General features: G+C 33.6%; 2 protein-coding genes across 3 annotated transcripts; both read right to left on the bottom strand.

The window, feature by feature from the left end:
• Positions 1–4,789: 4,789 nt before the first annotated feature.
• LOC114327261 (uncharacterized) lies at positions 4,790–14,113 on the bottom strand. Of its 2 annotated transcripts, none has more exons than XM_028275805.2 (3): positions 13,268–14,113; positions 7,665–7,878; positions 4,790–5,417 (listed from the first exon to the last, which is right to left on the bottom strand). In XM_028275805.2, the coding sequence occupies exons 1-3, from the start codon at positions 14,043–14,045 to the stop codon at positions 4,946–4,948; spliced, it is 1,464 nt and encodes a 487-aa protein (XP_028131606.2). In that variant the 5' UTR covers positions 14,046–14,113; the 3' UTR covers positions 4,790–4,945. The 2 variants fall into 2 exon arrangements, with proteins under 2 accessions (XP_028131606.2, XP_028131604.2); XM_028275803.2 differs by having other exon boundaries at positions 13,211–14,112.
• A 7,343-nt stretch (positions 14,114–21,456) lies between these two features.
• Positions 21,457–60,666, bottom strand: LOC114327259 (uncharacterized). The gene is made up of 4 exons (XM_028275802.2): positions 60,192–60,666; positions 34,036–34,414; positions 24,236–24,460; positions 21,457–21,907 (listed from the first exon to the last, which is right to left on the bottom strand). Exons 1-4 carry the CDS (start codon positions 60,512–60,514, stop codon positions 21,617–21,619), a joined length of 1,218 nt encoding a protein of 405 aa, XP_028131603.2. The 5' UTR covers positions 60,515–60,666; the 3' UTR covers positions 21,457–21,616.
• Positions 60,667–64,137: the final 3,471 nt, after the last annotated feature.

Here is a 64,137-nt window from a genome sequence, read left to right as displayed (position 1 = left end):
AAGGTTATTCAATTCTCTATTCAATAATGTAAACATTAACATAATTAAATGAAATAAAATAAATTTCGACCAAGAGTCAGGATTCTGTTAACCGAGATACGATAGTATCAAGCGGCGCCGCTAGGAGGAGCTTCTCCAACAATGCGTCTCAGAATACTTTAACAACACTTGGTCATTTTGTACTCTAAACCGAGTAAAGCATGAAAAAGAAAAAGAAAATAATCGTTTTCGTTTTGATTCAATTCGAGTCTCTTGCCATCATCTGACACAGTGTTTCTGGGTCTCTACCCTTTATCAAAGAGGCTATTGCAAGTAGACTGAATTGAATCAACTCGAGACGAAGAAGAACTGCATCTATTAAAATATCTGCAGTATATTGTGGTTAGACTGTCCTCTAACGGGGAATGACAAAATAAATAAAATAAATTTCGACCAAGAGTCAGGATTCTGTTAACCTAGATACGATAGTATCAAGCGGCGCCGCTAGGAGGAGCTTCTCCAACAATGCGTCTCAGAATACTTTTTTGCAGATATTTTCTGCAGATATTTTAATAGATGCAGTTCTTCTTCGTCTCGAGTTGATTCAATTCAGTCTACTTGCAATAGCCTCTTTGATAAAGGGTAGAGACCCAGAAACACTGTGTCAGAGGGTGGCAAGAGACTCGAATTGAATCAAAACGAAAACGATTATTTTCTTTTTTTTTTTTCATGCTTTACTCGGTTTAGAGTACAAAATGACCAAGTGTTGTTAAAGTATTCTGAGACGCATTGTTGGAGAAGCTCCTCCTAGCGGCGCCGCTTGATACTATCGTATCTCGGTTAACAGAATCCTGACTCTTGGTCGAAATTTATTTTATTTATTCTGTCATTCCCCGTTAGAGGACAGTCTAACCACAATATACTGCAGATATTTTAATAGATGCAGTTCTTCGTCTCGAGTTGATTCAATTCAGTCTACTTGCAATAGCCTCTTTGATAAAGGGTAGAGACCCAGAAACACTGTGTCAGAGGATGGCAAGAGACTCGAATTGAATCAAAACGAAAACGATTATTTTCTTTTTCATTAACATAATTATTTATTACGGGTTGTCCAAGAAAAAAATATTTTAATTAAATTAATTGACACAAAAGGAAGAATGTATGTAATTTATTTAATTCAAAATACATTCTACTGCTGTCACAAAACAGAAAAAAAATGTTTTTTGATAAATAAACATTGCTTTTCGCTTAATTTTAATGTTCAAGCTGCCACCCATCTCACCCTTGGTAGGTTGAATATTGAATTTAAGCGAAAAACAATATTTATTTGTCAAATAAACATTTTTCTCTGTTTTCTGTCAGTTGTAGAATGTATTTTGAAATAAATTGCATACATTCTCCTTTTTCTGTCAATTAATTTAATTCAAAATAATTTTTCTTGGACACCCTATATAAATAATTATGTCAATGTTAATATTACTGAATAGATAATTGAATAACCTTTCAAATGAGGTTGCACACGACCCCTATTCCGTATTTAAAAATAAGGGGTGGGGGAAATGAAAGGTAGGGAGTTGACAAATCACAGATGTATGTACCGTAAAAATGTGTTCTCCTTAGATCAAAAATCGACCTGTTTCTTCATTTCCTTAAAATCTAATAAATATGGCCAAATATCGAGGTGGACTCTTTTCTTTGGCCCACTCTGTATAACATTATTTTACATTTTGAATTATCATTGGTGAATGAATCTAACTATCCATTGAAACCTGACTTACCAAAATATATTGTTGCACTTACATTTGAACCACAATATGAATAGACGTTGAGATACGTCAAACTTTTCTAAAAATTCGAAAAAACTTTAATTTCGCGTAAGAATGGGGACAATATTTAGATAATATTTGTTTTGCGTTGACTAGGACTAGATGGTAGTAGTAGACTTTCCTGATCTGAATTCGGCTTGGTATTCTCCTATTGGGACCGTGTAAGTTCGGAAAAGCGACACCTGGTTTCTACGCTCTGCACTTTTATTCGCACTATTAATTATATTGGCCAATCATATGGTCCTGGTTACTGTATAATTGTCAAGGCCATAGTCCAAAAAAATAATAAGAAGAAAAAATAAGATTTAGATTATGTTATTAAAACGGAAACAATTGTATGTAGTAAATAAAATTAGTTATTAAAATGCCGTACTGCAAGCAAAATAAAACTAATTAAATTTACCTTTATATAATAATTGCATATCATATCAATATTGTGGAGCAATATATAATTTTTGTCCTTCAATGACAATAGGTATGAAATGTACGTCAATTTGACAATTTCAATTGACAATATGAAATATTTAAGAAAGTTGCAATATTTCTCCGCTATTCGCGCACGATCGTTTCGCGTATCCCTTCCAAGTACTTGCACACCGCGAATAATGTGCTCTGTGATGTAGAGTGACTCAATAATCTCATGTTTATGATGCTCACTAAAGAACTTATAGCTCACACAGTCAGGATATACCTTTGTCGTTTTTGTAGCTGAATTTGTCTCCCTTCTTGTAGATTGGGCATGTACGGTATGCGGTAAAATAAACAGTACTGAAATGCGTATGCCTCAATTGTATGTGTCATACGCTGAAACGTGCTGAGTCGTTTCAGAACGTCGTCATAACGTATGTGACTGTCGTGCTAATGTTAGGTGCTTCAGGATATGGTTCTCAGTTTTGCAGGTAAAATTTTTATCGTGGAGTACTAATTTCGGTCATACTCGGTCCAAGCTTAAAATTAACAATGGTTTTAGCAGGACGGGGCAACCTCTTACACGGCCAAGCAGACTCTTAGAATACTGTGCGATCATTTTGAGAGATCGCCACTTACCAGACCTAACGCCACCTCATGCGTACATATGGGGCATACTAAAGGAGGTAGATCTATCCACCGTCTGACATTCCGGAATTGCGGACTAGAATTAGACTTTTTTCGTACCAGAGGCCGTCTTTAACATCTGGTTTATCGGAAACGTCGTCGTGAATAATGTTTGCAAGGCAATATCATGTATACCAACTATATTAATAATCATAAACATTTCAATATTCATTTCAGTACTGTTAACATAATGAATCAGGGATACAAAATGGGTAACCGAACCATGAGAATACTTTGCTACGCAGATGATGCAATCTTAATAGCCGAAAACGAAGATGACTTACAACGCCTACTACAAAAATTCAAAATAACCGCCGAAAAGTATAACCTGACACTATCCAAAGAGAAAACCCAATCGATGGTAATATCCAGGAACCCAATTAGATGTAAATTAGTAGTGGACGACCATATAATCGAACAGGTAATGGATTGTAGATACTTAGATGTGGAAATATCTAGCGACAGGCATCTGTGGCAAGAATCAAAACAGCAGGCAACGAAAGCAGCGAGAATATCTGGTTTCCTGAGGGATATAATCTGGCGGAATAAATATATGAGCACCGAAAGCAAAGTCCGCATTTATAAGACATGTGTTAGACCCGTACTGACATACGCAGCTGAGACAAGGGCCGAGACAACAAAACAAATAATGAGAACAACAGAGATGAAAACCCTAACATCCATAAGAGGTATCACACTCAGAGATAGAATACGAAACGAAGACACATTGAGAGAGCTAGGCGTTCAAGACGTAGTGAGATGGACAAGAGCGCGACGACGCATGTGGAGAGACCACGTAGATCGGATGGACCCTGAACGTATGGCGCATTGGGCGAAAACACAGAAGCCCAACACCAAGCGACCCATAGGAAGACCCAAAAAAAGATGGTACGAGAGTTGGAGCTCCGGATCGCAGCAAAGACTGTAACAGAAGAAACAGGACATAGCCCTATTACAAGAAGAAGAAGAAGAAAGATTTCAGTACTGTTTATTTTGCCGCATACTGTAATTGCTTTTTTCCAGTCTCCTGGAATGCTTCTGTGTTCCACACCTCTATTATTGTTCTGAAGCTATTTCCTTTATTTCCACACCTCTATTAGTTTGTGAAATTTATCTACTAGTGTATGTCCCCAATTTTGAGAATTTCAGCTGGTATGTTGTTATTACCTGGGGCTTTATCATTCTTCAGTGCTTCAGGAGCAACCAATATTTCCTGTCTTGTGTATGAGTATATTAATTCATTATTTTGATAAATCTGTGACTGCATGGGATGTATTTGTTTGTGTTCGCTCTTGTAATAGTTTTTCTAGCCTGCTTTTATTTCGGCATTATCACTGATAATTTATCCTTGGCTATTCCTAAGATTAGTGCATGGCTTATATCCCTTTCTGAATTGTTTCAGGTATTTTTAGGCTTCTCTAGTGTCACCGTGATTGAAATCTTCGTCTATTTTTAGTATTTGGTAGTTTTCGTATCTCCTTTTCTTTCTTTTGCACAATTTGTCTACGTTTCTACGTTGTTTTTTTTTTAATTTGTCGTTTCTTTCTCGTGTTCTTCTTTGAATATAGTGCACTTATGGTTAATTTTTTTATCTCTTGATTATCTACATTCTTCATCAAACTAAAGCTATGTTTTTTAGTTCCTATCACATTTTTAGCTGTTTTCTATGTTAGCTGTTTTTTATGATCTTCCCTTATCTGCCATATCAATTATGCTTATTACCGCTCTTCTGCCCATTAACATAATATGATCTATCTGATGGTTTGATCATTCGGTGAGAGCCATGTAGATGTCTCATTTACAAAATATAATCTCGACTGATCAAAAAGAACTAAACTTACACGATCATATGATCTTATTTAAATATACAAAAAAAAAAGATTTCATACAAGTATCGTTTATAAGTTTATAGTATGTCCAGATCTAGTTATATACTTGGTCATTGAATGTTGTTAAAGTATATTGCTCATATACGTAAGTATATGACCAATACTGAGTACAATGAGTAAGTCACCAAATATTGAGTGTATTGCTAGAAGAGCAACTCAAAATATTTCACTAGATAGAGAATGTATAGAATCATCAAAGTCAATTTTCGGTTTTAAATGAAATTGAAAATCCAGTTGACGTTTGCTCCTGAATCTTTTGTTTCTTATGTCGTTACCTAAAGTTTTCTGTGATTCCAAAATATTAATTATATCTGGTTTGATATCTCCTCCATTCGTAAACAGTCCAATAGCGCTTAAAGCCTTTTTATTTACTTGTGACAGCTCCTTACTACTTAATTGAAAAGGAAGGGTCTTCTCAACGTGTTCCTTACTACTTAGTTGAAAGGGAAGAGTCTTCTCAACGTGCTCCTTACTACTTAGTTGATAGGGAAGTGTCTTCTCACTACTTAGTTGAAAGGGAAGAGTCTTCTCAACGTGCTCCTTACTACTTAGTTGATAGGGAAGTTTCTTCTCACTACTTAGTTGAAAGGAAAGTGTCTTCTCAACGTGCTGTTTGATTTCTGGAACTCTGAAAATAAATTTGTCGGTATAGTATAGTAGTCAGTATTAAAGCAACGAGGCCAGGCGCGGATCCAATGGGGGGTCAATGGGGTCAATTGCCCCCTCCTTGAGACTTCGCCTGGTGTCGCCTTTTTTTAAGAAAGAAATAATTACGATTGAAAATAAATAGCGAGTTTTGTGTCCTGTTGACAACTGAATAACGGAATGAAACATAAAACAGAATTCCTTCTCCAAAGTACGTGTTCTCGGTCTTACTGTATGGTGTCGAGCCTTGGACTGTAAATAAAATCGATTCACTTACCTAAATCGCCTTGAGGCTTTCGAAATGTGGTTCTATAGAAGAATTTTAAAAGTATCTTGGTGAAGAAGATTCGAAACTCCACAATACTAGAACGTCTCAGCAAGACTACTGAGATTATAGAAGGCATCAAGAAGAGAAAAGTGGAGTATTTTGGACATGTATTGAGAAGTTTTAAATATAGTTTGCTACAAAATATTATGCAAGTGAAAATAAAAGGCAAACGCAGTCCAGGACGAAAAAGCACTTCGTGGTTGATTTAGGGTGGCAGTGAATAAAATTAAGACAGCTATGATAGTAAACAATGTTCTGAAAGGACATGGTACATGAAGAAAAATAAAGTAACAGCCCATACCGAAAAAGAATCCTGCGTAGGCGAGTGACGAGAAAATTGTTATTCCATTGCTCCCTCCTTGCAAGGTTGCTGGATCCGCCGTTGAACGAGGCATGCATGATTTTTGCTAATCTTAAGGTGCTGATTGTCGTACAAGACTAAGACAAAATGATGAACCATCGTTAGCATTTTCTAAAGTGCAGGTATATTATTTTGAACCATTGTAGTCAATAATGTGGTTCACTAATGTTGAAAATTTAATCATGTGGTCAAATTAAAACTCAAAATACTACTAGTAACAAGTTATTACCGTCACCGCAATCTTCACTATTGAGAAGAGAGAAGAATCAACTACAATAGAAATTTAGTGCTAAATTTTTGTAGTCTTAAAGAAAGTAATTGAATTGTGCGCTATGTAGAGTGTTTTAAAAGTATGAAGAATTTACTTAACAACAACCAATATTACTTAATCCAAATGTACCTTTCCTTATGTAGTTTCTTACTAGACAACTGGTGTACATTCTAACAACGAATACGCAAGATACATTCTAAAGGTATGAATAAAAAATGGAATACGTATGTTTGGAAGATGTTCAACAGAATCTAGAGCTTCAAACCAAAAACATATACATACAACAATATAAGTAGGAAGTACAAGTATTGACGGCTAAATATATCACAACCTAGAATAAAGCAACTACAGGCATTAGTATAATAGGTAGTACCTTTATTTCAAAAATCGATAGAGAAGATTCGTATATTTCAGTTAGGTTCCATGCCTCTAATCCATATGTGAGAAATCAGTGTTCTATAGGTACAGTCTTATATGATTTTGTTGAGAAGGACGTTTGTTAGCTAAGTACACTGATAACACGGGCGCCCATATAAAAATTTTAAGGGGGGGGGCAGACGTAAAGATGTTGCACATTATATTTTGTATACTTTGGATAACCATATAATAGTTAACCATATAAAGTTAAAGCCAGGGGGGGCACGGCCCCCTGCCCATGGGCATGGGCGCCCATGATTGATAACACCTATTTGCAATTATGATTCGCCTTTTTATTTCCACGGATGTGTTATTATTGGGGTTAACCGATGTCCCTGTCCCTAGATATATGAACGCTTCGAAATTTTGGTCATTGACAATTAGATCTGCGCCGACATTTCCAGCTCTTATTTTTGTGTAAGTCGGCATGAGATTGGATTTATTTCAATTTATAATATGTAATCCCATCCGTTCTGATACTGCTATTATACTTTGTTTACGGAGATCACTGTTACCAAACCTCTCGCGCACGGGTGGATACTCGACTGCCGATATACGATTCATTCTACTCAGCAAGGTGTGGCATCGGCGCGCTTCTATCCCCCGTAAGAAATACATCGGGCTATCCGCAATGTTCTATTCTTAACGAGAAACGCTCTATAGCTCGGTTAGAACGTCTGTGATTCTCGCTCTGGTTCTTGTTATAATGTCCATATAGTCGTCAGCATTTTGCTAGAATTTGAAATTTGACACTGAATACAAGAAGAAGAATTTGTGACTTTAAAACCTAGCGACTCAAACGGCTATATTTAAATAATAAAAAAAAGAAACAATTGATTTACAAAAAATTTACCTTTCAACAGATTTTTTAAACTTAACAGTTTGATGTCTTCTTTCAAATTGTTCATCGTCAAGAATTACACTATCTGCATCAGAACTGTCTTCATACGTGCTATTTTGATTTTGGTGACAAATAAATGATTGTTTAGGAGATATCTTATCAAACATGTTTTTAACCTTTTTTGTCGTAGTAGATTTAATGTTCAAGATTGGAACCAATGGGATATCTGCAAGGAGTATCAATTAATCAGTGTTCATTCACTCAATTGCATTAAAGCTTGTCTTAAGACAACTATAGTGGCAGTCGCATTTAGATGATAGTGTATGGATAATAGGATAACAGTATTGCTAATTCTTCTGCCATTGTAAATTTTGCTACTTTTTTAAAATAAGCAGGGCCAAACTCAAAAAAAGGGCACAAAAGTGTAGTATTTTCCATTTTACATTCATAAATATTTCCCAGAAAAATATCAGCAACAGGAGAAAAAAATGAAAAAATGTATATGGCTTACATAGATCTTGAAAAGGCTTTTGACACGGTACCAAGGCAAAAATTATGTGAAATATTAGAGAAGAGAGGTATAAGTAACAAAATGATAAGAGTAATTAAGAACATTTACAACAACAATGTGAATTATATCATCAGCCAAAACAGAACATCGAAATCATTTACTACGAACGAGGGACTAAGACAAGGAGGAGGATTAAGTCCAACACTGTTTATAATTTACATGGATGAGCTAATTAAAGAATGTAAAGTAAAAGTGAAAAAATGCATGTGGGTTATAGAAATTTAAGAAGAGTAGACATTTCTGAAGGAGCATTCGCCGATGACGTCGTCATATTGGCCCAAAATGAGAAACAACTACAAAGAAATATAGAAATATGTAATGAAACACTAAAAAAATATGGAATGACAATTAATAAAAATAAAACAAAAGTTATGTTCATGGGGGAAAAGGAAGAAAAAGAAAAGATAAACATAAAAATAGAAGAAGTACATAGAACAAGCACGAACATTCCAATACTTAGGAGTAGAATTAGAAGACAACGGAAGACAGGAAACAGAAATTAATAATAGAATTCAAAAGCAATGCACCTATACCATGCAATAAGCAATAAATTCATAAATAAAAAAGAAATAACACGAAAAACAAAAATTAATGTACTAAATGATGGTTTTGCTTGTTTTCGATTCAGAGGCATGCACACCCGCTGGACAGGCTGTTTCTACCATTGCAGGTGTCATCAGCAGCGTTCGTTAGCGTGCACTCCTCTGAATCGAAAAACAGCCGGACCATCAATTTAAAGGGAATCTGAAACATAATTCAAAATCCCCATTAGGACGCGATACAGCGACATCTCTTAACAAATTGAATAGTCTCAGATTCAGAATCCACCAAAAATGGTGCATAGTTATTTAAATCTGAGACTATTCGTGTTGAAAGTTCTTTCTGGTACATCCTTAATCTGCGACTTTTTCAATTAATAAGACCGCAGACGACGAATATAGAAAACGAAAAGGAAACGATCACATTCCGTTTTCATTCGTCTAGGAAAAAAGGACAGAAGAGAAACTTTCAGTACTCAAATCCGAGTAAAGATAGAAAAATAATAAATGATGGTTTTGCTTGTTTTCGATTCAGAGGGATGCACACCCGCTGGACAGGCTGTTTCTACCATTGCAGGTGTCATCAGCAGTGTTCGTTAGCGTGCAAAAATTAATGTGTTCAAGTCAATATATAGACCTGTATTAACCTTTGGTTGCGAGTCATGGGTACTAACAGAACGACAAAAGAGTAAAATACAGGCAGTAGAAATGAAATACCTTAGATGAGTTCGAGGAGTTACCAAACGAGATAGACTACGGAACAATCAAATAAGAGAAGATTTGGAAATCAAGTCAACGTTAGAATTTATAGAGAGAAGGCAACTCAGTTGGTGGGGTCATCTTCAGAGAATGGATCAGACAAAACCGGTGAAAGAAATTTGTCGGGCAAAAACGCAAAGAAGAAAGAAGAAAGGTAGACCACGACAAACATGGGATAGAACACAAGAGAAAATAATCGAGAAAAGGGGAACAACGTGGATAGAAGCGAGGACGCTGGCTACAAATAAGAAGGAATGGGTCAAATTTGTACAAAATATAAATGTATAGCAGTTATTAGGTAAATTTAAGATATGTTGTTTTTGTATTGTATTATAATGTAACACAATGTAATGTATTGTCGCCTTACACCACTATGTGGTAAAAAGGTTTTTTGAAAATATATATAAATATTTCCCAAATTATAATTCTTTTATAGAAGCAATATAACGTACGATTAAAAACTTTGACAACATTGTAGTTATTTCTGCCATATAGAAAGCACAGGCGTATCTCTGTAACGCTGGCATCTGAATGTTAACTTCAGAATAGGTTGCCGCATTTACAGCTGATTTTTTTACATTGCCATACATTTACATTTTGTTCCTTGTTAAAGAATGAAAATACAATCATAGTAGATAAGAATAAAGAATTCGGAGTAAATATTTTACCTCAAGAGTGAGAATCTATGATTAAAAATGATTTAGAAATTACGCGACTGACTGAAGATTTGTGGAGAAATAGAGGATCTTTAATTAAGCGCTTCCTCCCTCTCTCCTATGGCGCTACAGCTTAAGACAGTCCCTGGCCTCCCTAGCATCCGCCTCCAAGTATATATGTGTCTGGTTGCTCTCCTCCAGTTGTCAACCCTCAATATCACTTTAGCATCGGTTTTTACTTCGTCTATCCACCTCTTCCTTGGTTTTCCTAATGGCCGACGACCCACCATAGTTCCGCTAAGCGTTCTACTAAGTGTTTTGTCGTTATCCACAGAATTAGGCGCTTCCTAAATAAATCAAAGTGTGCGTGTGAGATATCGATTTTTTTTTTCAATTCGTATTCGTTTGGAAAGCCTCTCGATTCCATTATATATTATGGAATAAGCTCGTTCAAATGTTCGCTGCAACTTTGCTGAAACGGGTTGTTCTGAAGCTATTTCCTTGTGGCATTTTTATAATCAACTATTTTTTTGGTAAAATTGTGACTTATTTCCCATTAAAAATAGTTGATTATGAAACGGGTTATTTTGGCTTTGAGCAGCGCTGCAGTTTGTAGCTTATTAGCATTGACCACACCTCACAAGGGAGAGTTTTCTGCTTCTTGTGACTATCCATGACGAATGTTCAGGATAATCTTTATCTTGTCTTCAGCAGTGCGAAAGACCTACACAAATGTTGTGTTGAACTAGGTACTGAGGTTCTTTAATTTTTTTATTTTTTTTTATTACTCCAATTTATTTAACAATCTGTTCCGTTAGGAACAATCAGTTAAAGTTATGATTTTCTTAGGCTATGACATGTAGGTAAGAATTCCAATGAAAACTTTCCTTTCGAAATTATCAACAAATGTATAGATAGTACTACTAGTAAAATAAAGTAAAACTTAAAATAGTTCTAATTTATCTAAAATCTATTTGGTAAGTCAGTTGGTTTATAACGCTTAAGTCTGCGAACTTCACCCTCCGTGTTTAATAATTCACTCGCGAAATCATTTGGATGCGCACTAAGTCTTTCTTCATACTTTTCACTGTATTTGCTGATTTCTTCTTTGATGCTGGGAACTTTCAGGTCTCTCTCTGTTATTGCGTTGGGGACGTACCATGGAGCGTTTACTATGGTTCTTAATGCCTTATTTTGAAAACGTTGTATAATTTCCAAGTTAGAGTTGCTGGCTGAGCCCCATAGCTGTATGCCATAGGTCCATATGGGTTTAAGTATGGCTTTGTATACCACTAATTTATTTTCAATTGACAGTCTTGAATGTCTACCCAGAATCCAGTACATTTGTTGAAGTTTGAGTCCAAGTTGCTTTCTTTTGGTGAATATGTGTTTTCTCCATGTTAGTCTTTTATCTAGATGTATGCCCAGGTATTTGGTTGTATCTACTTGTAATAATTGTTTGTTGTTTATGTATACTGGTGGACAGCTCTCTCTTCGCATGGTAAATGTCATGTGGGTCGATTTTGTTTCATTAGCTCTTAGTTTCCATTCTTTTTAACCATTTTTCTATTTTATTTAAGTGGGCTTGTAAGTTATGCGAAGCTCTTTGGGGGTCTGTGTGAGATGCGATAATACCTGTGTCATCCGCGAATGTTGCGACTGTTGTCAATCTAGTTGTAGGTAGGTCAGCAGTAAATAACAGGTATAGTAAGGGACCAAGTACACTACCTTGTGGGACGCCCGATTTTATTTTAAATAGTTCTGAGCGAGCATCTTGTTGTTTTACTAATGAGAAGCGATCTGTCAGAAGGTTCTTTAATGAGTATTTTCTTTTTCTTCTTGGACCTCACTTTCCAAATTGTTTTTCTTGCACGCTGGCTTGTAAGAGGGCATATTTGGATTCATTTCGCATAATGTTTCTGAAGTACTCTAGTTTTCGAGGTTTGATTGTGGTTAGTATCTCTGTTGTGACTCGTTGAGTCCACGGATTCTTAAGTATTCTCTCCACACTTCAGTCAGCATTTGACATGTGACTCTATTTAAGATCGACGGGATCTTAAATATAGCCACATCTCATGCATTCTTTAACTTTCCTATTTACATTGTGATTATCGTAATGTCACTATGAAGTATCAATTTCTTCGAATCTCTCCTTTGCTTCTTTTTATTTCGCTTCCGTGATTTTCCTTCTTCTTGTTATATTTATCGCTTTATATATGTCTGGGTCATATTTGGCCTTTTTTCTTGCGTCCATCAGCGGAAAAATATCAGAAAATTCCTAACCAGTTGAAAAATGATAGGGCGCTAACTATAAAAGGGTATTTGAAGACTAGAGAATAATAAGAGGAAATACTGAAATAAACAAAGAAGACCTTGAAATGTTACATAAAAGGAAGACGATAAGCTTCTGATAATGCTTTAAATAACAAATACATTATACTAAGAGGAAACAGTAGCGATCAACAGGTAGCGAAAACGCGTTCCAAGATTGCGGCTGTAATTTTGAATATCTTTTCTAGATATTTGGCACACGTATTCGTAATATAATAAAGAATGGCGGTACAGAGCCCAATTTGAAAAATATTTTAATATGTGGAAATTACTCTGTAATTAAATACAATATTAAAAAACGAGCTTGTACCGCCATTAAGAAGAACAAAAAAATACACTTTCTTCAAATAAACTTCTTTATCCGATGCGTAGATTTTGTGTCATTTTGGAACTACTAATGAAATAAAAAATTTTAGTAGTTCCAAAATGAGACAAAATCTAGGCCCTAGGCATCGGATAAAAAAGTTTATTTGAAGAAAGTGTATTTTTTTGTTCTTCTTAATGGCGGTACAGGATCGTTTGTAATTTCCACATATTAATATATTTTTCAAATTGGACTCTGTACCGCCATTCTTTATTATATTACGAATACGTGTGCCAAATATCTCGAAAAAATATTCAAAATTACAGCCGCAATCTTGGAACGCGTTTTTGCTACCTGTTGATCGCTACTGTATCACCTTAAGAGAACATTATAATCACCTTCAGTCATATTTGGCGCTAAAATATTTTTTATCTGACATTTTTCTTTGCTCTTACTTCTGTCCATATTTTGAGAATAGTTTTCTATATTATTACACGGTGTAGGTGTAATATTAACAATATTAAATGATGACTTTACCAACTGCATTCGTTTGGTGGGATTTTCAAGCACTTTTATATTGTGATCCAAAAATGTATCTTTTTTAAAAAAATTATCAGATTCACTTTGTGTTTGAAGATTCTCATCAGCATCAGTTTTTTTATGGTCTTCTAGAAACTCTTCTGACTTGATCGATTCACTGCAATTATCTGTGTTATTTTGATTAAACTCATAAGCACTTATATTCTGAAAGAGTTTTCTGAATTTCGTTTTGTTGTAAGTTACATTATCCTCACTAAAATAATTTGGGTTCAATAAATCAATGGGAGATTCAGGTATCGTTTCAATAAGAGGTTTGTCTGTATATTGTTCATCTTTTTGTTTTTCATAATTTTGACTTGGAGCCATCGTGCCATCAACTAAGAATATGAGAGAAGCGTAGTTTGGTATTTCTGGAAACTTAAATTTATTTTCTTTGTAATTAAAATCACCACTTGCGGACGACATGTCCATTGTCTCGTTTAAAACTTCATGAAATCTGTTTATAAAATTTATAGCTGATTCGTATGCTTGTTTATTTTCTTCATCGAGAGAAATTACACTTTTTTCAAAATTTATATCGGAATTTGTCTGCGTGGTAGCATGCTGTTTGTTTGCAAACCTTTCGTTCATCCAAGTTTGGGGGTATGATGCGGATCGGTGAAATGGTGATACTAAATAATGTCCTTGTTCCATGTCAAAGACATTGCTAAAATTTTTCTGGCAATGGTGAATTTAGATAAACAAGCTTGACAGTGAATGATTGACAGAATATCGATACCCAACCAACGAACTGTCAATACTTACCCAACACGCCACGTTACTGTGACGTTATGCAGTGAGTTTTTGGTCAGGGCACAGAATAACTATGGTTAGTTATTCTGTGGTCAGGGTCGATAATTATTTATATGACAAAAAATACTAACAAGATGAAACTCATTGTGAAACAAAGAAAATATAACAAAAATTAAAGGAAAAATAATTTACGGGAGCTCTGAATTTCTTTCTTCGGTTTTGTATAATCGATTCTTTGAAGATGGCCCCAGCAATTGAATCTTTTGATATATTCTAAGATTGACTCTATTTCCAACTCTTCTCTTTTTTGAGTGTTTCGTACTCGATCTCTTTTGGTAACTCCTCGACTCGTCTAAGGTATTTCATTTCTACTGGCTGTATTTTACTATTTTGCCATGCTGTTAGAACCCACCACTCGCAAACAAAGATTAATAAAGGCCTATATCATAATATTGACTTAAACACATTAATTTTTGTTATTTTTTTGTTATTTCTTTTTTATTTATGAATTTATTGCTTATTGCTTTGTAGGTGTATCGCTTTTTTAATTCTATTATTAATTTCTGTTTCCTGTCTTCCGGTGTCTCTAATTCTACTCATGTTTATCTTTTCTCATTCTTAATTTTCTCCCATGACTCCATGGCCATAACTTTGGTTTTATTTTTATTAGTTGTCATTTCAACAGAAACTAATTAAACAAAAAATAAAGGTAGCTAAAGAAAAATGGATGGAGGATAAATGCAAGAAATTAGAAAAGTTGAATGAAAAACATGATACGTTTAATAGGTATGTTTAAAAAGGTTAGAGAAGTAGCTGGTCTTTATTATAAGAAAACTCCACATACTGTAACCGATTCGTCGGGAAAAATGATAACAGACGAACACGAAATTCGAACTACCTGGTATAATTATATAAATGAACTCTATAATGATGATAGACCCGAAGAACTGGACACTTTAGATGAAGGTGAAGGACCAGAAATACTAAAATCAGAAATACAACATGCTATAAAATTGGCAAAAAACAAGAAAGCCGTTGGTCCCGACAACATACCTACAGAAATGTTAAAGCTCATAAATTAGGAAAACATTGGAATACTTGTCAAACTTTTCAATGATGTTTATTTGACTGGTGATATCCCTGAAGATTGGTTAAAGTCCGAATTCATAACCCTACGAAAAAAACAACGTCCGAAAAACTGTAGCGACTATAGAATGATAAGCCTTATGAGTCACACCTTGAAAATCTTTCTATGTATCATCCACAGTAGAATCAGAGATAAATGTGAAGAAGACCAGGATGAAACACAATTTGGCTTCAGAAATGGACTGGGAACCCGGGACGCACTCTTTGCACTAAATGTGTTATTGCAGAAATGCCGAGATCAAAGGAAAGACGTCATTGCTGTATTTATTGACTATGAGAAGGCCTTTGATGGAGTAAAACATCACAAATTAATTAAAATATTAAAGGATAAAGGAGTTGATAGTCAAGATGTACGAATCATAGAAACATTATACTGGCGTCAAACAGCGACAGCTTGCATACCTAAATGGAAAATCAACAGAAATATGCAAAATACAAAGAGGTGTCAGACAGGGTTGTATACTGTCCCCACTGTTGTTCAATTTGTATTCAGATAGAATATTTAAGGAAGCGCTTCATAATTTGGAATGGGGTGTGAAGGTTAATGGAATTCTGATAAATACAATCAGATATGCAGACGATACAGTTATTTTAAGTGATGATATGAATGGATTGCAACACCTTTTAAATGCCATTGACACAGTGGGAAGAGAGTTTGGCCTAAATATAAACTGTTCAAAAACAAAATACATGGTATTTAGCCGTTTGGCCCATCAAGATTCACGGTTATATGTTAATGGTCATATAATTCAAAGAGTACCCAGTTTTAAATATCTTGGTTGCCATATTACTGAACAACTAGATCCAGATAAAGAGATAAAATGTAGAATCGAGATAGCCCGCACGACATTTTTAAAAATGAGGTCATTCTTCTGTAATGATACCTTGCAACTTCAACTTCGAAAGCGCATGATTAAATGCTACATTTGGTCAGTCCTCTCGTATGGTGTCGAAGCATGGACATTAAAAATATCCATCATTAACCGTTTGGAAGCCTTTGAAATGTGGCTGCACAGACGTACACTGAAATGTACCATGGACGGCTATGCTGACAAATGTGGCAGTCTTTAAGAGAGCAAATGCTGCCCGCGAGATGCTTAATAACATTCAAATATAGAAAGATGGCCTATTTTGGACACGTAGTAAGGGGAGACCAGTATAATATTCTTCAATTTATTATGATGGGTAAAATCGAAGGACGCAGAGGAATTGGTAGAAAGCAGGCCTCTTGGTTGAAGAATATCCGGGAGTGGACAGGAATAAAGAAAGAATAACACCTATTTAGAATAGCTCGAGACAGAGACAGTTTCGCCATGTTAATCGCCAACGTCAAGGGGACTCGATAGGGCACGTTAAGAAGAAGAAGTTGTCATTTCATATTTTTTAGTAAGTATTTCATTCCATATTTCTTTGTAGTTGTTTCTAATTTTCGGCTAATATGACGACGTCATCAGCGAATACTCCTTCTGAAATGTCTACTCTTCTTAAATGTCTGTAACCCACGTGCATGTTTTTCACTTTTACGTTATATTATTCTTTAATTATCTCATCCATGTAAATTATAAATAGTGTTGGACTTCATGCTCTTCCTTGTCTCTCAGACCCTCGCCTCGTTTGTAGTAAATGGTTTTAATGTTATTTTTTGACTGAGAACATAATTCATATTGCTGTTGGAAATGATTTTAATTACCCTTATCATTTTGTTACTAATACCTCTCTAGGCTAAAAGCCTTTTCAAGGCCTATATACATTTTTTTCCTGTTGCTGATATTTTTGATGCATGGGTGCTTCTGCCTTTACTGAGCAGCTTTGTGATTCCTCGAGTGTGCTGTCAATTTGTCTGGTTATTCTTTTGTTCAGCGTTTTTTCATATATTTTCATGGCAATGTTTAAGAGTGTTATTCCTATGTAGTTGTTGTTGTTGCAATCCGTTATATTGCCCCTTTTATAAATCGGTATACTATCTGAACTTTCTGCCAGTCCATTGGTATCTGCTCTTCTCTCCATATATCATTAAATATCTTTAGTAATAACTCTGTTGCACTTTGTCCCATTTTGTTCTCATCATTCACTGGTTGTTCTGTCATGCTCTGGTGCTTTTCCGTTTTCCTTTTCTGCAATAGCTTCTCGTAGCTCATTTATGGTTATAGAATCTACATTATCATCTTCTTTTCTTTGGTTCAACACGTTGTTTTCTTTGTGAAAGGAGTGAGTTTGTAGCATCTCTTGGAAATGCATATCAAGATTTCTCAAATTAGGAATATAGGCACATAACGGTTATTAGGCCTATAAGTAACATATGCATCGGAGACATCGACATTAAATAAAAATCAATAAGAAATGGTGTAGATATGGGCACGAAAGTACTAAGGAAATTATTTAGAGGAAAATTAGAGAACGGTGTTTTGATTAGAAGGATAAATGAAAATTTAAGATAGTAATATAGAGAGCCCAGCACACTAGAAGTAATAAGAATCCAAAAACTAAGAAGGCTAGGACACATATAGAAGATGCCAAAAGTGCTACTGTCAAGTAAAATATTAGGACGTCAGAGAAGAAGTCGACCCAGAACAAGGTGTAAAATGGATGTAGAAGATGATCTAAAAAGACTGGACACGAAGAAACAGAGGATAATGGTCAATTAAACCATGGTCTTACTTAGTTCAGAGAAATAAGGAATAAAAATATACTGTTGGTGACACAACCCCCTCCAGGCCGAAACAAAAATTTTTTAGTATGGACATCTATACCTAATAATAACCTATATGTTTCCTGCAGCCGATTTTGATGATATACATAGTTATAAACAAATGAAGATCAAAAAACGGTAAATTTTCGCTTTTTTCGTCTATTACCAAAAAGTTGAGCATTTTAAAGAAATTTGAGAGTAAGAAACTCATAAATCGTATAAAGAACTTCAGTATGGCGTTCGCTGAATATGTCTATCCTTATTAGTTGCTTACAAAATTGCAAAATAAATAATAAATTTTGATATATATTTAATAAATATACTAATTACATAGAAGTGGTTTTACTTCATGTTAGAGATTTTTAACTATATGGTATACAGCCAACCTAGGGAACCTCCCTTTTAGTTTTAATAAATTTTGAGTTTTTATAAATATTCATAACTTATGTAAAAACTAACTTAGAACCTTCTTATTACACGGAATGCTGAGACTTCTGGTGCTTAAATCATTCCCTAAATTTCAAAGTAATTGGTCTAAGGGCCGGTTGTTCGAACGCTAATCAACAATGATCATTATCAAATAATTAATTACTGTCAATGTCAACTTTGTTTGGGTTGTCAAAACATAATTAATTACAATTCTGAGACTATAATCAATTAATATAACAATAATTATTAACATAATTAATAATAAATCTCATAATTGTAATTAATTATGTTTTCAGCAACCCAAACAAAGTTGACATTGACAGTTTTGGTGACAGTAATTAAATATTTAATAATGATCATTGTTGATTAGCGTTCGAACAACCGGCCCTTATAGTTTAAAAGTGATTTAATTTGATTATTCCAAATTAATTTTTTTGCAACACTATACGGGTGTTAGTAAATAAGTATGAAAAATTTTAAGGGCTAATTATACATGAAAAATTAATGCCAGTTTGCTTTATAAACATATGTCCGCAAATGCTTAGTTTCGGAGATACGGGGTGTTGAACTTTTTATTTCAAACTGCCAATTTATTTATTGCTCTAAGACCAGTTGAGCTATGAAAATGAAATTTGGTGAGTTTTAGGAGGTAGTTATTACGAATTTTATGAGATACAATTAAGAATTCTGTATTCATCATTGGCGCGCCTACGGGCAATGGTCTGAATTATTTTAAAGAAAAAAATAGTACGCCACTGAGATATTTCGAACTCGAAATTATTTTTAAATTCCACGTCTAATTTATGATAAAAAACCTCTCTTGCCTTTTTTTCATATGATGCACCGTTTTTATGCAGAAAAATAAAACATCTTGACGCATATTTTTCATTTCTTAATACATCATCAAGAACTATCCAATATAATAATACTAAACTAGAACAATAACAGAAAATATTACTAATACCATTTCAACTAGGTACAAAGCTGCAAGAAATGTTTAAAATTATCTCCTTTACAGGTAACAGAAGAATTTTATAGTCATCATTGGCGCGCGTACGGGTAATGGTCTGAATTTTTTGAAGAAAAAAATAGTACGCCACTGAGATATGTCAAACTAAAAATCATTTTTCAATTTCTCGATCAATTGACGACAAAAAATCTTTCTTGCCATTTTTTCATATGCGGCGCTGTTTTTGTGCAAAAAAATTAAACATCTTAACGTTTACAAAGTATTTAAACTAAGTTTCTATATGGAAACTACCTCAAATACTTGGTAAGCGTTAAGATGTTTTATTTTTTTTGTATAAAAACGGCGCCTCGTATAAAAAAACGAAAGAAAGATTTTTTGTCGTAAATTGAACGAGGAATTCAAAAATGATTTTTAGTTTGACATATCTCAGTGGCGTACTATTTTTTTCTTCAAAAAAGTCAGACCATTACCCGTACGCGCGCCAATGATGAATATAAAATTCTTCTGTCATCTGTAAAGGAGATCATTTTAAACATTTCTTGCAGCTTTGCACCTAGTTGAAATCTTATTAGTAATATTTTCTGTTATTGTTCTACTTTAGTATTATTATATTGGATAGTTCTTGATGATGTATTAAGAAATGAAGAATACGCGCCAAGATGTTTTATTTTTCTGCATAGAAACAGTGCATCAAATCAAAAAAAGGCAAGAAAGCTTTTTTATCATAAATTAGACGTGAAATTTAAAAATAATTTTTAATTCGAAATATCACAGTGGCGTACTATTTTTTTCTTTAAAATAATTCAGATCATTGCCCGTAGGCGCGCCAATGATGAATACAAAATTCTAAATTGTATGTCAAAAAATTCGTAATAACTACCTTCTAAAACTCACCAAATTTCATTTTCATATCTCAACTGGTCTTAGAGCAATAAATAAATTGGCAGTTTGAAATAAAAATTTCAACACCCCGTATCTCCGAAACTAAGCATTTGCGGACATATGTTTATAGAACAAACTGGTATTAATTTTTCATGTAGAATTAGCCCTTAAAATTTTTCATACTTATTTACTAACACCCTGTATAAGTCAGAAAATGATTAAGTTACAGTAATTATTTGAATAGTTTATGAAAGAAGAAGATTTACACTATTAATTTAATTTAAAAAATGACAAAAATAATTCTAAATATTGCAAAATTATTTTGCAAGAACATGTGAATTAAAAAAAGGGGGGCTAACTTCGTCCCTAGTTGTCTTAGGACAATTGTTTTTCTTTCTAAATGTGTATAAAAATTCAGTCTTTCTAAATATGAAAAAATAATTTTTCTATGGGTATAACGGTTAAAAAGTTATTCTAATTGTTTATAAGTAAGCAAAAAATCGACATGTTTTTGCAAAATAATTTTACAGTGTTTAAAATTATTTTTGTCATTTTTTTAAGTAAGTTAATAGTATAAATGTTCTTCTTTCATAAACTGTCCAAAGTATTACTGTAACCTCATAATTTTCTGACTATGGTGTTTAAAAAAAAATGAATTTGCGATAAACAAATTAAATAACTTTTCAACTATTTGACCAATTGCTTTAAAATATAAAATATAATTTAAGCACAAGTAGGCTCAGCATTCCGTGTAATAAGAAGGTTCTAACTTAATTTTCTCATAAGTTATGAACATTGAAAATCTCAAAATGTATGACTTATTTTGCAATTTTCTAAGCAACAAATAAGGATAGTCATATTCAGTGAACGCCATATTGAAGTTTTTTATATGATTTATAAGTTCCTTATTCTCAAATTTGTTTAGAGTTCTTCACTTTTTAGTAATATACGAATAAAGCGAAAATTTACCGTTTTTTGATCTTCATTATTTGTTTATAACTATGTATATCATCAAAATCGGCTGCAGGAAACATAAAGGTTATTAATATAGATGTCCATTGTCCATACTACTCAAAAAATTTGGTTTCGGCCTGGAGGGGAATGTATCACGAGAAAAATCTTATTTCTCTGAACTAACTAGGCTCGACACGCTGGTTATTATTATAGGAAATGTAAAAATCAATTTTATACAGAATATCATTTTATTTTATACAGTTGTTTAAATATGCACAATAAACATTGAAAACAACAAATTATATATATTTATACATTTCCACCCTTTGGCTTCACACAGTAGTTATAATATATACAAGAGGCGTGATATTTACTCTTATAGTAATATTTAACAAACAAAAATCATTTACTGCCCCACTCCGAAAAACTCCGCCTTGTCATTGAGGACATATCGTCTGGTGTCATTATGTCTTTTCTCTTCATGACTCGCTTGAGAATGTCTGCTACACCTGTGTTCAAGATGGCGTTTATGCAGCTGGTGCTGGATGATTGGATGGACGGTTTAATGATGTCTTTTTGCTGCTTGAGCAGATCCTGCGTTGTTACTATGTAAGAGGCTGATCTTTCCCTTGCTACTTTCTTTAAGTCTTCATTGGTGAATATCGAAGCGTTGTCTTCCCTTATAGAAGAATTCTGGAAAAGATATAAAATTATTAAAGTAAAACATTACAATTTAAGTTTTTTTTAGAGATGCGTTATAGATTAGGTACCTTTTCTTCAGATAGGATATGGTTCCAGATAACGGGTCTTCAAAAAAACCCAACTCTCACAGGCCAATCTTTTGCCCTGGGATTGAGAAATCGGCTCTGAAGGTCAATCAATGAAGAAATCAATAAATGATTAACAGTACCTATAATGATTCGCAAGGCAACAAGTAACCATTTTATTAACTAATCATAGCGTATCGGTAGTAATATCATACTGGCAGATACTACAAAACATAATACTACTGACCAAATGAAGCTTAGCAGTCCATATTGCTCGACAAAAAGGCCAACGTTTGGAACACCACAATCAGTGGCGTACTGAGCATGGTTCCGTGGGTTCTGCGGCCCTGCAGGGGCCCGCTTTAATGCGCTTTTTGCTTTTTTGTTTCTAATTTGATGAGGACGTTTTGAACTACACAAGTACACACTAGGAAACGGAACTGCTTAATAAATTTTAATTTTTGTGTAGATACTTTTAAATAAAAACGAGGAATACCCATTCATCAAAAAATTTATTAAGAAACAGGGAACGATTTTGTAAGGTTCCCTCGTTTTTAACTGCTTAAGCCGAAGCCCTTGTTGCAAAGACTAACCGTCGGTACCTTCCACGTGTTAACTCAAACACTTATATTTTTTTATATTAGAACGATCCATGAATAAGTTGTAAGTAAACTACAAAGTTACAGAAATTCAGAAAGTGAGATATTCAATGCAAGTTTTATACGGTGGGTCATAAAAATAATTCCAATACAATAGGCTCGATGCTGAAATTAAATTCTAAATATACACAATAGTGAATTGTTTTGAACAGCCATATCTTAACCAATTTTTGTCTTCAGGAAAACAAAAAGTCCAAAATATTCACAATAGCAAAACCTATATTTTTTAATAGTTAAGATTTTTGGTATCACCAATAATTTTTAAATTATTTTGAAAAAAAAATTTTTTTTCAAAATTAAGAAAATAATTTTTTAATTTAAAACCATTTTTTTTCAAAAATGAGCACTTTGAACCGATAAAACTTACAGATCATATAAGCAATACATTGGTAAAGCAACTTGTGAAGCAGTAACGATTAATTTCATTTGAGATGCTAATTAGGGGGTGATTTATACGATTTTTTTACAAAAAATGACCAACTTTATTTTCATCATTACATACTTAATATTGATGCTAGGAACTAAAAACAAAAACAAAAATAAAGCTTTTTAAAAAAATTAGAAAGTTGTGATGAGATTTTCCCGAAAAGTGCTTCATTTTTTGGTTATTTCACGTTGAAATATTTGATTTGGAATTCGGTGAATAAGAACGTACTTGTCATTACCTACAACTATGCTCCTATTGGGTCTATAAACAGACTTTGTATATTATATATTTTTGCACTTTTTATAAGCTATATTTTTACTAACAATATTTTTTCGATAAAATATGTACCTACTTACTTTTTGAGTTATTTACGAATAATCGTCAAAAAACGTGTTTTTTTTTGTTGCGAAACATATTCAGTCGCAAATAACTCGAAAAGTATTGACATAGTGAAAAAACTCTATTAGAACTAAAGTTGATTAGAATTAGTCAGTTTATCAAATTCCGGACTTATCTTGAACGTATGTTTTTCACCCCGAGAAGGGGTGAAACTCACCCCCAGGGCAAAAACAGATATCGACACAATATGTCGCACAGTATGTCAAATTTCATCTCAATCCGAGCGGTTCTTTAAAATTTACAGCAAAAACCGTGAGTAAATGGACTTAAATGAGCTTAAGTTGTTATAAACATATGATATACATATTTTATGATATATTATGATGATTTTTATATTTAATGTTTGTTAAAACTTTAATATTATCCTCGACACCGTATGGTATAAGAGGACGGTTTTAGTAAGTAAGTAAGTAAAAACTTTTGATATACAATATGAGTTTTTATTGGGCGGGCGGGCCCGCATCGCAACTGGAACCAGGGCCCGCTGATCTATCAGTACGCTACTGACCACAATACAACATCGGAAACCTTACAAAGGTAAATGACTAAGAGGAAGACCACAAATGAGATGGGTAGACGATATAAAAAAATAGGCAGAACAAATTGGAAGTATTTTGCTCAATTTTGCTCAGGATAGAGATCGATGGAAGTAGTCTAAGAAGATTACTACTGATCAAGGAGATCAAAGAACAAGATCTAGCATGTGAAGAACAACACAAGACTGCAAGGCTTCCTTCGTCCTAAAAAATGTTATTAATTATTTACTCACCTGACGTGATAGAGACTCTGAATAGTAAGAAGCTTCTAAGTTTGAATTCTCGCAGTCATGGTCATTTCGCACAAGAGCAGTTTGAAATATCTCAGTAAGTCTCTTCGAATATTTTATGGCTTCGTGCGCCTCCTCAAGGGTTAAAAGTACATATTCTCCTGGCGGTTTTTCACCGAGTTCTCTATGCGTACTATTACTACTTTTTGCGTCAGATACATCATCAATCTAGAACAAAAAGAAATATTTAAGTAATTTAAAGCTGTGAAATCTGACTGTATGAATTAATGAATAATTAATTAGTAATAAGACTGTATGAATTATTTGGATGTAAAGTTTCTCATAAAAACACCAAAATCATTTTTATAGTCTAAGTAAGTGAAGGGAGGTAGATCAATAATTGGTTTTAAGTTTTTTGATGCTTGTCAGCCAAAGTAGGAGCTCCTAGCTCCTTATTGGTTGTTGTCCTTACGGCCGGCTTGCCACCTCTTTGTACGTACGTATTCCCACCGACAAGCTACCACTACCATCCATGCACACTGGAGAGGTAGAACTCCGGCAACGACAGACAGGTACAACTATCTTAGTAGTCCAGGAACCGAAGCTTTTCACCTAGCAATTCTTACAGAATGGATCGATTTTCTTGAAAGTTTGAGAATGAGTAGTGGATAGTTTAAGGATCAAAATCTATATGATGCCGAAAGGCGCTTTTACCATGGGGGTGGTTGCCACCCCATCTCGGGGGTGGAATTTTTTTGTTATATTTTGACCACAAAATCTGATAAAAGCATTTATTCTAAGAAAAAAACGTTCTATACATTTTTTTGATAAAATTAATAGTTTTCGATTTATTGGCTATCGAAAGTGTTAGTTTTATATCTAAAAAATCAATGTTTTTCGATGGTATACTCATTTACGATTCACTCAATTTTTGCCGTAGAAAAATTTTTTTTAAACCAAGTTCTTGGAAATTAAATAACCTACAATTTCATATTTAAACATTTTTTCGTATCTCTGTTGCTAATCTTTCTATTTTGAAGAGAATGCCATTTTTTTATCAAATTACAAAAATTCGTTATTCGTTTTAAACTAGTTTTTTAAAATGAATCATTCTAGCCTAATAAAACTTCTAGAATATATTAGTAATGTATAAATAAAGAAGAATGAATAAGGCCAATGACGAAAATCACCGCTAACTTAGATTATTATTCTTTCAATTGGATTTCTCCTTTTTTTTTAATATATTGATTTTTTAGCCATAACTTTTTTGTTTTTTATCTTAGAAAGTTTGGTAAAAAAGAATTTTGTAGGTTTTTACAAGGTCTGTAAGGTTATTAATACTAAATCCTTTTAAAATCGCAAATCACAAAAAGAGGTTACTTTGAAAGGGTTGTTAAAGGTGATTTTTGCGTGTTATTACAAGTTTTAATTGTCAATAGCCCACTCAATTTTTGCCGTAGAAGAAATTTTTGCAAACCAGGTTCTTGGGAACTTAATAACCTACAATTTTCTATTAAATATTTTTCGTATCTCTGATGCTAATCTTTCTATTCTGAAGAAAATGGCATTTCTTACCAAACTACAAAAACTCGTTATTCGCTTTTAACTCCATTTTTTTTTAAAACTAATAATTATAAGCCGATCAAACTTCTAGAACCTATTAATACATAATACCATAATAAAGAAGACTAAATCAGGTCAATGACTAATTTTAATTAGGGTGGTGATTAGGGGATTGTTTCCGATCACTTTTTGCTGAAAAAAAATAGGGAGTGACATTCTTTTCATTATAAGCCACTTAATGCTAGAGACTTTTTTTTATTCCTAGAGATAGATATTTTTAAATACTTCAAATTAGTTTGAGCAAATTATCCTCGAAAAATGCATTATTTTCCCCTCATTTGACTTTGAAACTACAATATTTAGCATTTGACGAAGAAGAGCTAACCTATAATAAAATATAGCTCGATTACTATTGGTCTTAAATAAAATTAAAAAAACGGCTTTGTTTATCTTTTCAAAAGGTATGTACATTTTTGTTATGTTAAGTTGTTTTGATAAAACAAAAACTCTTCGAGTTATTAGCAGAAAACTGATCAAAAACATTGATTTTTTCGATATAAAACTAACACTTTCGATAGCGAATATATTGAAAACTATTAATTTTATCAAAAAAATGTATAGAACTTGTTTTACTTATAATAAATGTTTTTACCAACTTTTGTGGTCAAAATATAATAAAAAGTTTATACCCCCGAGATGGTAAAAGCGCCTTTTGGCATCATATAGATTTTGATCTTTGGACTATCCACTACTTATTCTCAAATTTTCAAGCAAATCGATCCATTCTGTAAAAATTGCGAGGTTTTGTCCTATTTTAAGCTTCATTACTTGGACTATAGTATCGTCAATATTTTTCTCTACGCGTTTTATTTAGATTTTGCAAAAGTTTCTTAGCAACACCATAATCACTATTCTCTGCATAGTTCATCACATCCATGTGAGGTCCAAGGTCTTGTTAGAAGGCATCCCAGTTTGCTTTCCAAAAATCCCATCTTGATCTGGAAATGGATCTAATTATAGATATTTTTATTCCTATCTATTTCGTAATTTCGGGTAATGTTGACTACATGAGAAGTCTCCGAGTACGCTATATCTTGAGTTTATAAGAATTTGTTTAATGAGTTTTAGAAACAATAACAGATTTTTTTAAATGGCCAATAGGGAGAAACTATTGATTTTTATGTTTTGGCAAAATAAATCAGGGGGGAAACAATATTTAAATTACAGAGAGCAGTGTAAAGTTCAACAATGTATATTTTCTCCCCAAGTCTGTGTTTATTCTAGTTGGACCTCTTTGAACTTATCGGACTGAAAAGATTAGACTCAAAGAGAAGAAAATGGGATTCTTAGGTAAGTTTCCTACTTAATAAAGACGCTTTTTATCTCCATCTACTTTGAATAAAAGAAAAGAGATCTTCCTTCTTGGCCTTCTGTTGTCCATTTCTGGACATAGGCCTCTATTAACTCCTTCAATCGATCTCTATCTTCAGCAAACAATTTAAATTTTTCCGGCTATTTTTTTTTGTCATCTACCCATCTCATCTGTGGTTTTCTCTTAGTCGTCTACCTTTATAAAGTCTTCAATATTGTATTGTGGCCTTTCAACGTTGGTCTTTTTGTGTGGCAGTGTAGCCTTCAAGTACGTTTGAGTTTTGAAATTTTTGTTGTAATATCCTAGACTTTTTTGTTGATCTTACTTACTCGTCCCTCTTTTTATCTGACAGTTGTATACACCCAACATTGTGCTTTCCATTTCTCTTTCAGTTGTGGCTGGTTTGTTCATATTTCCCTTAGTCAGGATTTATTTAGGGTTCAGATTTGATATCCAAACTTCAGAATCGGAAGGATGCACTGGTTGAACACTCTACTTCTTAAGTATTGAGGTATTTTGTGGTTCTTAAGTATCCAACTGAGTTTTCCAAATCCTGCTCATGCCAGTCTTGCTATTCTATACGCTGTGAGCTCGTACGTAGAGGGGATATTTACAAATTCGCGAACGCCAGTAGTGACAAGTTTGTAAACGTTTACTGGAAATTTGACATAAATGTCAAAGTGATTAATTTAAAATTAAAATTAAAAACATTAATTATAAACAATATTAGTTGGTCAAAGCTGTGGTATATATTTTTAACTTAAATATACTTACGTTTTAAATACTGAATTTAAGTTTTTTTGATGTTCCGTAATATCTAATTAAGGTAGGTGTATACAATATCGCCATGTTTGCAATTCCGCCAGTTTCCTATATTTCTGTTGTCAGGCTACTTGAGTAAATATGGCGTTAGGGGTACCTTCTCTTACTATGAACTTAGTGTTGTGGTAGAAGCACATATGATTATAACCTAAAATTTCAGTTTCATGTGTCGTTTAACCGCCACTGGAATATTGTGAGTTGTTTCTTATAAAAAGTTCTAGTATTTGGTTAGCTGCTCCAGGCTCAAATTGCCGGTAAGTGTTTTTGTCCATTTTTACAAAATTGATAGGGATCCTTTCCGTTGCTGATAACACAAAAATAATTTTTTTCTATGTATTTTTACCGGTGCTTTTTTCACGAAAACAAATTACGTCATTGTTGCTAACACCGCCATTCTTAATGGTTTGCAATATCGCCATTGGCGATATTGTCAAATCAGTTATCACTCTTGGCGATATTACTAGCAATTACAAAGTGACTACAGAATATGATAATAAATCTTTTTTTTTTTCGGAATAATTATGCCAAACAAACGAAATAAAGGTATTAGAGGAAAATGGAGGGAAGAAAACATGCAAAATGCAATATTAGCTGTTGGAAATGGACAATCCGTTAATTCAGCAAGTAAGGAGTTTCAGGTGCCCAGAGGTACTTTGAGGGATTATTAAAAGAAACATCTTACCTCAAAATGTTCGATGGGACGAAAATCTGTTCTTACGAATAATCAAGAGGAAGATTTATGCAATAGAATAATTCGATTGGCTGACGTAGGATATCCACTAACAACCAAAGTTTTGCGGCATTGTGTTTTCAATTTTTGCAATACTAACAATATCGAAACTGCCTTTAACAAAGATTATATGATGGCTGGGCGATTTTTGCTCAAAGGATTCCTAATTAGACATCCACAAATAAGAAACAGACGCGCTCAAAGCATGAACCCAGCAAGGGCGCAAAAACTGAACAAATTCATTGTGAATGATCATTTCAAAAAATTAGAAAATATAATGAATAACTGGGATATCATGGACAAGCCGCAGTGCATCTATAACATGGACGAAAAAGGCTGCAGATTGTCACTGCATCACCAACAATCTGTACTAGCAAAGAAAGGGGCGAAGAGAGTACATCTGGTAGCGAACGAGCATGGTCAAAATGTTACAGTAGTGTCATGTGGTAACGCTTTGGGTGCCGCCATTCCGCCTTTGATATTGTATAAAGGAAAGAGAATGAAGCCGGAATGGGCAGATTCACTCCCACCAGGTAGTATGGCACTAATGACGGCCAAGGGAAGTATGACCATAGAAACATTTAAACAATGGTTTCAACATTTTTTGCAATATAGAACTCCTGGACCTTGTCTTTTAATATTTGATGGTGTCAAGTGCCATTTAGATTATTCCATTGTAACTGTCGCCAGTGAACTCGGCATCACCTTGTATTGCTTGCCAAGTAATACAACGCACGAGCTTCAGCCGATGGATAAGGCGGTATTTCGTAGCTTCGAACATTACTGGGATGAGGAAGTTTTAAAGTATTGGGCAAGGTATAAGGAACGGTCCTTCAGAAAACAACGCTTCGGAATAATTTTGTCTATAGTTTGGGACAAATGTATGACTCCATCTAACATAAAGTCTGGTTTCTTGGCTACAGGCATTTATCCGTATAACTCTGACATTCTTCCTCCAGAAGCATTTGCCCCAAGTAGCGTAACAGAAGACAAGAATGTTGAAGGTCCAGGACTACAAGATATTCTGCAAAATAATGAAAAGCAACCAGTTAGAGTCATCACTCCACCCCCAGGGCCATCAAATGTTAGTAGAAAACCTACGGTAACTGAATTGAGGGACAGTAGTGATTCAGAGGATGATGATGAGTCTGAAGCAAATGAAGATGAGAATAATGAATCTGAAGATGACGAATATGAGCCAACTAAAGAAGTATCCTTTAATGAAATGCTTGAAACACCTGAAATGGTACATAAGTATGGTACAAAGAAAAAAAAGGCAGCATTAAATAGTCGCGCACAGGTCGTCACAAAAGACTTTTTTAATAGGAATACTGACTTCGTGCCAGAAAAAATTTTGACACCAAAAGTGTCTGAGAAAAATTCTAAAACTAGGAAAGTCGAAATACGAAGGAACCAACACAAAAGCAAGGATGAAACTTGGTATTGTAAAGCTTGCAAAGAAGATCGAGTGGCCGACATGCGTCTTTGCGTTACGTGCAAATGCTACATGCATGATGAATGCCTGGGACTTACAAAAGACGACATAATTGCAGCATACATATGTCTTTATTGTTCATAAGTATCATTAATAAAACATGTTTGATGTAAAATTTTTTTAATTACCCATTTCTATTCCATATTAAAAATAAACATATGCTAAAATGTATCCCCTGGCGATATTGACAACAGGGGTTGACAATATCGCCATTTAACGTTATTTTTAAAAGGCCCTAATGAATTAGTGATCATTAGGATAATCAAATTAAGAGGTCATCATTTGTTGGTATATAGTATAGGCCATAAAATGACGACTTGGCGTTTTCTTTGTTTTAATATTTAATCCTACAAATGTGCGATTTTTCTTAACATGGCGATATTGTATGTATACACATACCTTATAAATAATCTATTATAATCTTAGCGCCATCTACACGATTATTGTCAAAGTATCCGAAGTAAGAAATTGATATTTTATCAATAGAACGTCAAAATGATTAGAAAAATCTTTAAAAAATCGATTACAATTTAATTACTTTTTTGCGTTGTAAATATTAAGCGATAACAATTAAATAATAAATTTAAAAATTACCGGTAAAAGTTGAATTAGTAACCGCTAGGAGCGACACAAGCGAAGCTCAGAGCATATAGTTTATTTTTTTAACCAGGAGGAGTAAACTAAAAAGACAGATTCACACCCAAGAAAGTCACTAGAATAATAACCAAATGCATCTTCTTTTTTGGTTGATCTAGTCGGCCCTCAACAGTAATCCATAAATATTATATTAAATTAATACGTAGCTAAAGAGTTCCAAAAACAACTGCCTTTTATATAAAAGCAGACTAACAATCTAAAAATTAAAGGAATAACACAGAAAACACAAAAATCGCCGATATAACTTAATTAACCTATGAAATGTTACTAGTGTCAAAATTTGATAAATGTCATTAGTGTCAAAATTTTATAACAGTGGAGTAAACTTGCTTGCGGTTGGACCAATTACAAATAAGCAATATAGCGCGGTAAATTTGAATCAATCCTCTTGGTTAAAAAACAAACCATAGTATACTAATATCGTATGGCATCTTTGCCGGGGAGATCCTTTAGGACAGGTCCCAGCGCCACTTGCATCTTTAACCCTGTTTGAAGTAGCTATTGTCGATTCACACACTAGTCCAGGGGGACTAACGGCTTAACGTACCTACTCTCCGAGGCACGTGGAACGGCTGGTATCATTTTTAGAAATTAAAATGAATTGTAGGTGCCAGGGCTTGACCCCGTGGGCTCTGGCTTAGTATCATATGCCGCTGAGCTACGGCCGTCCACCTCTTCGGCTCTTCTAGTGATTTTCGCACTTTGGTTCTCTCTGTCAAGTTTCAGAATATGACCTAGGTAGATATATTATTAGACTTGTTCTATATCATTGCCATTTATCTCAAACTTAAAATACGTTTTGAGAAAAAAGGAACTATTTTCGAAGTGGAAATCTAAACTTAAAAAATAAACAGTAAATCATATTCTATTGTAGCTGGGACTGAACGATTCGAAATTTTCAATGACGCATCACGGGGAGTGCATATAGATTTTCACTTCGGAAAAAATCAAACAAGATAGAACTTTTTGTAATTTCATTAAGAAATATTTAATAAACAACATATCAAAAAGTTCTACTCGAGAAGTGGGTGCTTCATTTTTTATTAAACAAATGAACTGCGAAATTAGATGTTTTTTTAAATAACTCCGAAAATATAAATTTTAGAAAAAAAACTAACTTGACCATTGAAAAATTCAAAAAACTTTACGAAAAAAACCTTATATAAAGAAATTTCTAAAATTAAATCTGTATCTTCTATAATTTTTTATTTATAACGCTAAAGTCACCCTTCTCACAAACATTGGAGCACTGTAAACTAACGTACGGCGAAGTGTATGGTTGAGTTATTTTAATAATGTAATTCTTTAACTATGGATCAAATGAAATTTTACAAATAGAACATGAAAGAAGAATAATTAAGCTATCTTATGGTTATAATAGAAAGAAATAAAATGTATGGTCATAAGTACGGTGTGGGCGGAAAGTGAGCCTTACATGAATTTTGTTTAAAAATTATTTAAAAATGTGTAACTAATACAATTTTTCTTATAAAACTCTCAATTTTGCACAACTTACCTTTCAAGCATCTTACTAAATGATGGTTCATTCAAAAAAATCTCAAAAATTTAATTCAAATGATATGACGTCTCAAAAAATGTAATTTTTGAAATCTTCGTAGTTGTATTGAATTACCACCACTTTAAAATGGTATTACTCAAGTTTGAACAGCTCTATTACAGTAGTACTTTTTTAAAGCTTAAGATGTAATCTTTAAAATGAAATAAACTATTTCTTTTTGAGAAAATTAAGAAAGATAACAAAAATGTAATACAAAAACCGAAAATGACCAGCTAAAAAAATGTTTATACAAAGTGATCAAAACTTTTTTCTGTAAAACTTATCTAAAATACATTTAATAATAAGCTTCAATAATTATAAATGTTAAGTAAAAAAATTTTTTAGGTCTTATACAGTATGTCTGCGTAACTTGGAACCTATTGATAACTCTTTTATTATCAGTTTTACGAAAAAAAGTTATTCTTTATAAAATACTCTGCATCGTATATAATCTAAGATGCAATCATCAAATATCAAATTTAATTAATTTTATACGAGGTGTGTCAAAAAATATGAATTTCACTCAAGAGTAAAGTACCTTTACATTTCACAATATCGAAAAGTGTTATTAAGAAAAAAGTTTGGAATTAAACTATTTGTTTTGGTGTTCAATTACATCCTTCTAATTCTAATTAAAATATTGTGAATAATAGTGGCACTTAACTCTTAAGAACAATTCATATTTTTTACATACCTCGTATAAAATTAAAAAAGTTTGATATCTGATGGTTGTTTCTTAGATTTTAGACCAGGGAGAGCATTTTATGAAGAATAACTTATTTCGTAAAAGTGATAATAAAATAGTTATCATAATTGTAATAAAATTATAAGTATCCGTAATTTGAGAAAAAAATTGAAGTTTTTTTCAATTAGAATGATGTAATTGTATATTTAAACATAGTTTTTAATTTCAAAAAACTTTTCATAATATCATTTTTTGATATTCTGGAATATAAAGGTACTTTACTCTTTAACGTAATTCATATTTTTGACATAACTCGTATAAAATTGATAAAATTTGATAAGTTAAGTTAGTTAAGTTTTAGATTTTTGACTATCCAGAGCATTTTATGAAGAATAACTTCTTTTCGTAAAATTGATAATAAAAAAGTTTTCCATGTGATTCCTAGCTACGCATACATACTGTATAAGAGCTTCTGTATAAGAATTTTCAAACTGCAATGCCATATTCGGATTCAGCATAATCAAAAACAGAATAGAAACATATTTGATCAAAGTAAAATGATGAATTTAACTATATTTTTAAAATTATTTATACAAAACAATTGATATTGTTTAAACAATTAATAAACAATTAGCGGCCAAATCTGCGAGTAGAACTTTTACTTTAACAAGTATGTAAACTAACAAAAAAAGTTTTAGAAAAATATAAGCTTGTTTGAATTTTTCCGAAACAGTGCATGTTTTCGTTCTAATTGTACTCCCCTATACACTCTTCTTCAGTTTTACATTTAAGGTTAGGAAAAGAAAAGAAATTCTAGGAAAATTATATGCAAGGAAAAAGGACATGCGTAAAGATGTAGGGTAGATATTGAAATATAAATACTGATAAACTAATAAAATATAAAATTATAGAATATCTTACTGCTTTTTCGTCGGCACTTAGGTATGCGCTAGACATATATCGGCTTCTTGCACTGTTATAATTTAACCAAAAGTTATTCCATTCTCCCACTTTATTATCAATTTCGCTCACTTCGGTTGGTTTTGCTTCAGTCGTGGCAGCAGTGTCAATGAATTCATTGTTGACGCTTTCTATCCATGAAAGATAACTGGAAGCTGGACTTTGTACGAGTTTCTCTTCCTCATTTTCATTTTTGTTATTAATGCTATTCTTAGTGGGATTCTCGTGTTCCGAAGAAAAAGATTCCAAGGAAGAACTACATCTGCTGGCGGTACTTAAGGTGCATGTGGGAGAAAAACACCTTTTCGTTTTGTGTTCGGAGATAGATTCTAGGCTTCGTCTGCAAAGAAAAAATAGATGTACCTAAGTTATCAAAGCTATCAAACAGTTAGTATTACAAAATTAGCAGAGATCAAAATCGTATATCCCTCTGTAGGTAATACGCATTCTACATCAATCATCAATGCCCACAAGTTTTATATGAAGACTAAACACAACGTTAGGACAAAGCTAAACTGCTACCAAGAATGTATCTATTTAAAAACAATAGCAGATACTAGACCTCGATCCCGCGTACGATCCCCTTTCAAGTGGAAATCGGTGGACCTGCGCATTTTATCAATGAAATTAAATATGTCTCAGACACTCCAGAAGCCGCTAACAATAAAATGTTTTAACATCGCATTAATCATTGTAAATTATTCGACGGATATTAGTACAGTGAAAATATTAAGACGAGAACTGGACAATAATGATAATAAAGAATAAATTTAAAGTTTTTTCTACTTTAATGACAAAAAAGCAAGCTCATTAGCAGAAACCAATTCAAAATTATTTTGCACATCATATTTGAAACATTATTTGGTTGAAAAATCTCATTTTTGTTGGCACAAAAATATATTAATTTGTCTGGACTAAATTACAGTTCTGTTTATCTTGAAAGGGATATGTTACTACTGTGGTGTAATAATATCACCCTGTACAAAAGATGTGTTATTCAAAGAAAAACATATATCATTCATCGTTCGCCCTTGACCAAGGCCGAGCGTGAGGTTGCGAGAGTTCATCATGTATATAAGTGAACGCCCGATGATACGGATCATCGTTATCGTTATAATTATTTATAGTAGTTAGTAATTGAGCAATGTGACGGTAGGTCGTTACTGTGATATGTAAACCCATTGTTATGGTTAATCATAGACGGAGTTAAAAGTAAATAATATAATGTATTTGAACTAAGAAGAGAGTTTTAATTAATTACGACCTAGAAGGCAGTAACATAACACTATTTATTACACTACCAACATTCACACAGTGTTGCCAAACTGAATTTTGTTATTTTGGGTGTAAATTTTTTCCACCGATCTCCGAGGGTACAATACCAAAAAAAGTTGATTACAGTGAAACCCGCTTATTAGAATACCAGTAGTAGAGATATGGGAATCTGAGATCCAAGATCCAAGATGGCGGCCAGCTTGATGGCTAGGATGGCGTTGAGGCCGTAGCCTCTGGTGCAAGAAGTACACCCTGTCGTTATAAAAGAACCCTGTCGTTAAGAAGTACACCCTGTCGTCATAGGGGGTGAGAAGTAGACGTGTTGGCGGCCAGCGGCGTTGAGGCCTCTGAAGAAGAACCCTGTCGTTATAAAAGAACCCTAAGAAGTACACCCTGTCGTCATAGGGGTGAGAAGTAGACGTGTTGGCGGCCAGCGGCGTTGGGGCCTCTGAAGAAGAACCCTATCGTTATAAAAGAACCCTAAGAAGTACACCCTGTCGCACCCTGTAGGGGGTGAGAATTCGTGTTGGCGGCCAGCGGCGTTGAGGCCTCTGAAGAAGAATCCCATAGGGTGGGGCCTCCGGGGGCGGTAAAAATGGCGTTATGTAACAAAATTAGGCAATGTAGATACGGTGTCGGCAAAAAGCAACGATTTTTTAGTATTATAATTTCATACAAACGAATGCACCCCGCCTGCATTCTACAATGTGCTTTTAGAATTCAAAGAAAAATACGTGAGTACCTCCAAGTAATAAAAATATATTGCAATGTGGACGCTGACGCAACGGCAACTATATATGTCGTTCCCACGAGTGAACCGGATACATCCACATTCCAATGATGTCATACGTTAATGCACGTGTGGCGAAATGAGTGAACCGCGGGAAATACGCTGACAGTAACTATAAATATTATATGTCGTTCCCACGAGTGAACCGGATACATCCACATTCCAATGATGTCATACGTTAATGCACCAACTATAAATATTATATGTCGTTCCCACGAGTGAACCGGATACATCCACATTCCAATGATGTCATACGTTAATGCACCAACTATAAATATTATATGTCGTTCCCACGAGTGAACCGGATACATCCACATTCCAATGGTTTGCAAATTACTAAAGGATGTAATTAAAACTTATGTTCACGAGGCTTGCAATGTGGGAAAATACGCTGACGCAATATGGTAGCAAATTCTATAAATATTATGTCGTTCCCACGATTGCGTTTATTGTATAATTAGTAATAAACAGATGCAGAAAATATAATGACGCTTGCTAATAGGAAATTCCAATTAAGATGCACATACTATTTAACACATAAATATTTTATTAGGAACAGGTCAGGACTAAGGAAAATTTCAAACAAATATAAAATTAATATATATATATATATATTTATATATTAGTTTAAGTAAAAGATGCTTCATTTCATCAATGTCTTCCGTGCAGTGTAGATTGGTAGAGTTTTGCGAAAAAATACAAAAGTTGAAAGCGGATATACAGTGGTACGAAGATAGAACCGCAATTGAAAAACGATTTGCAGAGTTTCATTTGTCTACAAGAAAACTACCAAAAACACAATACCCATTAAAAAGAATTCAACCAGCAAGATGTCTCAATTAACGGCATCGTTTATCATTCTCACAGCTATTGTTAACAATGTCCTTTATACAAACGTTCCAAACAATGTTAAGAACATAGCGATATGTTTTAACGATGTAAAAACTGATTGTAATCGAACTGAATGGACTCTAATGGATCATGAAGTGGTGAATTATGGCCAGCTTCCAGTATTTTTCAAAACGATACCAAAGTCGGGAGGAGCATTCTACAAGATCAAGTTAATATCCCCAAATAACACTGAAAGTGATTCAAAATGGAGCAAAACTAATAATGATGATGACATCGTCCAATATGGTTCATCGATTATACTGTTAACAATAATATTAGTAATAAATGTATTTCTAGCTGTTAATATCATTATAAAATTTTTTGTAAGTCGCAAATGTGAATCATCTTGCATTAAAATAAATATGTAAAAAAGGAAGGCAGTGTTTTTTTAAATAAAACTAAAACAATACTTTTAATCTTTTATTCAAAAACCTAATTTACATAGGTAATATTTTTTCACAAAACCATTGGCGGAGGTGATCCACATTTCTCTCGGTGCAGGAAAATAGTCCAGTTGTGTGACAAGGATTGGCATTCTGAATAAAGTTTCCAGTATCAAGGGGTGTATCATCAAATTTACAAACATCAATAATGGTGGGAAAAACTCCAAAAATATGACATTTCTTTTGTAAAAATTCCACTTTTTGTTCGCCGCGAACGTAGATGTAATCAGCTGCATACAACAACTTAGATTCTAGTATTTCATTTATTTTTGAATATTCAACATCCCCATTGGAATACCGAAGACCGTGCAGGTGTCTCTCCAAGTAAGATACAGTCTTCTTATCTTTATTACTCAATGTAGCAAACGGTTGTGGAGACGTAAATATGTAATGGCATCGTTTATGGCCAATTTCAATGGTAAGCTCTTTGGGTACAAACCACCCATCTACGGTGAATCCTTGTATGTCAACTAATGCGATCCTCATGATGTTGCGATCAATACTGAAAGACATAGTTGTAGATTGTCCTATTTAAATTATATTTTTGACAACTTCAGTTAGTGGAAAGTATTCGAGTAGGCTGTCGTGAACAATTAAACAGTAAGCTCGAGTACCTGCTGGAAAACCTTCATCTGCTTCGATTTCCAACTTAACATCGACAGTTCCGGATCTAAACGATGTATCATCCTGCTTGGAACAGTCAAAAACAAACAAAGCATATCTTTTAAATGCAGAGTAATCTAAGATGGGATGTTTTGTTAGCGAACGAGCATAACTGGGAAAGAATTCAGTATAATTGTAGTGAGCTATAGCGTAATCATTTTTTGTGAAATCCAATTGCATTCTCTCGTTAGGCCAATAGTCACCATTAATAACCACTCGTACGCTGGACATTCTAATGTGATCGAATAGCGTCGGATCAGCGTGAATATCATCTCGTTTAGAAGTTTGAAAAGCTACAATAACGTAGCGTGGACGTTCAACAGCTGAAGTTGTCTTTACACTCCATATCTCTCGTCGAGATCCTGCCGTAAGTGAAGGTAGTTCATTGAGCTCCCATTTACGGAAAGGTATGGTTATCGGTGTATTATTCTTAATCGGAGTCATTAATTCGATTTTCACATCATCATTGGGAAAGACATGTTTGACCTTGAGTTCCATGCTGGCGATGGTTAATGATACTGTTGTTACCGTCGTGGAACCAGTAGGTTCTTGGACAACAATGCAATCTTTATCATTACGCGCTCGAACAAAGCGAAACACTTGACGACCATAGGTTAATTTAGTGTAATCGTTGAAAATGTTGAAAATATGTTTGATTGGAATCAGTAAACTAAAGGCGTCCCCTGTTAAATGTGGATAATTCGGATAGTTCCATCCTGCAGTACTGAGAAATTTGGAATCTTCAGGTGTATAACACAACAAACTGCGAATAGTGCTGACTACACCTGGATCTCGAACTATTTCCATGTCATGTGAACTTTGGATGTATGTACAGGTATCAAACAAGAAGGATCCAGCATTCGGCGCAAGAGAAACAGTTCCATTACCAGCTTTCTTGATACTTCCTTTAATTTCTAAAAGTGTGTCGTGTATCGCAAAAAATGCATCTGATTGATTTATGATAAACTCGACAACATCACTATTATTAAATGACTTGATGTAAGGTGTATATGTACGAAATTCTTCTTTTCTAATAGTATCGTCGAACCGAGGTTTTTGGTAAAGATCGAAAATATGTGGTTCCTGCTGATGAACCTGGCGTCGAATATAGTGGCGTTTTGGCATTCTTCAGCCGTAATCCAATGGAAACAAGAAAAACTTTATTGTCAGCAGACACGTCACGTCCCATGTAGGATCCGTGTGAGACTAATGAATATGGATGTGTAGAGTTGTGTTTTATATCTAAACCCATCTATCGTTCCTTAAAATCCAAATGCAGAGTACTTTTCTCTCCTCTAAAGTTGACTGGTCTTAATTCTTGATCGACTACACTAACGGTAATTTTGGTAATTTCACGTATGCTGCTGCTTACTGGTATGTATATAGGGTTATGAGGACGTTCATCAATAGCAAACCCTGGATCAACACTAAGTGGAAAATGTAGAATAGTGTGCGCAGGTCTGTCCTCGTAGAAGGCTCCTTCGGTAATGTTGCATTCAAAAAGTAGACTCGATACTTTTATAATGTTTACAGGTTGATCTGAAGAATGCAGTGTACCTGGCGCCAATATTCTATTTGAGGAGAAACCCAATAATTTACCAAGACTATCATTTTTCTCGAAAGTAATGGTATGCTCTTGACAGAAAATTTCACATTTAAGCGTATTGTTGTTCGGTCTTAAAGTGAACTGCTGAACTGAATTGTATTTAGTGTGTAATGCACTTCGAATGTACGCTTCGATATCGGTAATTTCATAACATCCGGATGGAATGTCGATATGACGCAACTTTTTACGGTCATTTTGCTCATAGAAATAAAATTTTTCACCATCGATGTTTGGGATGGAATTAAATGTATGAAATCCCAACACTGCTACATAATACTGCTGAAGTGGATCAAGTACAAGAGGCACTTGAGGAGTAAACGAAAATTCGTTTGTAGTACTTGTCAAGGTTAACAATCGAGACATGACTGATACTTAATATAGGGTGTAGTAAGTTAAATATCAATATATTATGGTAAAAATTTCTTTATTTTTCTTATTATACTGTTACATGGTTTTGTCTTATTTACATTTTGCTTATAGATACCGCTCTCATAGACACCGCACAATACACATGTAGATTTCATATTGCCGCAAACATCACCCCATTCATGTTTATTATGATCTTTCTTGCAAGGTAAATGATCTCCTAGTGCGAGACGAATATCGTGGGGTAGTTTATACCAAACACCGCTCGTTATATTTTCCATAAAAATGCATGTGGCACGCCTCAAGATGTCGTTAGATGGTTCCATTGTAGAGAAACTTTAAGCATAAATGTCCACAGTTAATTTGGTTATAAGTTTGGTATGCGTCGTTATTATAGAAAATTCGTCCACCACTCAAATATGATGCTAGTTCCCGCGGTGGCTTCAAGCAACCATATGAATCAAAGTATTCTATGTTGTTATTTATCTTTCGGTAAGCTACCCAATGTGTACCAGGGTTCTTGGAAATATCAAGATTAATAATAGCACATTCGTGTTTACGGGGGGCTTGAGGTAAATTGTCCCGCATAAAAACTCCACGAAAATTTGAAATTTTTAATTGTTTAGCAAATTTATTCAAGTCCACATTGGTTAGAGGTCTATTAGGTAGCTTCAGCGGGAGTTTTTTGACTTCTTCAAGTATAATCCAAAGCCACCTTTAGCGTTTTTTCGTAGGTATAAACCTTTGCCTAGATGTTCCATTGCTTTATTATGACGTTTATCTTCTTCCAGTTTCTTTTGAGCATTCTTTGAGTCGATTACTGTCTTGGCAATGGCACTCGCACCCCCCGCTAAAGAGCCGAGAGCTGATAAGCCTGCAAAGATAGGGATTAAAGGTAAAATACCACCTGATTTTGGTTCAAATGGAATAATTCTTGGAACCCGCACATTTTTTTTCCCACCTACGTTTTTAACGGCCGTTCTAGCTGCTGCAAGTGCAAGTAGGGCTGATTTACGCAGATTTGGTGCTGGAGGAGTACGTTTCAATCTTCTGATAATTGGTTGCAGCACGTGTCGCTTAAATGATCTAACGCCTTTACCACGTTTCACACCCATACCTAGTTTTCGTTTGGCTTTCATCGCTGTAGTAGTTAACCAGGCAGTGGTTTTTTCACCCAAAGATGCGTCTTTTGCTTTAACTCGTTCCCACGCTTTATTTTCCAACACCCAATCTGCTTTATGTCGATCTTTTAAGGAATTACTTTGAGAGTATGCTATATCGTGATCTCTCGCAGCCTGATCTAATGGATTTATCCCAGGATCTCCTCGTGCTAGACGTTTCTGTAATTTAGTTCCAGGTCCTAGATAGTGGTAGCCAGGAGCGTGCAATTCAAATGGTAGACTATTGATTATAGAATTTAAAACTCCTTCACCTTGAACAACCAACATTGAAATGAATCGTTTCACACAAAATTGCTTTTTATATAACCAAGTGCATAAAATTCATCTCGATCACAAGATGAAGGTTGTTCAACAAGACAAGACACTAGCAGTGGAAAACTTAGATTTTGTCGATAACGTGACAAGAACCAGTAAACATGGTGCATTGCTACCACATTCTTTTCGTGCTATCATATGCGGCCCAAGCGGATGTGGAAAGACTAATGCTATGTTGGCATTATTGTTTGACCCGAATGGCGCTAAATTTCAAAATGTTTACGTTTATTCAAAATCGTTGTTTCAACCCAAGTATCAATTTTTGAAGGAAGTGTTAGCATCTGTGAAGGAGGTGGGCTATTTCCCATATAAAGATAATGATGCCGTAATAAGTCCTGGTAAAGCCAAACCAAATTCTGTATTCATATTTGATGATGTATCAACGGATCCGCAACAAACAATACGTGAATATTACTGTATGGGGAGACATAAAAATATCGATTGTGCATACCTATGTCAATCCTACAGTCGAGCAGGCAAACAACTCCTACGTGATAATGCTAACCTTATTGTATTGTTTAAACAGGATGAGCTCAATTTAAAACACGTCTTTGACGATCACGTCTCTCCTGACATGACATTTGAGCAATTTAAACAATTTTGTTCTGAATGTTGGAAGGACAAGTATGGTACATTTGTTATTGTTAAGGATTTTGATATTTCTAACGGACGCTATCGTAAAGGTTTCGACAAGTTTATAAAAGTTTAGACGTGGCTGAGACACCTGCATTATATAAAAGCATGTTGGACAAACAAGTGCTTCTACGCAAGCGCAAAGTTGCAGAATTAGCTAGAGCTATTCGCAAAAAGTATTTAGCGTTAAAACTAGGTAAATCGGAGGAGGATGAAACTTTGAAAAAAATGTTTAAACCCATAACCAGTGTTCTAAAAACATCGCAATACAATGCTAACGTTAAAACGGAGTCGATTAAAAAAGAAGAACCAATGGAAAAAGAAGAAGAAATTAAAAAAGAAGATATTAGCACCATAAAAAATACATCATTTATCAGCGATGAAGAGGTATTCAGCGATAAATCCGATGAAGAATACGAAGATAGCATAGAAACAAACCAATCGCAAGATAAGGTATCCGAACAAGAATTTCAAGATTACCTAGAAAAATACCATCATCTAATTCATCCTTATGTGAAAGACCATTGGCAGTATTCAGATAAAATAGATAGAGTATACGGTCCTACTCATGATCCCGTAACCTCTAAATGGAAACTTGGAAAAACTGTTATTGATTTCGCCCATAATGGTTGGATTGTGGCGAAAGGAGACTATGTTGTTGGAACTCGCGGGCTATATGAATTAATATTTTACAAAGAACCTGATTATTACACTGAGGACGATGTGAAACGATATATTACATTGCTGGAATTAACCAATGCTCATAAAAAACTGAATGGTACACTAAAGGGAACCAAAACCTATAAGTGGAATGAAATTATTAAACCTAATCTTAATAAATCACTTCTTAAACCTGACCTGAATAAATCATTTCGTCGTAATACAGTATCTGGTAGGGAGGAGGTTGGCTCAGGAATACCGACACATTGGGAAGACAGCGATGATCATGTGCAATATGTGTATTGGGATGACCCAAACGAACTTTGTGAGCGCCTCAAATTGTTGATGGCTGAGCAAAAAGCAGGAAACACCGCATCCCTCAATAACGAAATTGTTGCCATTATCAACGAATTACGTGAAGCAGATATTATATATTAACGTTAGATCAGATTATTGTAGCATCATTTCCAATATGAATGTTGACAAGTTTGGTCGCCATCATTATCGTTCTAATGAACAAGCTGTTAAAAAGCTACGTGAAGGCTTAAAACAATCTATTTTGGATGTACAAAACCAAATACATGCAGTAAAGAAGGATATGCAACGGAATCCTCCTGTAGCTGATACAGATCTTTCCAACAAGAAATTCGTAGATAGTCGCATTGTTCATGTCAAGTCTTTTGTAAGAAAAGAGTTTAATTTGTTGCGCAAAGAATATAATGCAAAACATGTTCAACTTGAACAAAAAATCTCAGACACCATAAGTAAAGTAGAAAGTGATTCTAATAAAAAAATTAATTTGTTGCTTGATGAGAACAAAGTGAATGCTGCAAAAATATCCGATTTGTCGAAACAAGTACACGAGTTTAGAAATGACCTAGATTTATTTAAACGTGAAATGAATAAGAACGTTACAGATGCTGCTCACCAAAGCGCACAAAATATGTTGAAATCGTTGGAAATGGAAAAAAAGATTAAAACAACGGATCTTAATTCACATGATTTAGAAAATCGTCTTAAGGTAGTAGAAGAATACGTTGAAAATAATAAAATTGTCTAAAGAGTCAATTGATGGACGAGTTGCATAAAACCTATTGTACAAAGAATATTGCGTTAGAACGTAAACAGTTTAGGTAGAGTGAAGATGTCTGATGCAAAAAAGGTGAAAGGCAGAAAACATAATAAATTACTAAGCGAGTTACAGGTAAATCTACAAACCATAAATGATAATAGGATTCATGATCTTGAGCAATGGCAGAAAAGCATTCGATATGAATCAGATATGAGATCTTTACTAGATAGTAGAGTATCAGAGCTGTCAAAGACTTTGTATGAGTTGGATGAACGTTTATCTTCAGCAGTAAAAGAAATCCAAGATACACTTGCTATATTTAACACATATTTACACCCTTTACTCCAAAGAGTTAAAGCTTTAGAAAGTAGAAATGGCGTCGTCCATGGAAAAGGTCCAACTAGTTAACGAGCTACACAAACCTGCTCGAAAAAATTATCCAAGACGACGTACAATAGTCAAAGGCTTAGACGATTTATGGCAGATGGACTTGGCTGAAATGCGATCTCATTCTCATAACAATAGAAATTTTAAATTAATTTTAGTTGTTATTGATTGTTTTTCGAAATATCTGTGGACTCGTCCATTAAAGACAAAGACGGGTGAGGAGCTGACTCGAGCATTTTCGGATATCCTCGCACACAGCAAACGAACACCGAAAAATCTGCAGTCGGATCAGGGAACTGAATTTTACAATAACAAGTTTCAAAATTTAATGAAAAAACATAAAATAAATCACTACTCTGTTTTCACTACCATGAAAGCAGCCATGGCTGAACGCGTCATTAGAACGTTGAAATCCAAACTTTACAAGTATTTCAGCTTACACGGTACTTACAAGTGGATTGACATATTGCCCACAGTTACGGCTGAATACAACAATACAAAGCATTCAAAAACGGGGTACAAACCATCACAAGTGAGCAAAACCAATGAAAAGGAGATTTTAAAAAACAAATTTACACATTTAAAAATCGCAGGTCCCCGAAAATTTAAAGTCGGCGATATTGTACGCATCAGCAAAACCAAAATGTTATTCGACAAGGGATATGTTCCAAGTTGGACAACAGAATTATTCAAAGTTACCAAAATCAATATTACCAACCCTGCAACGTACATGCTCGAAGACATGCAAGGTGCACCGATCAAAGGAGCCTTTTACGATGAAGAGTTACAGAAAACAGCCAATCCTGATATTTACTTAGTTGAAAAAGTTTTACGTCGTAAAGGTAAAAAAATGTACGTCAAATGGCTTGGCCTTGATGTAAAACATAATAGTTGGATCGATAATGATGCTGTCATCTAAAAAGGTGGGGGGAATTCTGAAAAATTAGCAGAAACACGTTTTTCGTTCTCAGTGTGTTGCAGTCAGTTAGCTAGTAAAAATGTATTCCCAAGATACTGAATACTCAAGCGGCAGCGAGTATGATGTCACCCTTTCACCATCATCTGAAACATCAACTGTATGTGAAGACTACGATCATGAGCTGGATGCTCTTCTAGAGAAGTATGAAGAAGCAGCTAAGAACGAGTCCCATTATCTGCTGTACACACAGTTGTTAAATGGATCATACCAACTTGGTTGTGGTCTAAGTCCAGCCAGAACATATACTCCAGCTGTAATTATGTGGAAATCGCCATGGCAGAAAATATCTTTCAGTGCCTATGAATGGGAACAATTAATTACCCAACTCAATGAGCAAAGTTTTTTCCACGAAAACGTGACCGTCTCTGATGATCCTGTTGAAATTCAGTGTGGTGAATATTGCATAATTCGACAAATAACCTACAACAGCATGAAATTCCTCGAAATAATCAAGCACGGCATTAACTTTTGTCTCTCAGAAGTGCAAGTGAACACCCTTGTGGAAGCAAATAGTGAACTTTTAACACCGTATATGTCCATGCTAGAGACTATTGAATTTCCACATTATTATTATAATACGCTTAATATTGTTCGAAATAGTTTTAGTAGTCATAATTATACGTTTTCAGACGCAATTCAAAAATTGTATACATTTACACAGGAAGGAAATACTTTACAACATATAGCGTTAGGGCAACTTATATTTTTCTGTAAAAATAGGATCGCTAATGATCTTGAAAGAATTTAATAAAGCTTGTAAAATATATCTCTGTTGTTTTATTTCATGAAAATAAATTACAAGAGGAGTATTGGCTGGTGGGGTTTATTTATATCACAGTGATGTTTTCTTATTTGAACTAGTATCATTCGAGATGCATATCAATAAAGTTGTTCTGCTCATCGCAACCAGCATAAGTTTTTGCTTAGGTGGAAATTTTACTGAGACAAATGCAGTGTCATGGCTAGAACAATATGGTTACATCACCACAAGTGAAACTGCCAGTACTGATATTACTGAAACACTAGAACAGTTTCAAGAAAGATATAATTTACCGGTAGATGGGAAATTAAATAAAGAAACGATGGAGTTAATGCAGAAACCACGATGTACACAAGGAGACAATGCTTACGCTGTAAAATCAGCATGGAAAAAATTTGATATAAAATGGTATTTTCCACAAGCAACCCCTCAAGCTTTGACAGTCACTAAAAGAGTATTTGAAATATGGGAAGAAGCATCAAAATTTAAGTTTACTTATCTGAGAATCCCAGATCCAAATCCGGATATAACTATAACAGTAGTTCCAAAACAGCACTATTTTCGATACAATTGTCAGGGTAACGACGAATGTCCTTTTAAATTTACAAGTGGTATATTAGCACATTCTTATTTTCCACCTACATCTGGGTGCATAGAAATTCATATGAATAGCAATCTAACATGGGATTTCAGTTTAAATTCTACAGCAGAAGGTCGAACAAATTTCTTTGCAGTCCTTCTCCATGAAGTTGGTCACGCTTTAGGTTTAGCACACAGTAGCGATAAGAAGGCTGTAATGTATCCCTTTTATGAAACCTTTCCTTCTCACATAACTGATGATGATAAAAGAGGCTTAGAAAAGTTATATGGACATAAAAGTAAATCTGCATCTATTCCAACTCAACCTAGGAGTAGTTCACCAACTACAACAGAAAGATCTAGGACAACCACAGCAGCTAGGACTAATAAATCAAAGCAAAATATAATAACGAATGTATGTGAATTGGAATATCCAGATTTAATATTTTTAGCGTATGCTCCATCATTTCCAACATACCGAATGTATATAGTAAGTAAGGATCTGGTATGGAAATATGACTTAAATAATGAAAAGATACCCACCAATGCTGAACAATTTATAAGATACTTTCCAAGGGGAATTACGAACGTGACACATGTTTTTCAAAGTTCCAATGGAGATATGATTGGTGTAAGCAGAAATCGTATATATGCAGCAGCATTTCCTAGCTTAAGAATTCATACAGATAACATGGTACCTGAAATCAATAACGCAAGAAGTATTAACGGTTTATTCCAAACAAATTCAGGAAAAAAATTTGTTTGTTTTGATGGTTCATTTATTGAATTTAATGATAAAGACATTATCTCAAGAGGACGCATAAGTGACGTTTTTCCAGGAATACCAAATGATATTACATCAGCATTTAATTACATCGATGGACATATATATTTCTTAAAGCACAACGTCTATTACAAGTTTAATGAATTTACAAGAAGTGTCATTGAAAAAGGTACTTTTAATTGGAATATGTTGGGGATCCCTTGTCCTGATAATGGATTAATAAAACAACTGAAATCCTTATTATCTAAAGTAAATTTATTTTATGAATAATTAATGTCTGGGGGTCCATCATCAATGGGATCTGGGGATCTGGGGATCTGGGGATTTTGTATGGGGAAAAGGTAAATAAAAATAAAGCATATTTTACAAGAAAGTCTTTTATTCGTTATTAGTAATCGATAATCGTAATCGCAAATCGTATTCGTTTAATCGAAGTAACGTTTTGTGATTATGATCAATACAACTAAAAGGTAAGTAATTACTTTACAAGAAAGTTTTTTTACATTTTACAGGTATAAACGTACAAAATATGTTTACCGAAAATGATACAAATATACAGATCGTCTTTACCAAAAGGTTTAAATTTTATTAGCATCTTAAATATCTGAGAATCTTACTTTTTTATTACGATTCCTGTGTAAGTCCTCCTCACAATCATATCTATCCTTTAGTTCAAAGAGTACCTCACAAAAACCATTTTGACACCAGGATGATTTTTTTCTAAATATCAAATGTAAGTCTGAAGCTAAACAACTAACATGAAAATTATCAGATTTAGCTTTTAGACATTTTTGTTTTTCAGAGAAAATTATTTTAAATACCCTGTAACATGGTCGACAGAGTAGCAAATTATATTTTGGTATTTGATAATACCTAAAACATAAGCAATAGTAGTCATTAAGTGCAAAAGTTTCAAAATCCTGACACTCTATAATTGCCTGACGAAGTTCAGGTGAAATATTCAATTCTAGATCATGATTCTCAAAGTCACAAACTTTAAAATGTTCATAAGGAACGGGATTAGTTTTAATTTGCATCCATTTAATTTTACTAAATTTTTGAACTATTTCCTCCGTTAATACCCATGGTAAAGGCGATTTACTAATAAATTTTGAAATTTCATGTATGTTTTCGATAATAGAGCTTATGCATAAATTCTGTAGACTTTCCATCTTCCACATCTGAAAAATGAATTCACCTATGTGTTATACTGTAGTGGCCCCAGGGCAACGTATCAAAAGTGTTGGAGAGTAAGTGCCGTTTGTCATCAAAAGGGTTTAAGGCTATTTTAGTTTGCTCAATACTGTAAACTTCATGTAATTTAGATTGTATACAACGCTGTGTTGCATAAAAAAGTGATTTTGTTTCGGCAGTTTCACGAAAACTTTTCAAACAATTCAAATAATCATCAAAGTTAATTTTCATCTTTACAACATTCATCTTAACCCCTTTCGACTTTTTAACATCTTTCTCCCCAGCCACTTTATATGTATATTGCTTTGAACGAAGACCAACGAAGTGAGTCATGATTTTTGAGTTATTCTCATCTTTCATTAGACCTGGCACTTTTTTGTTTACTAAAGGAATATTCCAAGGATTATTTGGGGGATAATCGCTTGTATCAAATCTATGAATGTCAGGCTTAATCATTTCCTCGTATATATCATTACATTCAGTTTCATAAATCAATCCATCAGTATCAATATAAAGCAATTTATTTTGATTTAATGGGAATTTTTGTAACATATAGTCATAATGAAATTCATATATGCAGGTTTTAGAAAGTTCTAAAATTGCCATTCCAACATACAATGGTTTATTAAAAATAATTTCAGCTTTCTTTAATTCTACTGCCATTAATGATTGATCGAAAATAACGCGACTATGAAACTTCGGGCTAGCAATCAAATTTCGAGCACCTACGCGTCCCTCCCATTTATTTACTAGTTTCACCAGCCTATGCTTCCTTTGGTTCTCCATGGTCTTCCCGAATACAGCGTTGTTCATGAGCTTGTATAAGTTTTTCTCAAAGCTTGTTTTAGCTTGAGCCCTCAATTGTGTATTAAGAGCAATGTAACCTTTTAACCAAGTCATTTGCTTGAATCTCAATACCTTATGAATTTTAGTAAGAACTAATCCATGTGATATAGCCTGTTTTAGGTTCCTGTAGTGAATAACGTAGTTAGTTTTATTGTACAGAGTGGACAAGAGTTTAGATTGTTTGGAACCAGGAGGTTTGCAATGCTCTACACAAAACGGTAAATCTTTATGGTAGTCATGTAAGTTTTCTGGATAAGAGAGATCAACTTCAAGAATGTATCCCTCTTTTGCATCGTCAGGTATTGACATAACATCGATATTTGTATCATCCCAATGGAAACCTCCATAAGGGAGAGGTTCACTCATCGCCCAACCATATAGATTGTTAACATCAAGGTACATGAGATATTTAGAAGGTTTAGATGGATCGTAATTCATCATGTATTTGTTGTTAGCCTCCCCCATCCGGTTACAACACTGTGATATACCTCCACGTATACCTCGTTCATAGAATAAAAGCATATCAACATCTTGTATAGTTTCCAAGTGACATCCTGTATACTTGAGCATTGCATCCCATGTAAAACCTGGGATGGTATAGTAGTGTCCTGGATCTAATCCATATGTCTTGAAGCATGTGTCTCGAAAAGTTTCGAAAACTACAGCCAAAAGAAGTATATCTGTCTTCATGTATAAATTACTGTAATCCCAAAGAGTCTTCATGTTAAATTTCTCCCACACTAATTTAGCGTGAGCATAATTTGAATCTGATATATGCTCATCGTTCAGTTTATTGTAGAATTTTTCTTTATTTGGCAACTTTGTTTCATCCAACCGTTCAATTTTATCTAAATAATCATAAAAGAATACTCCTTTTTTAGTTAACAACTTGAACGTTTCATCATCTAAATTTGGAAATTGTTTTCTTAAAATTCCAAAATTTTCTGGCTTCAAAGTTGAAACTAAGCTATCTAATGAACTCCCCATAAATCTAAAAGTATCAATGAACCGGAATCTAATATTTGTCTTTTTATGGTAAACTGTGAAACTAATATATTTTTCTTTGTTGACTGGTAAAATGGAAATGTCGTACATTTTCGCTAAATCCTTTATTATGAAATGCGAGTCGTAACCACTCATATTGTGGAAGGCTATTGGAACCACAAATGCTTTTTTATAATTTAAATTGCACCCATTGTGTGCAAAACCTCTAAAATTGCCAGTCAAATGACAATGGTCTCTTACAATTCGATCCTTCTCCAAAAATTTTCTATTACAAATGTGACATCTCTCAGTAGCATCTTTTAAACTTACTTCAACGTTCATGGGTTGAATATTTATTAATTTTGAATGAATAAATTGAGCTAAATTGTCAATTTCATGTGAAAACCATGACATACAATCCAAACCCACATGACTTTTGTAGAATGAAAAATTATCGTCATAATTACACTTAAAATATAATCCGGCACTGTACGCTGTGTGTCTTTGATATGGATGCGTTGACGTAGTTGATGGTGTTGAGTGGGATGCGCGAAGAGGAACGAGCAGTGATTCAAAATCTGCGTATACTAGGAATGGCAATTTTTCTTTGTAAACAAAGTTTTTAAATTTGACATATGGTTCTTTGGTGAAACTTATTTTGCAGTCATCTATCTTTTCACAGTAGATGATATGAGCATCCAACTTTTCTTTTGTATAAAAATAATTAAGACATCTGTCACATATATATTTCTTTCCATTGTGTTTAGAAAGTTGTGACTTGACAAGTTTGCCTAAATCTTTTATCCAAATATAGTGAAAATGTATTAGATCTTCATCACGTCCACCACTCCATGGTCCGACGTTGTCCACTTCATTATTAAAATAATATTTATTTTGAACTATCAACAGATTGACATGTTTTTCCCGTTTTTGTTTAGTTAATCTCACAGGAAGTACCGAAAAATTGAAAAGCTCATCTTTAACATTTAACTCGAAAACATTAACGGAAATATTTTCATTATTTTTTTCAAAGAGGGAAATTTGATTTAGAGTTACTGGAAATGTAAGACCTTTTAAATTAAGGACAGTGGTGTAATGAGGATATGAAGTAGTTTTGTTAGTGTTTATGTTAACTGAATATAGGGCTGATACAATGGCCCAAGCAAAACAAGCCTGGTCGTTATTCTTAACATTGATACAAGCTCGTTTTTTGGTAACTTTAGGATGCAATTGAATATACGATGAGGCTCCTTTAGCCATTTCAAATTTATTAATGTTTATTTCTAAAGATATAATTTGATTCAGTGCCCAACCACTCTGAGATTCCTCAAATTCAGATAAATCGGTCAAAACAATATTTTTAACGTAAACTTCAAACCAATAATTTAAATCGGTAGTCACATCAATAACTTCATTTTTAGTATTAAAATATTTTCTTTCTAAATTTTCCACCTCCTCAGCTTTTTTGATAAATTCCCCACAAAATGTAGTATTTACTTTTAACATGCCCATTCTTTTTAAGTTGTATTCAATTTTCTTTTGAAATAGTTTAAAAGCATCGGCAAAAAACTGTAAAATATCTTTATGCTCTTTGTTAATAATTATTCCTGTTTGTACTCTACTTTGAAAAATTGATACTATATTTCTCCATACAACCTTTGCTTTACTTCTACGTATATTATTTAACCCACCGCCTGCAACGGAATTTAAATTTTGAAGTATAATTAAAAATCTTTTAAGGATCCCTACATTGGTTTGAAGTTTTCGTAGCGTCCCTATACTTAAATCGCCATCCTTAATAGCTAAATTGCATAAACATATATGTTTTTTAACTTGTTTTATCCAATTTTTTGTTTCTCTATCCGAACAACGCTTTTTTAAAAAAAGTAATTTTTCAGTTTCATCAAATTTTTTAATTATCTCACTACTAAGAATGGCGATTTCCTCAGAATTCATTTTTCAAAATTTTGGATATGAAAAATCTACTTACAGTTTTTTAAATTTCAATTATTTCGAATGACGCTGCAGGATTTAGCTTGCTCGACGTGCTCACCAGGCCTCTGAATACGACAGCGTACTTTTCTGTCCTCAACTGATCTATATAGGGGGCGTAGTCCTCGGTAACCCGCTTCGGTAGGAACACCACACTTTCCTCTAATTCTAGAAGCACCGATTGGCCAAATGCAGTGTTGACGATTTTACTGTTTATTATTTTATATGGTTTGTCAACTTCCAGTTGCTGTAGTTTTGTAATCGGTTTGTCTTCTTTCTTAACAACAGAAACTTTGTTTAGTTTGTTTAGATCCATCTGAAATAATTGCGAATGTAAGTTCATTTGCTACATTGCAGATTCTATTATTAAAAATTACATGATTTTGAAGTAAATTATAATAAAATTGCAACAGTGAAAATATGAAAAAAGACATTGACGTAATAAAAAGCTACGGCTACAAAATCATGTCTATATAATAGGATACATTACATACGAGTTTTAACAACTCATAATAGACGGTAAACGTGGACTAGGATACAAACGAAAGTCATAACTTATGAATGTACACACGAATACCACGCTACGCTGTCTCTTGCAGGTCTGAGGAAAATTGCAACAGTAAATCATAAAAGATGACATTGAAATGATAAAAAACTAAAACTGAGGTAAAATTGTAACAGTAAAATATAAAATATTACAAAACATTAAACTGGTAAACATACAGAAACTACATAATCACAGTATAAGGGCTATACGGGAACGAGCACACAAAAATAAAATTTCCCCAGATCTACTGAAAAACTGGGCCTTTCACAACATTTGGCAACAGCGCCTCCCATAAGAGCCTGTGTATTAGCGTAAGATAGAAAATCAATTTTCTCCCAGATTCTGGGGAAATTTTAAAAAGATTTTAAGGATGCATTACGTACGAGTTTCTACAGCTCGTAATAGAAGGTAAACGTGGACCAGGACGCAAACGCAACTCATTACGAGTTTCTACAGCTCGTAATAGAAGATAAACGTGGACCAGGACGCAAACGACACTCATACCTTAAGAATATACACATGAAGGTTTGAAAAAAATGATTTACCGGCTATTATGTAGATTTCAGGTCTTTAAGGTAAAATCGCAGCAGTAAAACATTGAAATGATGAAAAAGCAGAAACTACAAGATCATTATTCTATAATAATAGGATGCATTACGTACGCCTTTCTACAACTCGTAATAAACGTGGACCAGGAGGCACACGCAACTCATAACTAAATATACACACATGAGGGCTTGAAACACAAACAGCATTTACCGGTAGAAAAGCGGAAACTACAAAATCATAGTTATACAATAGGATGTTTCTACAACTCATAATAGAAGGTAAACGTGGACCAGGACGCAAACGGAACTCATTACTAGTTTCTACAGCTCGTAATAGAAGATAAACGTGGACCAGGACGCAAACCACACTCATAACTTACAAAAAATTACATAAGAATATACGCAAGAAGACTTGAAACAAAAAGCATTTACAGGTAAATAGGCTCCAGGTCTTTAAGGTAAAATTGCAACAGTAAAACACAAAAGAAGACGGAAGACTTCTGAAGTAGCAAATAATTAAATACTAAAAATATTTACTTACTTTTTTAGTTGTATTGATCACACTCACAAAACGATTACTTGGTGTAGTTCGTGACTGACAGAAACTCTATGAAATGGCTATCCCCCGATTTCAGTTTAAATAGTAGCTACTCCGGAAATGCCTCGTGAACACATTCACGTTTTAATTGCATCTTTTAACTAGTAATTTGCAAACGATTAAAAAACATTTGCACTTAATTCGTGGGAACGACATGTGCATAATATTTATAGAATTTGTACATCCTTTAACTAGTAATTTGCAAACCATTGGAATGTGGATGTATCCGGTTCACTCGTGGGAACGACATATAATATTTATAGTTGGTGCATTAACGTATGACATCATTGGAATGTGGATGTATCCGGTTCACTCGTGGGAACGACATATAATATTTATAGTTGGTGCATTAACGTATGACATCATTGGAATGTGGATGTATCCGGTTCACTCGTGGGAACGACATATAATATTTATAGTTACTGTCAGCGTATTTCCCGCGGTTCACTCATTTCGCCACACGTGCATTAACGTATGACATCATTGGAATGTGGATGTATCCGGTTCACTCGTGGGAACGACATATATAGTTGCCGTTGCGTCAGCGTCCACATTGCAATATATTTTTATTACTTGGAGGTACTCACGTATTTTTCTTTGAATTCTAAAAGCACATTGTAGAATGCAGGCGGGGTGCATTCGTTTGTATGAAATTATAATACTAAAAAATCGTTGCTTTTTGCCGACACCGTATCTACATTGCCTAATTTTGTTACATAACGCCATTTTTACCGCCCCCGGAGGCCCCACCCTATGGGGTTCTTCTTCAGAGGCCTCAACGCCGCTGGCCGCCAACACGTCTACTTCTCACCCCCTACAGGGTGCGACAGGGTGTACTTCTTAGGGTTCTTTTATAACGATAGGGTTCTTCTTCAGAGGCCCCAACGCCGCTGGCCGCCAACACGTCTACTTCTCACCCCTATGACGACAGGGTGTACTTCTTAGGGTTCTTTTATAACGACAGGGTTCTTCTTCAGAGGCCTCAACGCCGCTGGCCGCCAACACGTCTACTTCTCACCCCCTATGACGACAGGGTGTACTTCTTAACGACAGGGTTCTTTTATAACGACAGGGTGTACTTCTTGCACCAGAGGCTACGGCCTCAACGCCATCCTAGCCATCAAGCTGGCCGCCATCTTGGATCTTGGATCTCAGATTCCCATATCTCTACTACTAATACCGGTAAAGGAATATCCCGGTTTAAGGAATAGAAATTTGAGATCCAAAAATGGTTTTACTAAGCACATATGAGCGGTTATTAGAATATCCCTGTTATAGGAATACTTTTGCTTGGCACGAAAGCTATTCCAATAAGCGGGTTCGACTGTAATAGCAAGCTGAAAATTTGTTAATAGCTTAACGGTGTCTGATCGGACAAACTTTTGATATATATGGGAACAGGGGAAGTTTTATTAATTGTGGAACAGGTTAAAAATTTGACAGAAATTCCAATTGATTTGTTACCATTTCATTAAATTCTCATGCAAAAATCAGACTGGTGTTTATCACCAACTGAAGAACCAGACAGTGGACTAATGATAATAAATGAAGAGATACTGAATCTGAATGCTCCCAAAACTATGAAAAACGGGAAAGTTCCTAGTCCGAACGAGTTACCTGTTGAACAGTTGAACTATTAAAGGTGTTAAACTATAAAAGCCTGGAAAATTACGGATGCAACTGAAGAAATGCTTGTTATCGAAATATGATAAAAATAGCATTAATATAACACGTAGCAAACATGGAATCCTTAAGAAAGATGATGGAGGAAAAAAATACTCAACACTATGAAAGAAAGAAAGACAGGCTACTTTGTTCACATACCAAGAAACTAAAAAGATGAGTTCATACTATTGAGTAGGTATATAAAGAAAGCTAGAAGGAAAAAGGGGATCGGGTAAACGACGCACATTCTGGTTGGAAAAATTATAGCAGTGGAGTGGAAAAACGACAACAAAACTCTTCAGAACTGCTGTAGACAAAGTAAAATGCACCATGACGATCAACACTGTTCTTAGAGGGTGAGGCAAGCTAAGAAGAAAAAACAAAAAAGAATTAAGTACATAAATTAGCAAAAGGCATAAAAATACGCAGATACCTTGTAGAGAAGCTAGCACAAAAAATCACTCGTACATAAATATAATCATATTGGAAAATCCTTTACATGGAAACAAATGCATTAGGTATATGCTTCACGTAGCGATAGAATAAAGAAGAAAAAAGAGATTTAAGTACTTAAATAAACTCTACAAGACTAGTAACTACAAGACTCCTGGAGATATTTCAAAAAATCAAAAATATTCATGTGTATGGTATTTCGTAAGAAAATTACGCATCAAAATAATCATATTTATTTATAGTGGAGTCACTGAAGGTGGATATGAGCTATTACCTCCGATTTCGTTCAACCTCCATCGATTTGCATGAAAATTGCTGAGTGGTTAGAGGATATCTCAAGAAACAAAGGTGACATGGTGCCAACTTGCGCTTTTACCCTGGGGGTGGATGCCACCCCTTCTCGGGGTAAAAATTATTTTATTAAAAATAACCCCATAATTAGATAGGGGGACAAATTCTAAGCAAAATTTGTTATATAAAGTTATTAAAATAAATCAAAACTTTTTGAGTTATTAAAGGTTAAAAAGTTTAATTTTTCGTAAGAAAAATGCATGTTTTTAACCAATTTTTCATAGATAACTCAAAAGCTATAAGTTTTTACAAAAAAGTTATTATTACCAAAATTGAAGCTAATAAAAAATTAAATAAACTCCTTACTAAAATAACCTTTTAGTATTAACTAAAAGTGAGTTATAGGTAATTGAATGCATATTTTTTTCGGCGAGTACTCAAATCTAAGTATTCAAGCTTAAATTACGAGAAAGTAATCCATTTTATAAAATAAACTGATTAAACGTTTGTGAACGTACTTAGAAATATCTATCAAATGAGATACCGAACAATTTAATAGCATTAAAATTTATGCTCCAAAAATTTTCAAAATTTATCTTTTAAAAATTTTTCCAAAAAATGTTATCGTTTTTTTAATAACTCCGTTAATTTTTAAGATATCAGGTTCATCTAAAAACGGTTTGAAAGATAATTCCAAAGGTTATTAAAACTCGTTAAATATAATCTTTCAAACCCCTTACTTTTTTAAAAATCAAAGATTAAATGGCCACGGTTACGTGGTTCTCGTAGCAAAATTTAAGCTTTAAACGTTTCTATCTCGGTTATTTTTCACCCCACAGAAATAATAAAAAAGGTATGATATTTGGTATAGAAAAAACTAAAATTTGGTTAATTACATATATTGAGTATTTTTATAGTTATTATCAAAAGAAAATGAAACTGACGATAATTTTAAAAATTCTGATTTTTTTAAATTACATCCTTTTTCAAAAATATGCATTTTAAACCGATGAAAATTGTTAAAGTCATTACTTATGTCAATACAAATAAATTTTTTTAAGGATTACTATAAATTTTAAGTTTTGTGGAAATGGCGTATGTTTTATTTTTCACTTTTTCGAAAGAAATATAAAGGGTTCTCTTAGTTTCATCATAACTTGCTCAATTTTGATTCTATTAACTTCTTCTGAAGCTCATTTGTTAGGTATTCTGAAGTACTTCGATAAGTGTTTAACAAGTATATTTTATAAAATGCATCGTTCCCGTTATTTAAGCTTGAATACTTAGATTTGAATACTAATCGAAAAAAATATACATTCAATTACCTATAACTCACTTTGAATTAACATTAGTTAAGTACTTTGAGTGAGTAGTGTATTCAATTTTTTATTGTCTTCAATTTTGGTAAGAATAACTTTTTTGTAAAAGCTGGTATTTTTTTAGTTATACGTGAAAAACAGCTTTAAAACATGCATTTTTTTACGAAAAAATAAAATTTTTGATCTTTAATAACTCAAAAAGAATTGATTTACGTTAATAACTTAATATAACAAATTTTGATTAGAATTTGTCCCTCTATCGATTTATGGTATTATTTTTAATAAAATAATTTTCACCCCAGAAAAGGGGTGGCATCCACCCCCAGGGTAAAAGCGTAAGTTGGCATCATGTCACCTTTGTTTCTTGAGGTATCCTCTAACTGCTCACCAAATTTCATGAAAATCGATGGAGGTTCAACGAAATCGGAGGTGAAAACCTTCAGTGACTGCACTATTATGTTAATATCTTTTTTTATTTAGCACTTTGATAATAAATTTTGGTGTATTTTAAAAAAAAATATAAGTACTCACGCAAAAGTGCTATCTAACGATCATCTGTACCGAGAGTTTACACTTTGATCAGGACTTGTCTTATCTTTAGACAAATACACACTATCATCACCTTCAGAAAAACTACTACAACCTATATCCTTGTCTTTTTTCTGCATAAAGTTAGTACCAGCAGCTCGTTTAACAGTACACGTGCAAGATTTCCACACAACGTCAAGTCCGCCGTATTATCTGCATGTTCTTCGTAAAAAGGCAACTGAGTGCTGGAACTCCCCGAAGACTCAAACTGTGAGTTTGTTTGATTTAACGCTCTCATCCACCGACATGGCCTCTAAAATATTGTTCCCGGTAACGTCATGTTCAATTGTTCGAAAAGACCCTACTTTTTGACACGGGATAAAAAGGGCTAAAAACATAACCGTCTTATCCTGCGTACCTACTCCACGAAAAAACAATGTAGATAGCAGAATTTGATTCAACAAACATCAATTTACACGGTATTTTTAAAATTTCAAATCTGTTTTAGAGAATAATAATTTTCATCTAATAGAATCTACAACATGGATGAGAGTGGTTTACTTCTTCTTTTAGTACCGTGCTCAAATTTTAGGCGGGGATAGCTTCCATGACAAGCTATCAGAGTGGTTTACAAACGGTACCAAATAAATTACATAATGCTACTCCCACTGGAAAAAAGAAGTAGCAAAAAATATAGCTGCATAGCAAGGAAAAGCTGTGAGAGCTGCATGTTCTGTGAGTGCAATAGGACACTATGTTCCACCTTTCTTTATTTTCGCACGCAAAATACTAAATCCTCTTTTGATAAAGGACGCATCTAGTTCTGCTGTCGCCGTAACCCATTCTGGATACATGAAATCAGTTAAGTTCCTTTAATTTCTGGAGCACTTTCACAATATACAAACCATACCGCTGAAAGCCCTGTCCTATTAATGCTGGATAACCACATATCTCATACAACTCCAGAGGCCATCACTTACGCAAAAAATAATAACATCCACTTGCTCAGCATCCCAACTCATAGCAACCATCGAACTCAACCACTGATCAGAAACTTTTTTAAACCAATAAAAGCTTGCTATCTCTTACAACTCCTCCAGCTGGAGAAGCTTAGGTAGACAATAACAGTCGTTTTGAATCATCGTCATGGAAACCAAGATCGTCGCCATGCTAACTAATTATATTGAAAGTTTGGTTTTGACAACCTTGTCAAAGAATTAATTTGAGTATGTATTTTCATATTAATTAAATTAATTGATTAAGATTTGGTAATTTTTTAAAGGCTCGTAGAAAAAATATTGTTCCTAACTCTTGCAGAAAGTATCTTTTCCGCACTCGACTGCTTGCCGAACTCCCGCTTCGCGTCGTTCGGCAAACTGCAGTCGCGTGCGGAAAAGAATGACTTTTTGCACTTGTTAGGAAAATAACTATTTCATTTTTAAGATGGTTCAAGAAAACGAAGCAAAATCAGTTTTAGAGGCTTCAAATGTCTGTATAAGATTTGTACGTGAAATCAATGATTTTTTCCTTGATAGACTGGCGTAGAAGGCAAAAGATTCAGAGGAAGATCTTCAATACGATGGTCGGACTAATTAAAGGACATGACTATGGTTACTTATTCTTCGAAGCAAAACAACACGCACAGGACAGAGCTAATTGGACAGAAATATTCTAACAAATTACTACATCCTTACGAAGAAGAAAATATAGAGGAGGAGGAGACTAGTGTATTAATAGGTACTTCGATAAAAATCAAAAATATACTCACCTAAAAGTGCTATCTAGCGATCTTCTGTACCGCGAGTTTACACTTTGATCAGGACTTGTCTTATCTTTAGACGAAAACACACTGTCATCACCTTCAGAAAAACTACCACAACCTATATCCTTGTCTTTTTTCTGCATAAAGTTAGCACCAGCAGCCCGCTTAACAGTACCGCTCCTTGCCAAACTGGGAACCAGATTTCCACATAACGTAAGATCCGTCATATTATCTGCATGCTCTTCGTAAAAAGGAAGCTGAGTGCTGGAACTCCCCGAAGACTCAGACTGTGAGTTTGAGTTTGATTTCACGCTCTCGTCCACCGACATGGCTCTAAAATATTGTTCCCTGTGACGTCACGTTCAATTGTTCGAAAAGACCCTACTTTTTGGCACGGGGCAAGTGCGTAAGGGTTAAGAGCTCTATTTATATTGGAATTATAACAGAATCATCCCTTGTAAAACGGTCACGGTTGAGAGGTTATGTATCCATGCCAACGATTATCTAATGAATGTTAACGATTCGATGGTCCCATACATAAGTGAGTTAAATCAATATGTGACATAGGATTTTAACTTTTCGTATTAAGTTTTTTGTGATCGTATTAATTATCTGCGTCTAAAGGATATACATAATCGATATTGTGTTAATTAAATGCGAAGTAATTAATAGAGTGTGTAACGATTTTTATTAAATTATGTACATTTATTATAAACGCATCTTTAAGCAGAATAAATTATATTTCGAAAAATTTATCTATCTCAGTTTCATTAAACGTTTGATAAACACGTTTGATTTAAATGTTTAATAAACAACATATTAAAAAGTTCTACTCGAGAAGTGGGTGCTTCATTTTTTATTAAACAAATGAACTAGGAAGTTTGATGTTTTTTTAAATAACTTCGAAAATATAAATTTTAGAACAAAACTGACTTGACCATTGAAAAATTCAGAAAATTTTACAAAAAAAACATATAAAGAATTTTCTAAAATTAAATATGTATCTTCTAAATTTTTTATTTATAACGCTAAAGTCACCCTTCTCACAAACATTGGCGCACTGTAAACTAGCGTACGACGAAGTGCACGGTTGAGTTATTTTAATGTAATTCTTTAACTAATGGATCAAATGAAATTTTACAAATTGAACCTAAAAGAAGAATAATTAAGCTATCTTACGGTTATAATAAAAAGAAATAAAATGTATGGGCATAAGTACGGTGGGGGCGGGAAGTGAGCCTTACATGAATTTTGTTTAAAAATTATTTAAAAATGTGTAACTAATACAATTTTTGTTATAAAACCCTCAATTTTGCACAACTTACCTTTCAAGCATCGTACTAAATGATGTTTCATTTAAAAAAAATCTCAAAAATTTAATTCAAATGATATGACGTCTTAAAAAATATAATTTTTGAAATATTCGTTGTTTTATAGAATTACCACCAATTTAAGACGGTATTACTGTTTGAACAGATCTATTACAGATTTATAAGTGCTTTTTTAAATGTTAGGATGTAATATTTAAAATGCACTAAATTATTTTACTTTAGAAATGAAATAGACTATTTCTTTTTGAGAAAATTAAGAAAGATAACAAAAATGTAATACAAAAACCGAAAATTACCAGCTAAAAAAATGTTTATACAGTATGTCCCTGTAAGTTGTATCCATATGGAAAACTTTTTTATTATTAGTTTTACAAAAAAAAGTTATTCTTCATAAAAAGCTCTGCATGGTCCAAAACCTAAGATTTAACTATCAAATATCAAATTTTTTGAATATTATACGAGGTATGTCAAAAAGTTTGAATTTCACTCAAGAGTAAAGTAGCTTTATTTCTCACAATATTGAAATTTGCTATTATGAAAAGCTGTTTGGAATTAAAAAATATGTTCTAGTATGCAATTACATCCTTCTAATTAAAAAATTATTTTTTTGAAAAATTATGGATAACTAACATTATTTTCAGTTATTTCAATTCAGATAACTCTTTTATTATTAATTTTACGAAAAAAAGTTATTCTTAATGAAAAGTTCTGCATGGTCTAAACCCTAAAATACAACCATCATATGTCAAATTTTATCAATGTTATACGAGGTATGTCAAAAAATATGAATTTCGCTCAAGAGTAAAATACGTTTATTTTTCACAATACCGAAAATTGTTATTATGAAAAGTTATTTAAAAACTATGTTTCAGTATGTAATTACATCCTTTTAATTGAAATATTTTGAACTATAAAGGTACTTTACTTTTGATCTAAATTTATCTTTTTTGACATACCTCGTATAAAATTGATAAAATTTGATATAAGATGGTTGTATTTTTTTCGTAAAATTAATAATAAAAGAGTTATCAGAATTGAAATAACTGAAAATAATGTAATTTTTCAAAAAAAAATTGTTTTTTTTTTAATTAGAAGGATGTAAATACATATTAGATTATAGTTTTTAATTTCAAGCAACTTTTCATAATAGCAATTTTCAATATTGTGAAAAATAAAGCTACTTTACTTTTGAGTGAAATTCAAATTTTTTGACATACCTCATCGTATAACATTCATAAAATTTAATATCTGATTGTTGAATCGTAGGTTTTGGACGATGCAGAGCTTTTTATGAAGAATAACTTTTTTTCGTAAAATTAATAATAAAAAAGTTTTCCATATGGATACAACTTACAGGGACATACTGTATAAAGTGATCAAAACTTTTTTCTGTAAAACTTACCTAAAATACATTTAATAATAAACTTCAACAATAATAAATGTTCAGCAAAAAATTTTTTTTAGCTCTTATACAGTATGTCTGCGTAACTTTAAACCTATTGATAACTTTTTTATTATCAGTTTTACGAAAAAAAGTTATTCTTTATAAAATACTCTGCATCGTATATAATCTAAGATGCAATCATCAAATATTAAATTTAATGAATTCTATACGAGGTATGTCAAAAAATATGAATTTCACTCAAGAGTAAAGTATCGTTAAATTTCACAACATCGAAACCCAGATAGCACAAGTACGTTTTATGGACGTCCGATGGACGTACATCTCTGTACATTGGAACATCCAATGGACGTCCCGCTAAGGTACAATGGACATCCGATGGACGTCCAACGAACGTCCAGAGTTCACAAAATTGGACGTCCATAGAACGTCCGCAACAAACGTACAATGTACGTTGTTGTATGTACACCTTATTTACATTCAATGTACATCTGATGTACATTCAATGTACGTCTTATGGACATTTTTAGGATATCTATATAGTATCCATAATTTTGTGAATACATAGCAAAAAGCCTTTATCGGAAATAGTTCCTATAATACTAAATCTTATACTTGCTTATACGAGTACTTTAAAATATTACACAAAAGATCTTTTTTATTTTTCTTTACTATAACTTTATTATATATGTATAGGTACTTTATTATAGGAACTTCATTAATGCACGACTGCACTGGCACGGTAAACAGCAAAGACAAAGGTATAATCACTGGATGTATTAATATTGTATGTAATAATTTAATAAAAACGAGATACAGATAATGGCGGCCTATAAAGCATGCACATAGAAAAGAGGGTTAGGACTGCATAAAGATATTAGGTAACGGTAACTAAAAAAATATTCGATACCCGACCCGATGACGGACAATATTGCAAGGCGGAAAATTTAAGTTACAAAATGCACATTTAAGATTTAAATTGGTAGTGTCTAATTATTGTAAGGTCTATAATTACCGATATTACCATTATACGGAAAAAGTTTACGATCATTTTATCTTCGTCTAATATTATATAGGTTTAATTAAAATAATTTTAGTGGTTCAGTGTTTTAATTCGATGATGAAAAAATATGCGACTACATTTATTAGAAGCTTCTTATATTCTACTAATAATATTGCTTTGAATAAAACAAGAAGCTATATAATTGCTAATAATAAT

Source organism: Diabrotica virgifera, chromosome 7 (genome assembly GCF_917563875.1).
Source record: "Diabrotica virgifera virgifera chromosome 7, PGI_DIABVI_V3a".
Lineage (NCBI taxonomy): Eukaryota > Metazoa > Arthropoda > Insecta > Coleoptera > Chrysomelidae > Diabrotica > Diabrotica virgifera.
This window is presented reverse-complemented; position numbering and strand designations above follow the sequence as displayed.

Coding starts and splice junctions, on each gene's coding strand:
- LOC114327261 (XM_028275803.2), bottom strand. CDS start 14,045: ATGGAACAAGGACATTATTTAGTATCACCATTTCACCGATCCGCATCA. Junction 7,879..13,210: donor AGCGCCAAATATGACTGAAG/GTGATTATAATG, acceptor TACTCCTTGCAG/ATATCCCATTGGTTCCAATC. Junction 5,418..7,664: donor TTTAAAAAATCTGTTGAAAG/GTAAATTTTTTG, acceptor ATTTATTTTCAG/AGTTCCAGAAATCAAACAGC.
- LOC114327259 (XM_028275802.2), bottom strand. CDS start 60,514: ATGTCGGTGGACGAGAGCGTGAAATCAAACTCAAACTCACAGTCTGAG. Junction 24,461..34,035: donor TAAGTGCCGACGAAAAAGCA/GTAAGATATTCT, acceptor TTTTTGTTCTAG/ATTGATGATGTATCTGACGC. Junction 21,908..24,235: donor CAGAGTCTCTATCACGTCAG/GTGAGTAAATAA, acceptor TATCTTTTCCAG/AATTCTTCTATAAGGGAAGA.